The sequence below is a fragment of the Trachurus japonicus genome, chromosome 4 (assembly GCF_045865225.1).
Source record: "Trachurus japonicus isolate A0001 chromosome 4, Traja_1.0".
Classification (NCBI taxonomy): domain Eukaryota; kingdom Metazoa; phylum Chordata; class Actinopteri; order Carangiformes; family Carangidae; genus Trachurus; species Trachurus japonicus.
In genome coordinates this window covers 14,506,791-14,562,082 of record NC_140910.1, presented here as the reverse complement: position 1 = coordinate 14,562,082, position 55,292 = coordinate 14,506,791, and the positions used below count along the sequence as shown (strand labels likewise).

The following is a 55,292-nucleotide window of genomic DNA, read 5'->3' as shown; positions in this document are numbered from 1 at the left end:
TAAACACATGCTCACAGACACACACCTGTTTCAAAGGGCAAAAACAGTGGAATGTGCCTGAAGGAGCAGCAGCACCCCAGTCTAATCACGACTTAAGGTGAACGAAGAGGCCACGTGAAGAGCTCATCCATACAGTGAGAAAATGATCCGAAAGCGGCAAAATGTCAGGAGGGAGTGGTTATTAATGAAGGTGATGGAAAACTAGTTCACTTCCCACGAAACTTCATAAACCTCTTCACTCCTTTGTGGTTGCCAAGAGCGATATCAGTGTCAAACTGTGAGAGTGATATTGCAGTAAACGATGCCCCAATAATACTGGCTAAGGTCTGCTGGAGAGACATCCTGTCGAGACAGTGACCCGTTGTGTCTTACACTTTTCCTTTGTTTACTGGAAGGCAGCATGATGAGAGTGGTTATTACAATGTTTTGCTTGGATCAATACGCTCCACCTGTCTGGTGCGTTATCCCCGGCAGCTGTGGGATTGTATACTTTAAACGAAAAGTTCACTTAAACAACATCAAAATGGACAGCATTGCTAAAGCACAGTGCATTTCTTTAGCCCTTCATGTGGTTTGGGCAATTTTTTTTTTTTATTCCAGCAATGAAATAGCTAAATCTAGATGACCCCTACTTCAGAGCACTGGAGTTGTACCTGTACAATACAAATCGATAGTTAAGAAAAAAAAAATCAGATATGTAAAACATCAATGGAAAACATCAGGTTGTGTAGATAGTCCCACAGAGTCAAAGAGGATGGCCCACTTTGGAGACCCACAATTTTTCAACAGTTACAGCAGTAGGAATCCACCGTAGTCACAGCAGGGAAGACAATTTCTCTTATAGCAGTATAGTCTCCACAGACCAGAATGCATTGGTGCCACTAGACTTGTTGAATTGACTGGCTGTGACAAAATATTTTTTCCCCTCATGTGGAAAAGCCCATGTTCTACTGTTTCTATTCTATTCTCTATCATTTTCACCGTGCACGGTAGCTTTGGTTTCTGGGAAATGAAGAAAATCAGTTTGAGAATAACATCTCTTCTAATACAAATCGATCACTTCTAATTGTGACAGTGTATTAAAAGATTGTTTTTATATCATGGATTTTGTCCATCAGTTCAACTTGGGCCAATTCAACAGCAGGGAGAACCCATCCTGCAGAAAATTGCACCCCATGGAGAAAAAACGATGATATTTGAGGAAAGCACTTTGGTTTGGGGTCATAAACGTTAGGTTTGGTGGTCTCCCTATTTCCTCCCCACCCCTCCCAGCCCCACGAACCTCTTACCAATTTCCCCAGTGGCATTTTCGATGGGGTTGAGAATGGCTCCATGCCCAGCGTGAGCTTGAGTGACATGAAGACAAGGCCACAGTGTTGTCATGGTGGCGCCCTACCCCCCACCTCTTCCCATCCCAACCCACCCCACCCCACCCCACTCCGTCGCCTCCTTCATCCCCTCGCTGCTGCCTCACTTTCCCCCCCACCCTTTCCCTGTCCCTCATCAGACAAGCTGGGTGTCAGCACAGAGACGGCACGGTGATTTATTGGTCTCTACTCCTCTGGGACACCACCCTCCACACACACACACACACACACACACCGTGTCAACTCCTCCCTCCTCCTCGCGCTCCCTCCACCCCCCTCCATTTTTCCCATCCCCGCCACCCCCCAACCCTCCATCCATTCCCTCCCCTTCTGTCCTCTCCTGCTGCATGGCCCCTGGGGGAAAGAAGGGGTAATGACCCACATCAGCAGCAGCTATGCTCACATGCACACGCACACATGTAGTCGAACACACACACACACACGCACACACATATGTTTGTGTAGCTTTGTGGGGACACGTCATTGACACAATGCATTGTCTAGACCCTTACCATAACCTCAACCAAAACCCAATTCTAGCCCTAACCCTTAAACCAAAGTCTTAACTCCCTCAAAATGCCCTTAAAGTGGTCCCATGAAGCACCACAGATCCCAGGAGTGTGATGGACACACGCACGCACGCACACACACATACACACACACACACACACACACACACACACACACACACACACACCTTCTCACTTCCTTGCGGGCAGATACAATTAAATACCCTCTGTGACACACATACACACACACATGCACACATAAAACAGACGCTGACACATTTACGCCCACAGGCATGTGTATGTGGGAACTCAGGAATTCTAGTGCTGTGCTGTAAAATAGTTTCCCCGCTCTTGAGTCTCCCCCAGTCTTTGGGCTGCGTAACACAACACTGAGGAGATCAATACTGTGAATTACCTACTGCTGTGATATTTTGCTAAATAGTTCCTTCTTTTTGTAAATAGGGCACTGCCTTCATAGCCTGTTGTAACCTCAGGGGCAGGAAATGTGCACCTCTTCTTTTCACTGGATTTTTTTCCCCCTTCATGACCCAGAACAATGGAGTGATTTGTATTTCTTTGCAGTTAACTGGAATAAGATCTCCTTTTAACTTTCCAAATATCTGTGAATGTACTAGGTTGCGCAATTTGGCCAGGAAATCCTAAATTGCACTGCATCCTAACAGAGAGAACGGTGAAACAATTTTTTTTAGAAACTGGAGTATCCTTATGGTATCTTGTTGCAAAAAGATAACTTCACATGTGCCAGTGGAATTCCTATACAAGGTCAATGTGGTGGTTCATATTCTCATATTGTGCTGCCTCTTTTAAAGGGCGAGAGAGGGAGAAAAAGAGCATCTTTTCAGAGGCTGATTTTGAATTCAGGCAGTCGATCCGCATGGAGTGGAGAGTGAAGCGGTTAAATCTGAGCATTGACTTGCAAATGCTGCTGACAGCACTTCGCATGTGCCGTCACTCATCTCACACAGCGGAGTGATGCGCTCTTGCAAAAAGTGTGCAGTCGTTGCCACAGGTTTCCACTTTACATGAGTGCTGGCAAGCTGGAGAGAGCAGGTCAGGTGTTAATTTTTGTGTTTAAGCACTTGAAATAGGAAGGAGAACGTATGAATTCATTTTTTATGCAAAGGAGGACAAAGGATGTAGTAGGGGGTGAAATGATCTGGTGGATGTTTTCAGAGTTTGTCTCCAAAATGAGGCCAATCATCATTGAATAGGATATTGTTTCTCTTATTAAATATCAATAATCACTTAATTCAACAAAAGTTAACAGATGGCACATTACACACTAGAAGCACTGCATAGTGATGTGCACCACCAATAACAACTTGTGAAGAAACAAGAAAACACTGGAATCACTTCATTATTGTTGCATTTACACATTTAACAGTTGACATAAAATGGTTCAATAAAGTGATATCTGCCTTCCAGGCAAACCATCATATAGGCTACAAATAAATACTAATAACCTACTATGTTGTTGCAGTCTCTCCTGGGGGATCTACCTGTACACTTACAGTCAAAAAGCTGGAACACTGCATTATACTGCCACCTGCCGTTCAACATGTGTATTGCAGCCAAATCAAACTGGAAAAGCTTGGTATGATATGCATATGTTATAGTTGGCCATGCCGAGGCTGCAAGAGCCTACTTTAATGAATAAGCCAACACTATATGTCTGATTTAGATATAGACTCATTATAGTTAAAAGATGCGATTTCCCTCTACTGGTTTTAAATTCAAATCTGTTTTACAGGAAGAAGTTCCCAGTTACCATCATTTCCAAATAAATTCAGATGGGGGGGGGGGTAATACACTGACTGCCCACACGTAGGAGACTAATGATCATTTCTTTTACTAAGATATATTTTAGCTGTGAGATAAAGTCCAGGAAATCAGGGCCTCATCCCAGACTCGTCTCCGGTCCCGCTTTTGTTTAGGCAAATGATACACGCCCTGTGCTTAATTTCTAATGGTAAACGTCCTACCCTTAATGGGAGACAAACTGTGAGACGCTGAAATGTCACAGTCGCCATTTTCAGGCAAAGGGCTGCAATTACATATGTGTACCACACCGCGTCGCTACGACACCGTTAACTGTACATTTTAAAATGTCAATCAAAGCAGAAACGTTGATCACACATGTGCACACACTCAATTTATGTGTATGTGTGTGTGTGTGGCTCCAAGTATAAGTAAGAAGGCCAAGACACAGCTGCATCACATTACTTATGTTTTCCACAATTAAATCTGTCAAATCAGGGTTTCACAGAATGAATGAGTGGTTTGTAGGAGCTGATCACTGACACTGTTGCATAGGCAGGGACCAACAGAATCATCCCAGTAGGAATCTGTTTTGTTGTTAGCCGGTCAGAACTTCTAGCCCGAGTCACAAACCCTATTTGTGTTAATATTTATTGCTAAACTGCAAAAGAGCATTAGCATAAAACTGAAAACTCAATTAAACTAAGTCCTTCAACATTGTACTGTACAGAGCATGTGGAAACACACTTGGTGGCTTTCCACCCATGGAAATGCTCTACTGGTAAAAGTGTGGCACACACATTTCTGTAATTAGGGGAGAACTTCCTGGATTTTACCAACTCAAAGTCTTGCACTTAAAAAAAATACTTCCTAAGTGCTGCATCATAAGGTCAAATTGAGGACTTTTCGATGATACTGTGGTCCAATACCTCTGAGACCTTAATCTCTACCTCATGGCAGTACATTTCCTCGTCCAAATCTTTCTTGCCAGCACTTTCCCCTCGTCTGAAAATTGTTGAAGTTTTAGGAATATGAACCATCTTCTCCGTCTCTTTCTTGGCTGGCAGCATCTACACTAACATTTTCCCTTCTTTCATTCACTACTCACAAATTTTCTGGCATGGGAAGGCATGTTGTATTTTCCAAGGGAGGCCAGCTGGCTGTTGAGCAGACCCAGGCCTCCCACTTCCCCTTGAGGTCCTTCTCTGTCTGCTGCAGCCACATGGGCAACAGCTACAGCTATAAGAGAAAAGTCTAATTCAACACCATTGTGGTTAAGATTAAAGTGCAGTTATGGATGAATTCAATATGATGTGAAAAAATTAATTCAGTGTGATTTGAAATCCAAATGAGTAAGATTTCCAAGGGTACGATGTCATAGTCTATAACATAATATAATATGTTGGCTACTGTACTGTCAAAGAGAGTCAATGCATATTAATTAGAAACATGGCCCAAGTAATTTCATGGTTGTTGTTTTTTTTAGGATTTACACTTTTATCACCTCAACACTATGTTATCACAAGACCACATTTGGAGCAGAAATGTAAACAGACGTGTTAAATGACAAGTTCAGAATGACAACAGCCCGGTACCACACTGGGGCTGAGTGACTGTGTCTTCAACATTAGCTGATTTATTAACAAATCAGGCCATTCAGTCTGTGATCCTCAAAACCGTAGTTAAAGTATCATTAAAAAAATATGTCAGTATTTGTTAAGTAAGATCTCTACACTGTGCAAAGAATGTGAGTCATATGTGATCGACCTGCTTGTGGGTTATACCAACACACATATGTTTTGCTAGGCCTCTATCTCTTCTCTGGCCCCATAGGATAATACACAACTCTCTACCATCTAAATCTGGTGACTTAACCATAGCATTAAAACAACATGAAAATGTCTATACTGAAACTTAACTGTGTGAGAGATGCATATCATCCCTGGCTGATGAGATGGGTGGTCTCTGCATGTGACCATGCATGAGTGCTTCACACTGCGCCACTTTATATTAATATGTCATTTTTCTTATGCAAACATATGAAAGAGAAACAAAACTCCACCTTTCCTGATTATCATTCATGTGCACTAATAACCACAGTCTGAATTCACCCATGTTACCTTGACTACAAGGTGCTGTTCCCATTTGTATGACATCATTCCAGCCCCAAGCAGGAGGTCAGGTTGTTTCCCAATGGAGGCCCTGTCACACATGGCCTCTAGCGACGTACGTGAGGTTTGTTTACCTCTCTGTGTCGCTACACAGCGGGACACGTTTTCCCCTCTCCCATAAATCTATAACGTTTTGCATGACTTGCAGGGACGAGGGGGAACGACATGAAGCCCCTGACTGAGGTGAGAGGAATGGTGTGTGTATGTGTGTGCGTGTGAATATATAAATATATAAATCCCTCATCAGGGTCACTGGTGGTGGTGGTAAGGATGGCTAGCAGCCAGATAAGCTGCTTCTACTCCACCTCTCTCTGCCTCTCTCTCCCAAGGCTGTGTGAAAGAAATGTGCCATTATCCAGCGAGGCCCCTACAGCCGGGCCCCTGGGCACAGAGCTGCTGTCCAAGACAACATGTAAAGGCCAAGAGACTGGAGACTGGGAGTTGGAGACTAGAGCGCTTTAGATACCTCCTCAGACTGTTTACGACCACCTCTACTACAGCCAAAAGCTTCTCCTGCCTCACTACCTTTTCCTCACTACTTCTTTCTTTCCAGTAGGTCATTGCCAATGAGTGAAACGTCTGCAAATACACTGACTGCGCAGGCATTCCAGAGTTACAACGGGTCTCTAGGAAATCATACTTGAGATGATACAAAATTGCAACAGGCATGACCAAGCTGACTGATGGCAGTGAGCCATTGTGGTTAAAAAATCTTTGTAAAAACCAGTTGCAATAACATGTAACTGTACTTAGAGCATTATCTAAATGTCAAAAACATGAATTCAAATCCAATCTAGATGACTCATCACATATATCCTCATCATGTTTGTAATAGAAGCTGTTTACTTACGTGTTTCCCCCAGGAACCGTGTTTTGAGTCACTTATCCTGGTCAGAGCTCAGGTGGCAAAGTGTGTGATGAACAGAGATAATGTCCTTTCCTCCCCCGCAACCCCCTCCTCCTCTGTAATGGCCACAATCTCCCAGGACAGTAGTGAGACCTGAATGACACATCGTGTCCTGAGCCTGTAATGGAGTGATGATCCCTATATTATGACCAGGAAGAGCTCAGCTGGGCTCAAATTCACGTTGGACATTTGTATTATGGGCATAATGTTGAATTCACAACAAAATGAATTTGATCAGAGGTGTCAAACTGAAATGTAACCGTCTGTAGTCATCACTAGTGAAGTTAAGAGCAATTACTGTACCTCTAACAACAAACAAGCTCCTGAATATGGAGCAAATATTTATGTAAACTTTATGAATAATATGAATGGGCATAAGTATAAATAAAAAGGTCAGCTTCTTGATTACTAAACACTTAAGAAATAATAGAATACCAAGCAGTAGATAACCATTCACGAGTCCTGGGGAACTGGATAGTTACCTCCAATGAACAAGGCCCATGTTGCCCTTGAGGGCCCACCACTGCAGAAGCACTCACAGGTTTATCTCAATGAAACGACATTAATTGACTCATCAGGTGCACAAACTAACACATTATAGCTGTCATCATCATAATTGCCATTATGTCATTTCCACTGGCCTCTGTCTCCATCTCAGTCTCCCACAACTGGGTTCAAGAGGTGACTTGTGACCGATCAACTGCTGCTATGGAAAAGAAGTGAGATTAGTCACAGGTGTTCATCATTCTGACATCCACAATGGGAAAAGTAGAAAAAAGAAAAAGAAAAAAATAGCTGAAAAAAAATCAGAACATGTGGAAGTAAAGACTTCTGGGATATAAAATACTGAAATAATAAATGAATAAGTAATAAGGTGTTTTCCAACAAACTCTCTGGTCCAGTCTGAATGTAAACAATCTGTATTATGACAACACTTTTACTGTGGATGATGGTCCCACACACACATAAACATGCATACCTTCACACAGAATTGTGTTGGTGATTCTGATCTGTTGATAAAGGGTAATTAGTCAAAACTGGAATTGTGAAAATGTGTTAAATAAATAGAAGCTGCCTCACTAAAATATGACGAACATGATGAACTACTTTTATTTGGTTTTAATAGCAGGAACGCTAAAACTCTGAATGTAAAATACTTCCCGCAGGACATTAGGGTTAAAGCAGACTATGCCTCGCATTCGCATCTTGTGGATTTAATTATGAAATAATATATTCATACTATTATTTCAAATTACACAAGGCCGTGACACTGGCTGATGAACCTGCATTAGTAATATCGGTGTGTGTGCGTTTGTGCATGTTTGTGTGTGGAGTAGAGAGGGGGTTAATTAATGTGATTCTTTGCAGAAGCAAATGCTTTTGGCTATGGTGCAGGAAGACTAGCTGCTGTCTATTATAGGAAGAGAAAAACAAGAGAGACTAGCTGCTCATTTCTGGAGGCATTTTAATTGCTAGAATACAGCGCCAAGCTAAAAATGTCTCCGCTGGCCTCCAGCATGAGAAAGTAAGAGAAGTTGCTCCCTGTAACACCTCTGAATCAGTTTCTGCAGAGTACTGTTAATTGTCAAAAACATACGTACATGGTGTGTACGCCACTTTTACTGTCATTAAAGTTTATGTAGTAAGAAATCTGCTTTCTGATACCATGCACATCAGAGTTTAATCTTTATAAATTCTCACTCAAATCATCACATGAACACGGACAAAATGACTTTACTGTATTTAAACCATTGAGACCAACAACCGCTCATGTAAAATCCATGATTCCACTCATTTTCTCTCATTCCTTTGTTTAGTCATTGCTAGTCGGTCCTACAGTGACCCAGAAAAACCAGTAGTTCCTTGTGATCATGGAGCGTAGTGACTTTCTCAGAGTCAGTTTTCCCCTTCATGCACTGAAAATGAAATGCAAACAGTTCCTGCTCAATGGAGACAACAATGTAATGCAGTAAAACACAAGTTGAAGAACAAGACTACAACTGGGTCTCCCGTCTATCCACTTCTCATCTTGTCAACCAGTTCATCACTCTATCTCTGTCAGTTTTACGCTACAGTGCCCTAATTCTAATTTTTTTTTTAATTTTGTCTCCTCTGTATCCTCTTTTATTCTAATTTCAGTTTAAACTTAATCAGTTATTGGATTTTTTCCTATGTGGGGGACTCTATTTTTTATGTCACAATAAGGCCAAGGAAAAGCAAAGTTGTGATATTAAGGATCCCATTATCTCTTCGTTCTTTGTCACTGTTTCTGGTCCCTGAAATTCCACCTTGAAACCACGTGGCCATCCGCCACAGGGACGCTGGCCAAAGTGGGCTGAACAGTCAAGTGTACAACATCCAGAATCGTCTACCGCAGCATTAAAATGCTGGCGACTGTTGCCTTTTCTGTCACACTCTCCTGCTTTCACTGCTGAGGTTTTCCCAAAACCGTTCATCTCCAGAGCCACTTCTCACCAGACTCACGACCATTCACAGAATTCCATCCCTGTGGACTGGACCATTCATAATTTGTGATGGTCTCTAAGGACTTACAGTATTTGCTGTATTTGTGTTTTTGGGAAAGTTTTCTCAGCAGCCCTTTATGTAAAAAAGACTATTATTAAAAGACATTTCATGCTGTTATTTCATAGTTCTAACTTTATTCATATCATTTTGGTGGTTTGGTGTTCATATATGAAAGTAATGTAAAAGCCATAGGGATCCAGCTGTCTGTTCCTAGTAGAGTGTCTTTCATCTGCCTCATTAAACCCTCTAGAAGATAGTAGATGTGATGGATAGTGTCTTTACTATTTACAACCACAGGCAGATATACTATTTAGCAAGTTCACAAATGCGCTGGTTACCATAGAGACCACATCTCATAATGTAACAAGGTACATTTACCATATGGCTTTAGGGATAATATATTCAGAAAGGGTATACTGCATTTCTGGAGAAATTAATGACATAGCAGTGAACTCACACACTGTAAATCTGAATAAGGCCTGAAGAAGAAGCTAAATGGCTAAAGAGTCATGTAAATAAAACACCTTAATGTTTTCCATCCCCAGTTGTTTTGACACCAAAGTAAAAAAAAAAGAAAAGAAAAGAAAAGTTGTCCCACGCATGCAGAGGTTTCACAACAAGTCAAGTCAAAGTCAAAAGTCAAAAGCAAACAAGCGAGTGAGTAATATTGTTTTCAATGAGGGATGACAGTGGTTTATACATCTTCAAATGTCCCCACGGGTCCAGTGTTTATTTTGTCCAAAATATCTGTGTTTGTTTATGTGGAAGCCTTGATTAATCCCTCCTGAATGGCCGATCATACTTCGCCTGATCATTGAACAGAGAGTAGTATAGAGAACAGGGTCGCCATTTGTAAATAAAACTGAAAATATTAGGGAACTAAAGAAATAATAGGGTCAATTAAGAGGAAAAAAATGTGTTCAGTACCTGTGTTATAACACAAACACTGTTTCTGGAAGTTAATTTTACTGAGGAATTTTAATGTGTCTTCAGCACCACAAACTAAATTCCTCTCACTTCCACTGTACTTGAGTACAAGCAGTCATTTAAAGAAGTCTTTTTACATGGTAAAACAGCACTTGAAGTGAAAATATTCTTGTTTTTTGCCACTACGAGCAAAGTGACTTGTTATGAGGTTTCTGTCATTATTATTCTGACTGAATGAAATTAATGGTACCTTCCACACCCTGTTACAGAACTCGGCTGAAATGTGTTGACCTTTGTACGGGAGATAACAGATTTTTATTTTGCATCATTCCAATGAAAAATTGCCGACAATCAAGACCACAGCGAGCTTGCCAAGAACATCGTGAAATCTTGATGCTGCAATAATTCAATTCAGGAATCAAATACTGTGCTTAAATCTTTGCAACAGTTTAGAAGGCCTTATGTAATCGTGTCATTAAAATTGACAATGTTAAATGTACATATTAAAACAAACAATATAACTGAATGCAGATTATATCTTTATTTAAAATTCTCTGATTTAGAGACTATCGATATAATCTATGCACAAAAGCAAACACAACATGAACCATAAAAATTGACATATTAACAAAAGTTTGGCTGACCAGTGCCCATTCTGAAGCACTAATCCTGTAAAGCATAAAACACATGGAAGCCAACATTACCAGCTGAAAACCTTGGTTTCCACAAAACTAGAGGGGTAATCAAGTGCCATGACGTTTCTACATCCTCATCCTCATTTGGGCCATTAGTCTGGCTGCAGTAAAGCACAGATGATTTAAATGCAAGGAGCAGGGTAAGGGGGTTTGCACGCCACTTCACCACAACCAATTCCAGCTGTTTCTCGTTGTAAATCTGTGTTTTAAATGTGTAGAAGCCCCCAGGGACCAAGGTTCACTATGGGATACCCCACACCCCCACCTCTAGACCCAGTTCTGCTCCAAGGCCTCACAATCAATACCAGGTGAGATTCCCTCAGTCTTCCTGTCTCCCCTCTATCAAATTTGAGGTCTGTCTGATCTGTTGTCAGTCCTCCAGGGGTCTACATGCTGTACAAGAACTGTACAGAAGATCTTATTCAAAAATTAACCCCATCTATCGACACAGGAAGGGGAAAGGGACCATAGAGATTCTTTGAAGTGGGAATGGAGCTGTGTTACTAACTTCAAAAACACAGTTGGTATGTAACCTTTTATCATTACAACAGCCCTTTAAAAGCTCTGCCAAGGCATCTGGCTTATGTTTGGTCCTGGAATTGGATCCGTCTGTGTGGCAATGCAAATAGGCACCAGTCTAAAGGCACAGGCCAAAGCACACTGTACAGGTGAAATTACAACTTACCTACATGTGAAAAAAACCAAACAAGTATATTCATATATATTCACATCCTTCACAGAACATGAAACATGTCACATAGCATTAGTAGATAGTACATAGTACAGTATTTGTGGCTCATAGTGGCAAGCAGGGGTGATTGCACAAAAACCTTAACAGCGCTGGCAATTCCAACCTTATTAGAGTTAATATAGAACTCCTTGTAGTTAAAATAAATTAAACACCATTTTCAAAATGGTTGTCTCATCCTTCTTTGATTACTGTTATTTGAGAAACAAAAACAAACACACACACACAATAAGACAGGAAAAATGAACTGAAAAACAAAACATAAAACAAAGAGGAAAAAATAGAGGCCAAATTTCTTAATGTTCGACTGGCAGTCTGCGTAGTATTATGTAGTGGTATGACACATTAAAGTCCAACAGAAATGAAAGTTATCTGCATCAATGGTTTCTACTTCTGCAGTCCATTATACACAGGGGAAACATGAATCAATCACAAACTCCACAATTAAATTTGTACATTTTGTAAAGCATCAAGATTGTTGATGGTCACTCTAACCCACAGACTGTTTTGCCCTACAAGGCTCAGATAAGTCAGACACTTATCTAGACTTGAGCAGTGACATGCTAATCACTTAAGGATACTAAGAATGAAGAACAACTGCTGGAAGATAACATCGCTGTAGAATACTCATGAATAAGGCTTGATAGTGACTCGAGGGAACACTTGAAAAACATCCTATTGTTTGTACTAGTAGGATACCCAGACCTGTTTGTGTGGCAGTTACGAAACACGACAGGAATTTGTTGCCAGCTAAGTACAGATCAAAGGATTATGTTTGAATATTGCTTGTAAGTGTGGAATGTCGCTCCCATTGACATATATCTCCTTTCAAAGCAGCTTTGGGATGGCCTATAGCTGACACTTTTAGTCTGTGAGCCTGGCTCTATGGAAAAGAAAAAAAAAAACAACTTCAATTTTTTTATGATTTGCAACCATTTTCAAACGTGTAACCAGCTTAAGGTGCACTAAAAATTGACTAAATTAAACTGTACATAAAAACTTAAAAACATACAAAACACATTAAAGCTCCATTAAGCGATATATTTGATAGTAATGTAAAAAGAGTCACCAGTAGTGCTAATCCCACTGTGAATCAACACCCAGATCATCCTATCCCAGTTCACTATGCTTTTCAGGCACTTCCAGATTGTCGTTTCTGTTCACCATAATCCAACTAACTTACTGACACATTATATAAAAGTGAGCAGCTGTTCTAGCTATTTCAGCAATATGGTAAAGATTAGTGACTGGTAAAGTAAGTGAAACCAAGCCCAGAAGAGCAAATTGGTGGGCCAATACAGGCAGAAAAAAGTGAATATGAGACTTACATTCATCAGATGGCCAGAAAAGGACTGCAATTAGCCTGCCCTAACTTCTCTGCTTCTGTGTTGCTACTTGTTTGCTTAAACATTAGCCCTTCATAAGGCAACAGGTATTCATACCTTTGTTGCTGTAAGTTTGGAGTTTTTCGCTTAATGCAGCCTTAAGTAAATACACTTTAACATCAACAACGATGTCAAAAACAATATGCTCCTCTCTCTCTTACAGGAGAAAAGGAGGTCATCATGGTGTCTTTGAGAGGGGGCTCAGAGACCTTGCAATGGGATGCAGCGCCCTCAGTCAGTCCAGTGGTTGGGGAGCAGGTGGGAGTGTGAGTGGTTGACATATAGAGGGAGAGCTGGGGGCTTGCAGGCTGCAAGCTACAGACCACATGACTTAATTCCCTTCTCCTTTCAAACAGAAATACAAAGGGCTGGCTGTAAACCAGCACTTATACAGACACTCAAATTTGACATTTCATAGTTATAGGCTGTCTCACTTACCATCAGAAGACTACAGTGACCAGCCTACAGAGTCCGCAGGTTATTCCCTAAACTAAACACCATCAACTGCACAATCAAGGTTGAAGCCCCTGGGTTAGACCCTATCACACAGGTTTGGGGTCTGCAGGCTGCAGCCTTTGTTCCCCAGTGCCAGCCCCACTATCACACAGGGCCAGGATTGTGGTGATAGTTGTAATGGTTGGTGTGCTCAGAATCTGTGATCTGCAGGCTGGGTTTCCTCTCTGGCTCTTCGCTATCAGCTGCTTCCTGCCTAGTGCAACGTGGAGGACGCTTCTTAAAGAAGTCTGACACAAAGCGCACCTGCAGAGGAGAGGAGAGGTTAGTTTTGGTCACCCAGGGGATAATTTTCCCACAGAGATTGGACTGTCAGCATGTGAGGGATACAGAGGAGGTAAGGGCAGGGCTGGAAACTCTGATTAAATATGTCTGGACAGGTCTGTGCACAGCTGTTAAGTGACACACCAACACTTACACACACTCATGCACATCTGAGAGGAACACACAGAAAGCAGGCACAAGCCCTAAAGGCCATAAAACACTATGCCCAGGAGGGTCTCTAATTGCACACAGCACTGTGAAGGCCAAAGTGCGGGCTGACTTCCCAATTAATCATACAAGAAGACACACACGCACACACGTACACGTACACACACACACACACACACACACACACACACACCACACCAGTCCAGAATTTCCACAAGGCGGTGCTGACAGTGGTTCAATCAAAACAGGGAAGGGGCCAAACAATAAAGAAGCCCAGCTGGATGAGGTGGAGAGAATGGACTTATTGCCTGAGAACCTGCCAGTGTAAGTGTGTGGGTTTGTGTCAAGTCACACGGCGGTGCTGTCACACTTCACCCTCCTCATACTTTCTGTCCATATACATATTTTTTCTGTGAGAATGACATAGAGCTGAAACATGGATTCATTAGGAGCTGTTCTGCTTTGAAGCTGAGTGGTGTTAATAGTAAAATATCCATTAAATGTCATTCTTATGATCCGTCTAAGTCCCACCCATGTTTAATTTTCCTAAAACCTTAAACCACAGGGCTAAGTTAAAATGTAAACAGGTATGAGAGTGGAAATGAATCACAGTAAAAAAAATGTCAAATGAAATGGAGTTTAGTGTTTTAGATAAACACGTATGATGATGTTGTTGTTTATTCGTATAAAAAGGTATGCTCTAAATGACCACAAATGAAGTCTTCATATTGTTCACAGCTGCTCACTACTTGATACAGATGTTTTTAAACATTCAAAACCAACTGTCCTGATGTTATGAAAGTATCACATTGAAACTCAAATTTTGCAGAGCCGTCCTTCAGTGAAATTGTCTTGGATACTCACGTTGAGTACAGCAACAAGTGCTCCCTGCAGCAGCCCCACCAACACGTCGCTCCAGTGGTGCTTGTAATCAGAGACTCGGGTGTAACCCACATACACTGCGAAGGCCACCAGGAAGAACTGGATGGTAGGCCGAAGAAGTCTGGCCCACTTAGCCACGAGCCTCGCCTGCACATAAAGCTGGAGTGGGGATTAGAGAAAAAGAAGAGCAGAGGGTGGTAGATTGTTTGGGGAGGGGAAGAGGAAGGAAGAAAAGAGGGAGCTCAGCATATATTTGCATTGACATTCACAGTGATATGACCTCATGAAGTTATCGAAAGTGTGTTTTGCAGTCTCTATATTTGCTTAAATGCATAGTCTGCTGTACTATCAGGTTTCAGGGCAGATGGTATCTTACTCCAGACACCTATAATAAAAGCCTTTTTATTTGGAGCATGAGTTTGTGTCAGAAACGGTGGCTGGTATGTCTCAAATTGGATTTAAGTGTAAAAAGGTGCTGAGTATTAGCCAAGTCTTATTTATGTCCGCTCTGGACTGAAACACCCTTTCTTTTTTACCGGTAGGCAGCAGATGCCAAAAAATTATGAACCTGGCAACAGCTCAGACTTCTCTCGGCTTCTGCTAGGTTACTGTCGAAGGTGCAAAATTTGGCATCACACCACAGTCCCCCTGCCACACGGCCACACTCTCCACTAAACATGGCAGGAGACTTTTTTCAGCAGTGCAGGACTCGGTCTGGATATCACAGCTTAGCCCTGTTTGTTTTCAGTATTTGCCTGGTGTGCAAGCTGAACCACTGACAGGGCTGTACTCTTGCTGGAGAGATTCTGTTTTCTTTGAGCTGAACAATGCTGCTTTGCTTGGCCTCTTGAAACTTGCTGTCTAGCACTGGTGCCTGGCTTTTAACAGAAGGAGATGAGGCCAAGTGTAATGAACTGGATAAACCTGGAAGACAGAACACAGCACATGCTTCGCCTTCATCATTTCTGGGAAAAAGGCAGCAAAGGCCTCCAGATCATCCCTCTCACATATTCACATTCTTCCTCTGAACTCTTGCTTTGTCCTTTCTGCGTCCACAGGCATAAAGTGACGTTGTGAGCTTTTTCATGTCCTCAAAAATTAGCCCTCGAGCACAGATTCAAACGTACTGTATGATCATGTGCTCAGCTGAGCCCACCAGAGGCCTGCCAGGCCTGATTCACACATATATTTTCATGGAGACATTTCCTTGTTTACTGTACATAGAGAGGCATATTTGCATTGTAATTTAGGACTTTCAGAGATGGATTGAGGCTTGTACTTACTGCAAGAAAGAGCATGCAATACATTCCAAAAGAGGAGTGACCAGAGTAGAAGGACAATCTGGAAAAGACAAAGAAGCAAATGTTACTGCCTTACATTTTATACTCATTTTTTAAAATATTTTTTAAAACATATATTCCTCTCTATGCACAATTGTTCCCAGTATAACACCCAGTTCTCCTCCTCCTACCTGGACTCTGTGACATCTAGTGGCGCACCAGTGCAGTTGATCACTGGCATGTATCCCGTGCAGGTCTTAGCGGCACATACAGCCATGAAGTTAGGCCTCGGGCGGCCGATAGTGTACTTGGCAAGGTCGGTCAGCGACTGGCTGACAGATGCTCCAAACAAGAAGGTGCCCACTACCTTGTAGAGTGCTGCTACATACTGGTTGAAGTCTGAATTAGAGTAAATCCTCTTGCTGTAAACCAGATAGGCCTCTCCAGAGGAGATCTGAGGGAAGAAGAAGAGCAGTGACATTATACATCAACACCCCGTTTTCAAAATCTATTTAGCAATTGAGCAAACAGCACAGAGTGTTGTTAAATGAGTGAAATCCTGTAAACTTTCTATGATTTTGGCTTGACTTAGGTAAAAAGGAATTTAACTCTGTGAAAAAATAGAAAGGGCATTGATGTTCTTTGTAAAACTTACAATGATGACAGTGCAGGAGATGGTGACTGCTGCCAGCATGCCATGGGTGATGGTGTCTGGCTTGAGGGGATACATGATGCTCTCATCGTCACAGTAAACACCCCTTTGATATGGCTTGTACACAATGGTCATAATGATGAAGGGCAGCGCCGCTGTAGTGAAATAACAGAAAGAGTGAGATCAGAAATGAAGTTTGGTGAATGTTCACTATATATGGAGAAACAGTGCTTTGGGGTTTTGAGAGTAATATCTGAAGCTTGATGATTGCCAAGACCAGAAACTAGATTATCCAAGTTAATGGGGCTGAGATATTTGAGGAGAAAAATGTGAGGAATAACATTTGTCTCTTTTTCTACAGGTTTTCAGACATTACATCAGTTCCTAAGTTGGGAAGTGAAAACATTTCTCTAACATTTAGAGATAACTAAATTGTTTTCTCTCTCCCTGGACCTCAAGGTCTAAAATCACAATGATGAAACAACCCACAAGGAGAAAGAAAACATTCAGTAGTTAAATGTCAGGGTAGAAATGCACAGTAAGGATTTACAAAAATAAACAGTGGAAAATCGGATTTATACATACAGGCATGCACAGGCATATGTAAAGTTACACATCACACATGGATTGAGCAAACACTTCCACTGTACACAAATTATTACAGACACAACATACATAACTCTTTTGAATGATGTGGTTATGTGCAAAAATAAGACCAAACATAGCAATGCAAGGTTCCTGAGAGCACGAATAGTGTCCTTGAGACGTTCACAAACCTCTGTCCCAGAAATACTTACTCTTTCACATTCCCTCCTTACTCTCTCTCTAAGACACCAACAAACACCCTTCACTAGTGTGTGTATAGGGGTAGCGTAAAACTTTCTGAAACTAATAAATAAAGCTAATCGTATTCTGAACTAGGTATAAACACGAGCTAATGCATTTTTCAGATGCTCTCTTGCTCTTCCTCTTTGAAGTCACCTACTGCCTATAAACAGAAGTGGACTATGCTACAGGAGAGGTTTAAGAAGTCACACTGGACCGTTTTATATTTCTTTTCCATTTTTACTGTAGTAACCCCCTTTACAGTCCAACCTGACCTTTCACTTCCCCTGTTCAAGGCTAAAATGGAGGCGGTTTCATAATAAAGAGATTTGGGCTAGACTGCGACTCTAGGCAGACACAGGATGTGGGAGAAAAACCAAATTTACACAGCTGCAAAGCCAGAGGTGATTCGTCCAACCTTAGACCGTTGAAAAAGTAAAGCAGTGGCAAAAATAATGAGTTAATTAATAAATTATCCAATTTAGGCTGTAAGTAATAGTCAGTGTCATTACCTTTTAATGACAATGACTGACTGACAAGTCAAAAAGTGAATCCGGGTGGTTTTGCCTCGAAATAACTAAAAACTTATATTGTTCAATCAACTGTACTCAGTTCAGTTGAATAATCATTCAGAGTAGAAATGATTTTTGCTATTTCAATCATGTTAAGTGAGAATGTGAAACATTTGCAGGTTTGAGCTTCACAAATGTAGAATTTAGTAGATTTTCTCCATTAGGCAACATATCACTGTAGATTCTGACTTTGGTGGCATCAGTGATTGTCAGAAGATTTAAGATCTGGTAGCCTGTGATGGAAATTTGTCTTTATTTGATATTTAAGAGTAGTCAGAATAGCTTCGATAATTAATGGTTGAAATGATGAAGTGATGAAAAAATAAGGAGTTGCAGCCCCTGTTAGGAATGTAGTATTCTCCACCCTGACGTCCACCACCATCATAGCAGTCAGACAGTCTGGGCGTGTATGATATTGCCTTTTTTTCTAAGGACACGCTTTGTCAAAAAAAAGTGCTGTGATGTGATCACTGGGTTTTTCCCCTCTCTCTTTTGGTAGATAAAAGAGCCAAAGTAAACCGCTCCTCCATTTTCTTGGTTACCAAGGTGACTTGCCCCACCCAACTGAATGATCTCTCCTCTCCTCTAAAGGAGGTACAGAGAGGACCCTAATGTCTTTCTGAAAAACTCAGAGATTTTCAACTTGAAGCTGGGTGCAACACCTTTGTCTCTAGGCATCTGCATGTGCTTTCTCCTCACTGGGAACAACTGGAAAGAACGCTGGTGCTCAGAAGAAAATGCACATACACACACGTCCTTGGGGCCACTATGGAAATGCCATACAGCCGCATACTAAATGCAAGAAAAACAGTAGTGGAAAAGCACCGTGCTCACCAATAGTATTACATTTCAGTGTAAATGAGCAGTGCACTCCTCCCATTCTTTCAAAAAAAATGTCTGCAGCTGACATAATTCCAGGAGGACTTCCAGTGAGACTGACTTATGAGAGACCTAAGAGTCCACATGTACTGGAGACTGAGACTAAGGGAAAATATACAACTGGACGGTGGATCAGGATTCAGCTGAGGTGAACAGTCTGGGTTTAACTCCAACCAGAAACCTCTCCTGACAGATATGGAACAACAACCTACTGTAAATGTAGGAGGAGAAAAATATTTTAAACACAGAGCAGATCGGTAAAAAAAGCATGAGAGAATGAGAGAATAAAACATATTTAGAAGTCCAATAGGGTTGTAATAACCTCTAATTCAAAAAATCAAGCCAAGAGATTCCCCTTATTCACAATAAACAATACAACATCACTCCTACACAATGCCACGCAGTGTCATGCACTGCACCAGATGAGGACAGACATTGTTTTGTGACATGCCAACTGCACACATGTTCCTCACAGACACTATAAAGACAAAGACTCATTGGCTCGGCGAGGGAAGTACAGCTGCAGAACAGAAGCTTTGTGTTTTTAGAAGAGAATACACAATAGGGCTGTGTAGGATAAACATATCATCTCGCATGAGCACCTGGTGACCCGACCTTGGATGAGCTGGGTTTAAACAAGGAAGAAGAGAATGCATATAGAGATATAGCTAATTCATTTCAGCACTGTGTCCATAAAAAGAGAGAGGAGGAATCACTTCCCAACTACAATATTTGAACTATAAATGTAAAACTTCAACTTTCTGACTGGGAGACATATGGGCCACTGGCAAGTTTCAACACATCTACACTGTGCCCAAAATTGAAAGGTGACATGTCGTGTAAATATCAGTTAACAAACGGCATTCAAACTCAGGAATGTTGCTCACACGCTTTATGCAAAGTGATTACAGGATGGCTGGAGGGGAGTTATTAGGTTAATACATCAACCATTATCCTTTGCTGCTGTTTAGAACCATTGTCAGCGTGCAATGTTTCCTTTTGTAACTTGCAACAGCAGCTGCCTGACACCTCTCTCCATGATTCCCTGTTTACACATCTGCCTGCCATGTCAGGATATGGTGAAGCAGGGAATATAAAGATTTATTCCACATATTTTTCTCTTAGCACCAGCAGAATCCCGTTTGCGAAAACCACAGCAGTATATAGGATCTCTTGTATTTAACATCTGACATCCTGTCTCAGGGGCCTCGTGGGAGCACCCCGATAGGGATTTACGGATGTGGCTTTTGGTGGTGGCAGCTTCAGCATCTGTATCCTGCATCCTGCTTCCAGCTGTCAAGAACAGAGCAATATGTCAAGAGTCCACTGCTGCTGGTTTACCATTCCTGACAAATGGTTGCACTCAGGGTTTCATTATATTACTGTGACAAATACTTCAAGGTTCTAATATATTCTCTCAAGGACTGAAAATCTCTCTGCTCTTTTTTTTTTAATTGATCAATTGCAAAGAGAAAGTAAGTCATGAAATCCTTAAATCTCTGCACGCTTGCTTTCACTGATAAACCTAAAGTATCTTCAAAATATTGTTTTCAACATCTCTAGACTCTGCACGGACACAACTGAAATGTATACACAGCCAATTGTCTGAAAAAAATACAGTTCAACATGCCATGTTGTATTTAACATTAAAAAGATTGACTTGGACAAGACTGAGGAGAATGTTTGTTTATTTCAATAAAGCATGGTAAATGTCACTTTAAAGCAGCAGAGGGACATAATTGTTTCTGCACTGAAGTCACATAGTATTGTAACTTCAAACTGTTTTATGAAGCTTTTAACACTTGCCAGAGCGGGGCCATTAATCACAGTGAAGTGGCAGAAAAATTAAGTGAAAAGCTTCAAAGAGAAGCGCCAGCGGCAAGTGGCATATACCTTCATCCACTCAACATGCTCACAGACAGTTTACGTCCTTTTTGCAACAGTGAAATCTCAAGTATCATGTATTCATCTGTTTGGCCATATGTTTTTTATATATATAGTTTTCTTTAGCTTCCTAAATTCTCATAGCCAAACTCAGATTTTACCACTTTGCCACACAGTTAAGTTCACGTACTGAGTGAAGTCAGGGCACCTCGCCTTAAAACAACCCTCTCCTGGCTCGTAAAAAGAAAGGTATGAATTTTTCATTTCTGTATTCATAAATGAAGCACTAATTCAGCCGACATCTGACTTTAACTTGTTGCTCATAAATTACAAGTTTGGATGAAAATAAAAGTGCTGAAATGAAATGATGTAAAAACTCTGGACTGCCGTAATGGGCAGAACGAATGGTACATCCTGAGGAGTGTGTGTGTGTCTGTGTGTGTGTTATGATCAGTGTTTCTATCTGAAAGCAACAAACCAGCCACTCTCTTGGAAAGCCGACACACAAATACACATAGTGCTTACAGGCAAAAATAAATCCAACTGCAGACAAAATAGGTCTCCGGGATACCACAAGACAACCCCACAACCCAAACTGACTCTGCTTCAGAGCTGTCTCCTCTTAAAGACCGAGCTCCGACTTGAGCTAAACTCGGACACCTTGGGTGGATTTTTCTGGCGAGAAAGAAGAACAAATATGTGGAGGAAAGGTTGAGGTTCTTGTTTGGGAAACAGGAGAACCCTTTTGCTAAACACCTGCTGCTATGGATGGAGTTGCAGAAAATGCTGCCAACTTGGAATGTAGCCAGGAAGTTAATCTCCAGTGGTCAGTCAGAAAATCTCCTGCCTGAACCCCTAATGGGAGCCTGTTTGAAGAAGCAGGATGCAAAGCTGGAGCTTTCCTGTTTCAGATTAAGGTAGACCCGTTTATGAGGCTTCAGTTCCATTTTGCGAAGTTTAAGGGTTGTCAGTTGTCTGGCTGCAAATTAGCACACTCCACATGCAGTGGCTTTCTCATGATGAAATGGGCATTAGCGTAACAGACAGATGAGTAATCCTCCATGACTGCGTGTCAAAGAGGGTCTGAAGAAGAAAACAGTCAGAGAAGCATCATGGGAGATTTTAGCATTAATTGAAACCCTACTGAGAAACAAAGATGCCAGTGTAAGAAGAGTTTTGCACCACTGCTGATTCACATCCTCCTCCATTTTTTTCTCTCTCGTATTCAAAGTCATTCATTCATCTCTCTGCAGCTCCATCTTCCTGTCTGTCATTCTCATGTTTGCAGCGTCCTCCCACACACTTCTCCTTCTGTTGTAAATATAGAGGCCTCAATGGGATGGTGCTTTATTTAGCTGGCAGATGTGCAATTATGCAGGGACCATTTGGACCACAATAGCACTCTGAGGCTGAGACTCGAGGCCCGTCTTCTCTCTGCTTCTGTTATTGCGTCTCAGCTTCTTTGGCTTTTTTACATTTTGCGTGTAGTCTATTTTTCCACTACAGACAGGTCGACGCCTTGACTTAACTTGTCAGAATCATTTAAAAGTTGCTCCCATAGTTTGAGAGTACCTCACACCTACTTGCCCTGGTTTCCCTGACATAACCTGCTGCACCTGCAGAACCACATGGATGCACAATTACGTTCCTCCATTTGTAAAACATACACATGGGTTTTCATTATGCACATTTTCAAGGCATGTGAAGAGTGTGTATGTGGTGTGAGAGGGGTGTTCTCATGCCCCAGGGCTGCCCTGCTTGGTATAAAACTTTCCCTCAGGGTCACAGCTGGAACATTTGCCAGAACACCCTTCCATCTAATTTCTTCCACTCTCATTTCTCATCTTTCCAGCATGAAGGCCACTCAGCGAATTTCTTCTTCCTCTTGTGTATTTTCTCCCTTTTCTGATCCAGCTTTTCCTTCTCTCGATGGCTCTCGTATCCTCTCACATTAACACCACATTTCGCCGCTTTATTTTTCATCTATGTGTCACTCTTAAGCCTCCTTTGCTGACTCAGTCTCCAGCTCTCTCTTTTCTACCACTATAGATGACTGTAGAGGCAGACATTTTTCCTCTCAGCTACAGTCACCGTTTCCACTTTTTTTCCCCCTTCCCCTCTCTTTTGTTTCATCCCTCTGCTTCAAAAACATGATTTGTTGAAAAGTGCAACAAACTCATGCCACCAAACTTCTACAACAGACCAAAACAGGTGATGTTACAGACCTTTTCAAAGATGACTTGAGTAACAAAACAACTAAACACGCCCTCTTCCTGACTGTCACCCCAAGCTGGACTGACTAATGTGGAAGGTATGTGCTGAGCCTACAACCTCCGCCGGCGCTGGCCTCTGGAATTCTAATTCACATGAGGAACGCCCAACTTCACCAGTCACACCAAATCCTGCTGCTGCTGCGGCCCATTCTTTATTCTTAATCCCGCTGTTTCACTCCGTCCATCATTTACGCATGCTTAGCTCCAAGTAGTGCAGAAGGAGACAGAGTGGCAGGCGAGGGTTGGAAGGATGGTGGGAGGGAAAGCTAAATCTGGGTTGGCAATCAAAGAGTCTGGGTTTGGAGGAGTTCAAAGAAGTAGGCCACACAGGTTTAAACCTAAACCATAAAAGGCCTGCAGGAGGAGTTCAAGTGTCCAACTATCCTGAATAGTGCCGAGCTTTTCTGAAAATTCCCTGAATGCAAAGCTGCGTTTTCATTTTGAAACATCTGCATATCAATGGCAAATCTACAGTCCAGTTGAACTACTGTACATAAGTGAGGCGTATTAATGTTTCAGTTAGTTTTTCCGGATCACACTTTATGACAAATCCTAGTCTGAGTCATAATGTGAACTGTGCTTCTTGCTCCTCCTGAATTAGGCCTCCCTCTTGATCCCTCTCTAGCTTTACTGGAAAGAATAAAACATGCAAGAAGGTGCCTCTCCAACCTGTCAATCAGTCAAAACCATTAAATGACACTGTGAGACTGTGAAAAAAGCAGGCTGAACCTACTTGGGGTGCAAAGCAGTCTGGAGAAGATTCTCATAACATTATAGTCTTATGTATTGGAGATAAGTATGATATTAATTTTTTATTTAGCTAATCATCAATAACAAAATAAAAACATAGTACCAGATGTGCAGATTTACTGATATCACAGTTATGCCGGGCAGTTCAGCCACATTCAAAGTAATTCCTCCCAGCTCACCACTGAAATTTTTTAGATCAACTGTGTCCTGGGCTGACTTTTGTAGAAAGCGGCTTTTATGTCTGAAAGCTAATGTGGTCATGATTTAAATCAAACCACCATGACAAAGGGTCCTCATCCAGGATGACTGATAAAAAGACTTGTTAACCAGAAATCCATGTGCAATTAAAATAATGAGAAAAAGAAAGACCACAACACTCTAGGCTCGTATTTCTCAAAGGAGACGTGCCTGTTTGTTAAAAGGGCTTGAGTTTCCATGACACAGCTCTCCTGAGGAAAACAATTCCCATCAAGAGGCTTCACTGCCTCTCTCTGAGAACTCAGTACAATCAGTCTTCCCAACGCAACCGCATGAGAAGGCCTGACTCCCTGGAGACAGCTGTGGCACGGCTTCACTAACAAACTCTAACCGATACCCAATGAGGTCAAAGAACAGTACATGGCGAAACACAATCATCACTAATCAGGTGAAAATAATAGAGGAAATACATAATAACGTTTTGATGGTGTTGCTGTGGTGGGACTCTGGGAGGCAAGCTCTATTGTATCAGGTAATGAATCAGTCAATAACTAAATAAAACACTGAGAGCAATCTGATAACCATGCTTTAGAGGAGAATCAGAGACTCCGCTTGGGTTATTCTTGAGGTGTGAGTTGGAGAGGAGGAGGCCAACAGCCTCAACGCTGTGTCAGCACTGCAGACTGCGGCTGCAAGTATTTGATACTATATCCATGGAACTCACAATAAAAAGAAAACTCCTGGTCAGAAATACAAGAGCCATAAAGAAAACTAATGATTACTATAACCCAGTGTCATCTTTATAGCACAGTTCTACTGCTACAAATTAAAAAATATAATTACATGATGGAACTTTAACTGCTTCCTCTGCATGCAGTATACTTTTTTTGTGTGTGTGTGTGTGTGTGTGTGTCTATAATTGCACATATAATAGACTTTTCACAGAACTGGTTGTGGCAGTGTAATCAGCAGCACAACAAAGAGTATGTAGGCTATGCACACACCGACACACACGTGAGTGTGCGTGGCACCAGTGCCTTGCCCCAAGGCCATTTAGTCACACCACTTACTCATACGTCACAGTTCATATCACACTGCGAGCTGTTGCTCCTCCTCCAACTCTAAAATGTCATGCACCTGCAGTATTGCACCTACCAGTATATGAGCAGCAGACAGGGAGAGGTCTTTCCTCTCTGTGTCTGAGCCAACACCCACCTTCTATTTGCTTTGAGTGTAGATTTACACAGACAGAGGAAGAAAGCGGGAGGGAGGGATACAGCAAAGAAAGAATGGAGGAGAAAGAAGGAGGCCAAGAGCTTACAATGAACAACAACGTCAAGACCAAGGCAGATATTTGAACAGCTCAAATGTCTGTTGTGATAGATCAGACAGGCTTCTTAGCCATAAACAAGACCAATAAAACAACAGACCTCTTGAAATGAAATGTTAACAGACCACTCCTCAGCTCTAGGCAGGCATTTAGCATCACATTTCTGCTTTGAGGGGTTCAGTCATTGTGTTGAACATTGTTTAAAAAAAAATAGTGGGAGGCAGATCTATTCATATGACACCAACTGTTGTTAGTTTGACCTGGGCAGGGCAGGGTGTGGGTGACAGAAAGCATGGCAAAGAAAATTGCGTGATTGAATCTGCTGCTTCTATTTGGCCTCTGAGATTTCATAAATATGTTGAAGAGATGTAGACGGTACGGTGCACTTGAAGCTGCAGATAGAAAAGCAGCATTGTTAGATAACATGCAGAGCAGATAATGCGCAGTGTTGGTAGATTCACATACAGACAAATGCAGACAAACTCAAGTCAAGTCTGTTTTCATATAGGCTAATGGGCAGCATAATTACATGGTCTAGCATGTTGTTATTATATGGCTGGGGCAACCTCAACCTAAGCTTGGGGTTGACTTGATGATTATTTGGGTGGGTGACGTGGGTGGCAAAAGGAAAGGGAGAGGCAAAAGGGTGGGATGCAGCCATCCAGACCCGGCCAACCGAACCCAACCCAGACGTTAATCCCAGACTTGTGACAGCAAAATGGTGAGGCTTATCAAGTTCAGCAGTCTGTAGATCTTCACACAGATGGAAAAAAATTTATCTCTAAGCCTGAGGAAGGGGGGCTCGCCGAAAACTGCACAGCAGAGCAGATTAGCACATGCATGAGCCGTCATCCCTGTCTCCATCCTCCCACCACCACTGCTTCACCGCTATCACCAACTGGTGCACAACAAGGGATGAACACACCGCCAAACACCACACACACACCATTATGCAACACATGTCTGTCGCAGGCTTGTGGCACTGACACACAAAAACCAGTGTGCCACCACAGTGGTACATTCCACATGTGCACATCATGACTGGGTTGCATCTGAAAACAAATCCTTGTGAGGGATAAGTTCTCACATTTGTAAGTTTTTATGATATACTATATGATTTTATCAGAAAACTAACTCAACTTTGAGAAGGACAACAACATGCAGAGCAGATAATACGCGGTGTTGGTAGATTCACATACAGACAAATACAGACAAATTCAAGTCAAGTCTGTTTTCATATTATAGGCTAATGGGCAGCATAATTACATGGTCTAGCATGTTGTAAGTTTTTGATCTTGAAATCCCATTATCAGTTTAGATTGACCTGCTTTAAATTGTACCTTTTTTTAATGACACCCATTTATTGATGGATTAATATATCAATTTGTTATTAATACACACTATTTTGTATTGTCAATTTAAGTAAGTAATTAAATACTTTGTAATTCCATCAAATTATTTATGGATTAATACCCCCCCCCCCATCTTGTCATTATTTCTTCATTCGCCAGAGGGGGCAGGAGATAAAAGCTAATAATGATCTGCTCTAGTTACCACGGCAATGATATAGGCTATAGGAAGGATTCATTTTCATAGATATAATCCCTTGAAAATGAATCCTGTCTGTATTTACATGCAAAACAATGGTGTGAGGGACACAAGTGGAAGTAATATCTTGAGAAATGCACTGTGTGCGGGGAAGTCTGTACATTCTTGAGCGGACTCCTGGCAGACAAAATACTGAAGAAAATGAGAAATAAGCGGGGCTCACACATGCATATCAAATTTCCATAAACAAACATTCAACTTCCTGCAGGCTCAAAGTCCGGCAAAGTTTCTTTCTTTTTTTTCTTTTTCTTTTTTTCTTTCTTTCTTTTTTTTTGGTGAGTGGGACTATAGCAAGCAGTAAGCCACTGTGAGGAGAATGAGAATGATATTTCCTCTTCTGTTTATTGTGATATGGTACAAGTTCATATCACATTGCAGCAGCCCGGACAATATTCCAGTTGGGATCTGCATAAATAAACGTGGTGACGGAGCTGCTCTGTTGGTGTTGGACTCCTGCATGGAAATGCAGTGGCTTCATTTCCCCCTTTTAAAGATATACAGGGATAAACCAGCTCCTGTGTTCTCACAAGGGACTCTCCTCTGGTAATAAACATGCTTTCATTCCTGTTTTCTTTTCTTTCTTTTTTTCTTACATGCAGTTAAACAAACAACGCGCTGGTCCCATTTTTAAAAGAATCCCCAAAGTTTATGTCACGGGCGCAAAACACACAAACACGACCGACACTGGCAAGGAAAGGTAGGATCAGAAGTTCGTGCTGACAACAGTGAAGTGCAGTTCCTAGATAAAGGCAGATCATGCTGACGTTGTTTTGTACTTTGTGTGTCCATTCACTTACCAACTAAAACGCACAGCACGTCCACCAACACGTACAACTTTTTCTTCCTCAGTTCCTTCATCTTCTTCCCGTTGATCTACTTCAAAAACCCAGCAGTATAAAAGAGAATGACTACTTTTTAAATAAGATAAATAAGTCCATCGGCGCTCGCTCCCTCGCCTTTGAAATAAACGCGCAAGCTATGCACACAACCTCGTAACCTGCACTACGAGTGGCCCTTCCGGGATCCTCTGCGCTACCTGTGTTGACAGTGACAGCATAGGTGTGTAGCTTTCTTAACACGACAGTGTTGTTAAAAACTTTTGTCCGGGCAGGTGAGCGGCACCGCTGTAGTCTTGTGTCCCTTTGCGCACATTCTTGCTCTGGATACGAAGCCACAAGTGAAGAAATCCTCCGATTTCACAGAGCTGGACGCGTCCGGCGGATCCACTCTTCCCTCGCTCCGCTCCCTCACTCCCTCACTCACTACACACACACACACACACACACACACACACACACACACACACACACACACACACACACACACACACACACACACACACACACACACACACACACACACACACACTACTCTTCCCTGCTCTGGTCCCTCCTTCCAACTTCCTCCTTTGGCTCCTCTCTGGCTATCTGATCACAGCTAGGCTCAAACTGTGCGTGTTTCTTTGGGAAGCAGGCGTGCAAAACGCAGAGGAAAGGAAAGAGAGGAAACCTCCACGCGGTTAACTTGAGTTTTCTCTCTGTCTGCCTTGCAAACCAACTTTATTTTAAAATGTCTGTTGTGTCGACAGAAGGCAAACACTGTGACGATCAGAGGAGAGGAGATGGCGTGAGAGTTAGTTCAAATTGCACTCAGGACAAATATTGGAAGGAATAGAGAAGGGGAGGAAGAAGAAGAAAGGAAGAGGGGAAAAAAAAGGGGGGGGGGGGTCTTAAATGGTAGTTATTACATTTGACCTTATTTGAGGTAATCTGAAATTAATCAATGGTGGGAATAGAAATGCACTGTTAAGGCTGTGACTCAGCTCTGCCCCCATTTCTGAAGTCATCAGACATGAGAGCCCTACATGATCTTATCCCATCATGCACTTCTCATTAAAGCCCCACAGGGCAAACACTTGAGCTGCTGGGATCCGTTGAGTAGGCTACTTCACCTTATCCACACTTTCCTGCCTCTCACCAGAGAGAGAATTCTGTGGAAGCGAGCAAAAATGCAAACAGACTCTAAATAAGGTCCTAACAGATTAGTCAACACCTAGAGTCGCTGGGAGGTGGACCCACACAGAGCACATGCTTGGTGGGTGTTCAGGAAAATGCAGGGGACAAAACTTCTGGCTCATCAAAAGCAGAGACTTTACAGTAATATGTCCTGCAGGGGACACTATGTAAATTAACATGACTAAACGCCAGCATGGCGCCAAGCTAGAGTGCTATTTTGCTCCAGGCAGTCACCCCCCCCCCCCCCCCCCCCCAGCAGTAAATACCATGGCCATCTCATTCTGGGCTCGACTTAAGCAGCATGAGTGTGTATTAACAATTAACTCTGTTTGCTTGATAAACACCATGTTTATCCCCAAGTCTGTTGGTTCAACACACTTGAAAAAGCAGGTAATCTAACATGCACACACGCTATATTGCAGCTGTATTTGACTTTATGCACATTTGTAGATGAAGATCTACATACAAAGAGGAGCAGCGTGGAGATTTCAGCATAACAGCACAAAGAAAACATTTACAAACTGACATTTCTCTGCCCCCTTCTGGTTGTAATGGAAGTTAAAGTTATCCTTTAACTTTACTATTATTCATAGTGCATCATTGTTTTACCTAATGAGACAATACAGTGTGATGAAAGTGCTTTGCTTAGGGGCTACAGTATTAAAGATAAAGGTTCATCAAGCAAATGCTTTTTTTCGGCTGTGAATCTTCATACAGTTTACTATTGTCTTTTCATATTTTATTTAGAATGATACATTATGCTGTAAGATTTCATCAGAACAGAACTTTTTGTGTCTGTGTTCAGAGTTGGAGATTTAGGCTGTTGAGGGCTGTTTTATCCTTGGAAGATGTTCGATATTTTGCAATCTGTTCAAAGGGTCATTAATTGTACTGTGACAAAGAAAAACATCAACATATGTCTTCCAACCTCAAGGGTAATTGTTCATTGCGCAACATTTGTTTCAGCTACACTTAATGTTCCTTGTTTGGCGAGGGATAGCTACCAGTTTGTTTTATAATTCACTAAAATATAAATTAAGAACATTTCACAGGCCTACAGGGTTTCAATTACATTTTTCAATCCTGCTCAATTGGCCTCATATAATCAATGTATTATTACATCTAGCTGATTAGGCAGGGAAATGGATGCATCTTGATCTTTTCTGTATGTAAATTGCACTTTTATTAAAAAAACAAACAAACAGAAAAACTTGAATCTTACATGGCCACTTTGCATTAATTCCCCCCAAATAAATAGCCCTGCACAGCTTACAATGCAGCTCCTAATCAGCCAGTGCAACCTGGCCTGTAGAACAGGAGGCCAGATGAGATAGAGGAAGCAGTTGCAGTTACGTCACATGACGTCCTTTCTTGCTCTTCCACACTCCACATGCTCTTCTTGTTTTTTTCATATCCCTCATAAATATGCTAATGTAGCTGTATATCTACTATCCAGACGTAACTAAACATCTTTTATCCCAAATTCATGTTTTGCCACTCAGATGAAAACTAAACTAGTTGCTGTAGTGCTAAGAAATCTTTGTAGCATCTGAATACTATGTCATGTGATTCACATGGTTACTATTAGGCTACTCTTAAACAAGTCAACAGCTACATGCTCCATTACATGTTGTAGATGTGACAAATTTGAACATGATATGATGAAAATAATACACAAGATTTATTAATTAAGTTATTATTGTTTGGCTGATTGACATCCTGTGGTTCAAAGTGACTGATGGTTATAATGCCATACAATGATATGGAGATCTGGTCAAAGTTGCAATGAAATATTTTTTCTTCCAAAGACAAGACATGTGAGATTATTAAAGATTTTATTGAGACTTGTGTGGGGGTGGGGGTGTCAGAGATGGGTTAAGAAGGTGAACAAAATACAAGGGAGAACAAAATAAAATCAAATAAGGGCATGAACTGAGAGATTAATTCACACTGTTAAAACCGAGGCTCTTCCCTCTCGTGCCTCTGTGTGAGCTGTCATTTAGATCTGATCATTTCCAGACAGACCAGTCAAGCAGCGTTTCCACTTTCATCACTACACAGTGCATTTACAATACTTCTTACTATACATATGTGTCTGTCTGTGGGTGTTAACCTGTTTTTTGTATTGTCATCCCTCTGACAGTCAAGGCTGTATTGGGCGATGAAGCCATACTGCTCCTCTGGGTGCCCACTATAGAAGAACTGCAAAAAGTCCTTTATGTGCCGGCAAAGGCCACAAGAGGGCAGTAGAGGACCAGGCAAGGGGGAGTAAAGGGAAGACAACAAACAGTAAAACCACTCACTGAATTTAAAGTTTTATTCTTTTTTTGCATTTAAACATCTCGATTTGACTTTGTAAAGAGTGGCAAGATAAAGACTACCATGTTTTTTTAATTTGGAGTTAGATAATTACTGTATCTTGCAGAAGAAAATCTTCTGGTGTGTATAAGTGATGCCATGATGTGCCTGTACTTATAAATTCTAGCCACTTTGTAGATGGCATACCATCAAGCACCAACAATATAAGTCTGCCAGACCATAAATTCTTTCCAATAAAGGGGGGTTTCCAGTAGAGATGTTCATGGTAAAAAAAAAAAAACTAAAAAAAACAGGAGAAGTGCTCCATGGGTAGGGTCAGCTGACAGGAAGTGTCTGTCATGCTTAGGCAGTTTTCCGTTTGTGCTGTGGGAGCCTTCTGACAGGCTGGTGCAGACCATCTGACTCCCCCATCCAGAGACTGAGCAAGAGATTACTAGGTGGTCACCATCAACTGACATGTCAACTTTATCACTGTTTCAAAGACTGGCTTATTATTATTGTAGATAAGTGCAATGTCAGCGGGTTCAGATATACAAATACAAACATTACAGAATTAATATTAAACTCAGGGTTTTTACATTCCACAGCAGAGTCCCTTGTCTGTGCTTAACATGTTCTCCACAGCTGTGGGGAAGCGACTGGGGCCGACCAACATAATGATGAGCAAATTTGGAGAAACAAACCCAAAGACGCAAAGAGAGATGGATGTGAAAGAAACATTGCAAGGTCAACAGCTCAGTTTGTTATAAATTAAATTGTTCTGGTCTGATAGATAAGGTGGAGGGCAGAAAGAAAGCAGAAACACAAGGCCAGACATGCTATTTACACATAAGATTTTGCATCAAACAAGCAACTGGGCATGTGCTGGTGTAGCTGTGTTGTTATGTCTGCAACAATGAAAAACAAATTAATATTAAATTCAGCACTATGCTGTGAAGTCTCTGGTATGTGAGTTTGTTTATATTTGAATGGTCAGTGCAGTGATGGGCTTCAGCAGCTGTGTGCAACCAGGTGCGAACAAGGAAACCCAGACACCCAGGTGGAGTTTAGCAGTCAAGGACACACTCAAAGTCAAAGAGCAGGATCCTGAGGACACAGATGCACTGGAAGCCAAAAATCAATGGCAGGTCCTGTATGGATGTGAAAGGCATTACACAAGCTTTGTGGTATCAAGTAAAAAAAACAAATCTAATGAGACCTTGGTTGGGCAGATTGTCCTGTCACAGCTGTGACAACGTTTAAAGATGTCTATCCTGGTGTTGGAAAAAAAAAGATAATCTGACCACAGTATCCACAGTAGGTGAGTTAATATTAATGTTATTTCAGTAAGGCCGTTCAGATTGGATCAGATTGTGTGTCTTAACTGAAGGGGTCTGTGCACAGGAATCTTATCCATGCATAACACAGAGTAGTAGAAGGATGATCTGATGAGATTAGATACATTTAAATATCTGTGAGCTATAAAACTATGGTCATATCGTAATCCCATTTACTGTTGTGTAATTCAAATCAATTTACCATTAATTATTGATTTAAGTAACCTGGATTATTCCTTGCAAACAACTCAGATACATATAAAAGGCATGAAGGAACTCAACAAGAAACTGAATTTTTATTTGGGTTCCAAGTCCAAAAGGCTGAAAACTGCTAATCTATCTTTAGTATCTATATCTATCTAATAGCCAGTGTGATTCATTTAGATTTTGAATGCATCACAGAATTAAGTGAGATCCTGTGTCCTCACAAAAGCATGTCCATGGTTGTTATTAATCAATTATTCCCTCTGATTTCCCTGCATGCACAAATTCATCTTATAATTTAGGACAGAACATAATATCAACATATAGATATAGATCAATGCAGGGAAATAATTTTGTTTGAGTTTTTTATTTTATTTTATACGTGCAGCTGCAGGTCTGCTCGAGGGAGGCTGCACCTAAAGAAACATGTTGATGTGTCTTTGGCTTCAGTGGAAGATCTGAAGATGTGAATACACAGGTGCTGGTCTGATCCTATCACCATGGTGAAGACTTAAAGCAATGACATACCTGCTTTTCCAAACCTCTGTGACAAAGTTAGCTTGCCTCAAGGAAACAAAGAACAAGGTTGTAAACAGGTTCATACACAGAGTATAAGAACTACAACCCGGGAGGCTGGATGTTTTCCAGCCAGGGATCGGGGGAGGAGAAATACTGACCCAAAGTGTTACAGTAAACAGTCAGAAGTTAGAGGACCTGGAATCACGCACACACATTGCTCCGGCCTAAACTTTGAAATCCTTCGCAGCCACAGCCAGACTCTTGCTCTCTCTCACATACACACACACAACACACATGCAGCAAAACTCACCCCCACGCACACCCCCAGCAGCACATCTATGCACAGTTGCACACACAATAACAGAAACACCCCCACACACATTCGTCCACACACAGTACACATACTCTCTCACAAACACATACAAGTAAACAATGACACACACACACACTCCAGCCAAAGTAACACACAATATACAGTAGCTACCTCAACCAACAAAAAATCTACACACACAGTTCAACACAGGCACACAAATATACATACCCACTTGCACAAATACACACCAAGAGTCAGACTCACACACAAAAACACATTACACCCCAAAAGTACTCATGGTGCACTGCACACCATGCATCCATTTTCAACTGGTTATCCGTGGTTGGGTCACGGGCGCAGCAGAACCACCAGTGAGCAGATAGACTTCCCTTTCCATGGCTACCCAACTTGTTTATTTTAGTGATATGTGCTTGATCTGTATTTTTACATGTTGCACTGTCTCAGGAGCACTTCCATGCTGCTGTAGGGCATTATATTATATACTGACTGGGGGATCCCGAGGTGTCTCTCCACCTGGTCCTTGGCCCCATGGCCTCCTCCCAGCTGGATGTGCCAGGTACACTTCCCTCAACTGGCTCCTTTCCATGCAAAGAAACAGTGGGTTTACTCCAAGTCTCTCAGAGATGACTGAACTTCTCACCTTATCTCCAAGGGAGACCGCAGCCACCCTCCTGAGAAAACCCGTTTTGGCCACTTGTATGCCCACTTGCAACCTCATTCTTTTGGTCATGATCCATCACTCATGACCATAGGTAAGGGTACAGTATGAAGACTTACCCAAGAGCCTTTTGGCTGAGATTACTGTGATTGCAATACCCGTCCTGCTGCACCAATTCTCAGGCCTATCTCATGCTCCGGTGTCCACTCACTCATGAATGAGGCCCCGATATATTTAAACTCCTTCACTTACTGTAGGGCAAAGGCTCATTCCATATCTGTAGTAGGCAGTCCACTGGTTTCCTGCTGAGAACCATGTGTCGATATTCAGAGCACAGCTGCTGCTTTGGGCATACAGGGATTGGATGGCCATGAGACGTGGCCCCCTCATCTCACATCACCTCCCACAGAATATCCCAGGGGAACCGATCATACGCCTTCTCCAGATCCACTAAACACATGTGGACTGGATTGGCATACTCCCAGTCGCCCTCCAAGATACCTACAAGATTGAACAGCTGGTCTGTTGTTCCATGACCAGGATGAAATCCGTATTGTTCCTCCTCAATCAGAGGTTTGACAATCGGCCGAATCCTCCACTCCAGCACCTTAGTGTAAACTCTCCCTGGGAGGCATCTATATGGCACACACTCTCTGGTCCCCCTTTTTACAATAGGGAAACCACAACCCCGGTCTGCAACTCTTCACTAGTGATGTGCGGATCGATACTGAAATATCGATACTTCCGATACCAAGTCTGTGTGCTCAAAAATCGATTCTCAAATGAAAATATCGATACTTTTGATACTTCATACTTGTGGTAATGTATATCATTAACAGGAACATGGTGGAAAGTAACTAAACTATTGAGACCTTGTCTAAATGACATGCAGTCCACCCGCTGCTCACTCAACAGTCAGTCTGTCTCAGTCTGTGTAGAGGCCACTACCTTAATATACTTAGGAGTTTAAAATAAATAGATACATATGTTACTCTGATGTCTTGTATCCTTAGGAAGCTATGACTTTAAATACACTACTTTTTTTTTTAGATTTACCACATTAGGTGTATTTGCACAAAGTATCGGTATCGGATCGGTATCACCGAGATACCAGCCTGAATTTTACTCAGTATTGGATCGGAAAGCAAATTTGTGGTATCGAACATCACTACTCTTCACTGCCCCAGACTTCCATGCAATGTTGAAAAGCTGTGTCATCCAAGACAGCCCCTCAACATCCTGAGTCGTGAGGGCAGATCTTGTCAATCCTTGGGGGCTATTTTTCTCTCTCCCCTGTCGAGTTGGACTACCTCAGCGACTTCACTCAGAAAAATTAACGTTGATCCCCCATCGTCCTTAACTCTGCCTCTTTCATAGAAGGAGGATCTGATGGAGTTGGATTGAGGAATTCCTCAAAGTGCTCCTTCCACCGCCCCATGACCTTCTCAGTCGAGTTCAACAGTGCTCAAAGAAAGAGTAGGAGTGCTGCCTGGAAGGACTTCTCTTGCTAAGATAGTGCTCTTCGGTTATGGGCTACATCAGTGCAAAAAACAGAAAAAAGTAACCAAGGCACTCATCTTGATGTAAAAATTAAAATGCCTTTAATAAGTTATGGGCAGAACATGATAAAAACAAAGACTTTGATGCGTTTCGGCTGGAAGCCTTCGTCAGGAAGTGTCAAACCAATTTTCTTGCTTTCTCATTTCTGGGTTTAGTTTTATTAAGGGATTGTTTAGCCACACAGTGACTATGTACTCCTTTAATGTGTGGACATGTATGTGGCAGGAAAGAGTTTAAATGCACTTGGATTCCACGGCTGCCCATTGCCTCCTGATATTCAGGTAATCTACTATGCGCCCATTTCTACTGAGTTTCTAGATTGTAAAGTTTACAAGGTTTGGAGCATGACTGATTAGAGAGTCTCCTCTTGATTTGATTATGTCTGAAAAAAGGGTTTGCTTGACTGTGAATGCTCATTTAAATAGTAAACCACCTATCGTAGTCATTTGCTTACTTTTTGCCTTTCACCTTTCATTTTAGTTATCAAAATTCTCATCTCACTTTAAAATTAAAATGCATAACAGCAAAGTTTCCTTCCTCAGGGGTCAGTGTGGATTCCTATCAGTCATAGTTTCCAACAAACTGACAGTGGTCAAAGAAAAAAAAGAGAATCAACACTCAAAGAAACTGGTCAAACAACGAATGCGCTACAATCCCCCTCTGTGCAGACCGCCCACATGTTCAGTCATCATCTCGCCAAGATGATTTACATACTTTAAGCAGAGGGACAGCGCCACCCACTGTATTCTGATGGAAATATTGATGGAAGTCACAGTAGCAGTTTATGTACAACTCCTATAAGTCACATTTACAGCCAACTGAGCTTCATAATTATGACTATTTAAATCAAATTTCCGTTTCTTGAAAGGATTTAAGTTAATCTATCATTAAAGAATAAAAACATTCATCTCTGTCCTCATTTCAACATTTCCAGTTTCAGTTTTTCCCTAAACATTCCTTACCTTCCCTGCTTCTTAATGAGATAGCTGTGTCTAATTGAAGTATGTCTGGGGCAAGTACTGGTCTTAGATGTGTGTCTACAATGTGGACACACACAGCACATGACTGCATGGAACACAATAAAGAGTGTGTTGATCTCATTGGTACAAGACCAACTAATGGCGTTTTCACAGCCATTAATGTAGCGTGAGCTGTGCATTTGAACATTTTCCACTTAAGTGACAACAATACATAGGAAATTAGTTCAAATCCATTTTTTTCCTGGCTATGGCCTGCAGCTGAGAGGTTCCTCTAACCACAGTTACTGTAAACAAAGGCAAATGAGGCACAGACATCTGCAAATCACTTCCCCCCCAGATTATCCTTCAAATCAACTGTCAAAATTTCTACCAGTGAATATGAAGTTTACAAGATGCGACTATTCACAGTAGTCTCCCTGCTCAAATAAAAGCAATACACTGTAACATTTCTCCATTGTTCATTTTAATTGCGTCGTCTTTACAAAATAGAATAATTATAAACAACATAACAGAAGCAGTGCAATATATAAATTGCTAAAAATAAAAGTAAAAATAAAGAATTAACAAAAGGCAGTGATTCTACTCCGCTTCCTGCCTTCGTGATCATGTCCTGAATCCCCCTCATGTAAACAGTCATAGACAAAACAAACATTGATCTGACACCGGCTTGGCTTTAAACAGGGATCACAGGAAGAGCTCAAACATTTCTAGACAGAAATAAGGAATAAATAGACAGACAGATGAAAGGAAGATTAAGCAGCAAAACCCTTTCCTTGTCTGTAATGTTTCCATTACCTCTTTAGAGACAAGAATGTGACCGTAATGCACTCACATGCAGAAGAACATTTTCATTTCAATTTTGTTGGAGGGACTTTAAAGCTTATTCATTTCTGCTTTGTTACATAATATTCAATAATCAAACAATATTTACTGTGATAACCTTGACACCTTAACCATTTTCATGTATTTGTCATATCTACACCATCAAATTTGGACTAAGTCATGATTCTTGGTCTTTTGAAGACAACATCAGCCAGTTTTCCACAACTTAGATTCACTTGATAAGCCGTTAGACAGCTTCTTGTCTGACGCATAAAACTTCAGGTTTAAAATCCATAATTTCACTTGTGCCGATTTACGTGATAGTGCATGTATGATAAAAGTGCACCAAGTTTGAGAATACAGAAAGAGTAGAAAAGTTTGTCACTCCCCAAATTCATGTGATGGTTTGACAAGTCTAATTGATGAGACTGAGAGGGAATAGAGGAACTGTTAGATATTGATTAATAAAAAATCTGTATTATTCATTAGAATCTTAAATGCATATACATGTGTGATATTTTTCTGTATATTTCCTCATGTCTGGTGGAGATTAGTCAGGATGTTCAAGGAAACCTCAGGTGGGAAAATAGAGATGTTTTGTATTTGTTTAAATTACAACTCTGTCCTGTTCTGACACTATAAACTATTGTTCCTTTGTTTACACATCTGCAGGAATTGGATATTACTTGGATTTTTGCTTCCTTGTTGCTGTTGGTAAGAGCTAAACGTTAAGATTTAATAATAAAAGAAGAGGGTAAAGATGACCCAGACACTACAATTTTTTCTTTCTTTTACCAACAAGGTGAGTTTTCATCCAAGAAATTTCCATTAACAAGAGTTTGCTAACTATATACACACATGACACCTTTCCAGAATGAGTTTCACTTATCACTGAAGGTCAGCCCTTGATGAATGGTCTTGCATATCATCAAAGCTGCATAACCTGAGAAACTGTGTTTGGATTCAATGACTTGCAAATCTTAACATGTGCATTTTACATTTACATATTTCATTTTAAGCCTATTAGGGTTTGGGTTAGGATAACAGGGTTTGGGTTAGGATAACAGGCTCTCCATGTTTCTGAATGAACATGACAGAGACAGTGATCAGAAATAATGACAAAGCACTGGACCTTTAGAAATCCTTATATAATTCCTCAGGGAAAAACCAGGATGAAAACCGGTAAAAGCATGACTAAAAGAAAACAAATAGCAGAATTACTGCGCCCCTTGTTACCCCTGCACTGTTCTTTGTTTAAATAAACCATAGAAAATTTTGTTTATTTTCAGGTCTTCATATTTTTAAAAAAGTCTTGAGAAAGATCGACTCTTGTACAGACAGAGTTGGAGTGAAGGAGGTTCAAAGAAGTACAGATATGAAGAACCAAAAACAGAGAGACAATCACAGGCTAAGTGGAGGACGATTTAAGTATTAAATAAACTGTTGTATATTGTTTGAAAGGAAACCTCCAGCAGCCATGTCACTGTGGTACTGTTCAGAGGCAGACCTCAAATGGCTGCAGCAGCAGGAAGTAGCAGAACACAAAGAAATGTTATCGGATATAAAATTTCAAAAGTCAAACTTTTCCATTTTTGATAAATGGGAAAACAAACCAACAGTTTTTCACATTGTCTATCACTGACGTTTTTTTTAGAGAAACGTAAACCAAGGGCAATGTGCCTCTGGGGCTTGTTTGCATGGTCACTGGAGCTCTCATCCCCTGCATCCCCCGGTAACACAATGTCTATTAACGTAATCAACACCTGAAAGTAGTGATTAACTCTTACACAATAGACAGAAGATTCAAATGTTTGAGTTTAAAAAGAGGGAATAGACAGACAAGTCTCCCGAGCACAGGTGGTAGGTCCATCCTCTTTCACAAAGTTAGGTAAATGCACTTTTTGTCCTGGTGTAAAGACCAATACCGATCAATGAGTCTGACAGAGGGCAAACCACAAAGTACCACACGGTCTAGATTTTCCCGTATCTCCCTCACTGTGTAAGTGAGTGAGAATGCTTAACCGTAGAGGGGTGCAGAAGGCTGCCAAATGGCTGAAAGTGAGAAGAGAGGGCAGCAGATGAGGGAGGCGAGGCAGACGGCAGGCCAAATTCCACCTGCAGCCCATGCGGGGCACCAGTTCCACTGCCAGGCGGACCATAGTTAGGATCCTCAGAATCAAAAGGTCCACCTCGCATGTGTAGCTGGAAGAAGCAGGGTCCTGGGAGGCAGTGGTCGTCATTGCAGGACGGAGGGCTCCCACATGTCCACTGGGTGCTCAAGGCAGAGGGCTGGGACTGGAGCTGGACCACAGCGGAGGGACAACAACGATCTGAACCAGGATCCCGCAAGTCGTCCATGGGCGGCAGAGAAAAGGGACAGCCAAACATCTGCTGAGGACATCCATCTCCACACAGCTCTGACAGTCCCATCACCAGCTCACCATCTGAATGGATATACAAGCATTCACAGTATGGTTAATAAAATGGCTGAAACTGCAGTTATATATACTATTACAGCTTCATTTTAAACCTTAATAATGTTCTGATGCTGCATGTTTCATGTACAGATTTATGGGATGTCTACATATCAAATGTACAGTACATGATTTAAGTGCCTCTGGGTGCTGTGGGATATTACAATTGTTGTATTTGCTTGAGGCCGTATGAGCTGCCCTTTCTCACCAACCGCAAGAAAACCACTTGAATCAATGTGCATGTTTTGCTTCTGCTTTTAAAAACACAAAGCCAAGAGGGCAAGGGTTGAATAATTCTTCAATAACTTAATCTGACACTATCCATAAACAAATGTGGCATCTTCTGCATAGCCAGAGGATGGTTCATGAATGTCTCTATCAGTCCTGTTACTTTTGGTTTTGATTAGAACTTGACTGTACACCACCACATGTAAATGAGTAACATGTAATTCCCATCACAACATCATTTCTCGTCTCTCTCAAGCTTCCTGTTTTCTTTACCTGCAGGCCCTGCCTGCTTTCTGTGGCCTGTGTGGATGAGTTCATGGCTTTAAGTGAAAGCGGGGAGTTCGTCTGCGCCGGGGACGGCCCTCCTCCTCTGGAGCACCAAGTCAACATGCACAGCATAAACACACACGCACGGATATGCATACATGCATGCACAGCACAACAACACAAAACACACAAGAAGCAAGCAAACAATGGGGTAATGGGGAAAACAAAGACAGGGAGACATAAAATGATTCATAACGTAAGAACATTGAAAATAAGAACGTAAGAAGATAATGAAAATGTGATCACAAAACCTACACCATGTCATCAACATAAGAAATAAAAATAAAATCCACAGGACTGCAAATATAACATGATGGGCACTGAAAAATAATGATCTGGAGAATGCATATGACATGTCATGGAAACAGTTATATAGAAAAATGGGTGTAGGTACAGAAACTCTGTCCTTCAGGCACACTGTGTGTGGGACTGTTTATCACATATTATATTCATGGTAGACCAGCTTTACTTCAAATGAAACTCTGATAAAAGAAGTGGAGATTTTTTTTGTAGCTTTTAGTCCAAGTGTGTGTCTTTTCCAATTAGCTTTGTCTTTGCTGTGATCCTCGGGTCATTGTTTATGATTATGTTTAGGACAGGTCATTTTTAAGATGGCAAATTTACTGTACTGTGGCATGAACTCAATTTAATACTGAGAAGAGTGAAAACTGGCTATGGATTCCAAGGTTTGATCCTATCACGCAACAGAAAGAGAGTTACCTCGTTTGTCCAGGTCCAATTTTGACTGTGGAGGTAATGGAGACTCCAGCTGCCCAGGACTCACAGAGCTGTGAGACAACAAGCCTGATGCATTGTTTCTTCCTTCCAGCTCCCCGACCTCACCATCATGGTCTCCATACTCCCTGAAAAAACAAAACAAAACCAATGTCAGCACAGGAAGGAATGTGTCAACGATTAAAGGCTGGTGCAGTGGATGGCTCAACTTTATGGCTATCAACACACCCTGTCATAATAAAACATGTTAATATAAACATTAAAAAGAACACCAAGAACAAGACATTGAGAACTTATCAGCACAAAATCCAAAGAAACAAGAATAATAAGTCCTTTTATGCACTTAATTTCTTTTTTTTATCAGTTTGCATGCTTGATCTAATCCACCTCACAAATTTGTGCTGCCAACCCAGAGAAAAGTAACTCATTTTTGATGCTCAAATAATTAAAAGATGACATTTACAGCTAAATCAGCCAGACCTTTTCTTTGAGACACAGTGGTCCTGTTACTCTAAAGCTGTGCACATAGTTATCACAGGTAGGATCGTCAGTGCATGCACAATGTTATTTTGTAATTTGGGTGAGGATTTACCTCTTGGTTCACAATAACATTTACTTACAGAAAGTAAACCAGACAAAGGAGGGCATTTTAAATTATGATATATACCAGGTGGATTACTGTCTGGATTGCTTTTGTTGTGTGGAGCTACAGTACAATACATTAATTAATAAATAGATTAAGAAAGCCCTGATGATACAGGTACTCAGAATAGGTCTGCTACACTAAAGATTTAATGGGAAGATGAAACAAGCACAAAGAAGAAATATATTAACACTAACAGAATCCAAGCTCATTCTGAGTCCCAAGAAATAGACTTCATTTATGGCCTCAATGATGGCTCACAACTTATTACTTGCTTTTTTGTCTTTCAGTGATTTTTTTTATTCTAAGGGAAAAGCAGAAATTACACAAGTGTGTGATTTTCCATTAGTTCTATCTATGAGTCGAAGATATTTTCCCAGATGGCGAGAGAAACTACCCTCTTAACACCCCATCAGTTGTCACACTGCAGGGAATTTAACATGGAGCATAGCATGACATTACGTTGACCAGTGCAAGTCACAGATTGTTTGTGCATGTTTTTCATATTCCATATAGATCAAACGATTCAATCAAGAGCGTGACTGTTAATTAGTGACTCCACAGTACTCACATGCTCCCTGATTGCAGGCTGTATTTCTTGCGGCTGAGCCTGGTGGTCTGCTGGGTAAAGTACTCGTGACGGTCAGACTTCTTCCACATGTAGTAATACTCCACGCATTCGCCCACAGAGCGCGTTCGTACCTGAGGAAGTGGAAAGGGTTGTTTGTTTTTTTTCGGACGTAGAATGTAGGTGCAGGTGCAGGTTTGGACAACTTCTCATCTCCTGGGTACTCACCTTATTAGCCTGAATGAGGTGGAAGTTTTTTCCATAAACCCGATAGCCGTGCTCAAAGTTCCTACATTCCTCTTCACTCCAGGCACACAGCTCGTCTAAAGAGAGCAAAGAGCACCAGTGGGATTATAGTGTTACACATAGTAGAGTAATATTTGTTTTTTAAAAAAAGGGCCATTTGAGTTTTGTGCCACAGGTGATCGAAGCCAAGCTGCTGCTGTGAAACTGACACTAAATGTCTTGCATTCACTTATATTTGGTCTTGAGTCGACAGAGAAACCACAGCTCCCACAGACAAAATGTGGGAAAAAGGTAGTGTGCCCCAGCAGCAGGCAGTTTTTCTACATAACACACTACGGTGATGGCCTTGGACTTAAACTGGATTTCACATAAGAATCGCAATTCTCATTTATTACGATTCAGAATCGATATAAAATGTCCCAAAATCGATTTTAAAAAATGAAAATATGAAACAAATCTGCTGACTGTCGGCCTCCATTTTCTTAGAATTTAAAAGGCAGCATGTTTAACTGCACAATTTTTTTAAAATAAAGAGGCACTTTTAATTTTGTTACTTAAAGCAGAAGTAAGCGATCCGGTCGTTTTCGCTAATGCTGCGTTCCTGGCAGGCTTTTGAAATCGTAAATTACAGCTTCAAGTCACAGCTTACGACTTTGTAGCATTTCAGGCAACCCACTCATGTTTTTCCGACCTGTTTTACCAGTGAAAGTCACTATAACGGCCACTCGTAACTTCCGACCTGTGAACTCGTACCAGATCAAACTGATACAGAGCACAGCAGAGTGACTGACAGACCCGTGTTTCGGTCCAAACACTCTATGTAAGTGATTGCTGTCGGAAGATATAACTATTTAAGACTTATATTAACACAAATATATCACTTACTTCTGCTTTAAGCAATATGTAGGATCCTTTGCACACCGATAGACTGAAGCAGAAATCATTATGAATCAAATCGTTTTGAATCGAAAATCGATTTTGAATTGAATCGTAGCCCCAAAAAATTTGAATCGAATCGAATCGTGAGATAGTAAAAGATTCCCAACCCTGCAAGTCAGTAGCTGATGTTGCACTGAGAGGGCATCACACACAGTTAACCTTTACAGTATTCTCTACTGGAAAATGATTTTGCAGGGATGAATGCATCAACTTCTGAGTGTGCATCAGGCCATATGTTCACCAGCGATGGGCAAGTTACTGAAAATCATTAATGTGTAACAGTTACTTCTCTCAAAATTTAAGTAAATTATGTGACAGTAACGTTCACATTATTTTTTTCTTCCATTATTAATTTAAACATGGGCTGTTATTGTGGTGTTCCTGTGGCACAGTGTAGGACAAGGCTACTGTCGAAGTGGATCTGTCATTTGGTCCATTATCAGTGAAACAATAAAACACAATAGAAAATGTGATATTTATATTTTACTAGAGCCTCAACAGGCCTTTTCACAGCTGCACACAGTCGACAGCTCACCACTGTTGTTTTGTGCTTTGTCTCAAAGAAGGAACATAACACCTATATTTCCACAACAGTAACCTCAGACCTGAATGGTCCACCATTGTAGGAGATGGCAGTGTTGTGACCATGCTCACCAAGTCACTAATAATCACACAAACTCTGTATAATCTTCCGAAGTATTCGACTATATTCACATAAAGTAAAGAGTAACTAGCCCATTTAAATGACAATAACTGCAATTATGTTACATAATTTGAAATAGTAATTAGTCTCAGTATTAATTACTGCTAAAAGTAGTGTGATTACAGTGATGATTTACTTAGTAATGGGTTACTCTCAACACTGGTGCTCACTGGATTCACCTTAAGAAACACCTGCTTGTTGAGCAGCCATAGTCCCACTTGTTTCCAGACTATCTGGGCCCCATCTGCTCAAATCCCAACAAAGCCAATAGTTTTCGTATATGGTTCATTTTCAGGGTCTTTGTAACACGTTTGCAGAAAACCTCAATGTTTGCATCAGCAGCATCAAAAAGGGTGACATATGTTATGCAAACAGTCTTTGCAGATGGATAAAGCAGATGACAGCGTCTCTGATTTTGTCAAAAAGCTGCACAGGTGCGTGCGGCATAGTTTTGAACAATTCCTTTGCCATCACTTGTGTTGACTTTGCAGTCAGAGAACTGAGAATTTAAAGGCTCAGATGCTGCTTTTTAAACACAGTGACTCAGCTGAACGCAACAGTTTTGTAGAACTGAAGAAATCATGAGCTTAAGGTAACCATTTTGGCATCCGTCAGCAGCTGATGTTTTGACATACAATACACTCTCTACCAAATGCCACCCAAATCAAAACCATACACCCCCAACAAACAGAAAAGTTGGAAAAAGTAGGACAACAGAAAAGGTTCATACCACTGAACACCTTCACATTGAAGCGTAGTCGTCTCAGTGCCTCTTCTGCATTGAAGTTACATTTTATCAGTTCGTACAGTGCCTGAGAGTCAAAAGAAAAAAGGATGAGCAAATCATTTGGAAATAGATAACACCTAACATAGTTGACAGTGTCATCTGGGATGCAGAGCCAAGTTACTGTACCTGCTCATTGTCTCGGACAGTGTTGCCCTGCATCAGTGTGCATGCTGCCCCCTCCTGGCCACGTGGTCTCTGTGTATTCAGCAAAAACTCCTCCACTTCATTTACCGGCAGCACACCTGGCGTCCACAGCAACTGGTCCTCACTGCTGTAGGCTAGAGCGCAGCAGAGTGAGGAGATGTAGCGGACAAGGCAGAAGAAGTTGACACAGAGATGGGAGGAAGCAGGAGGAAGATTTTTTTTTTAAAAGAGAGAAAACAAGAAATTATTATTTGGCAAAACGTGAGCTTGAATCAACCCAAATGACTTAATCAAGATGCAAAGTTTCTATACCTCTCTCTTGGTGGGCATACGGACTGAGCGGAGGGATTTTCGCCTGGTACATAGAGCCAACCATGATCTCCTGAGAGGGAAATCAAAGACAGTCGGTTCTCAAATGTGTCATATAAGCTAATAACAGCTGAAATCTGTGCTGTGTGGTTGAGGTATCCCCAGTGGTCTTTCCTCTAGCTTGTAAAAATGAAAACATTTCTAAGTGCTGGATTTTTTGCTGGCACATCAAAACCAGTAAATCAGTGGCTTGCATGTGGCTTTGGTGGTTCTGTTATCAAATCAGATACTATGTCCTGCGGCTTAGTTTGGATTTAGGTTCAGCTGATCCAGCAGAGTGACCCCAGGAATTATATTCATATTAGATAAATCCCGCAGCTATGATATATCTATGCATGAGGCTTATACAGGTATAGCACAGCAAAAAAAGCAGGTGTGTGTACAGCTTTTGAGGTTGTCAAGACTTTCAGTTCTTATTAGATCAAATACAAGAGATATCCATTATCTTAGTACTATGATTGTTTTTGATATTTGGTTTTCTGATGTGTTGTGTAACGGATCATACTGTACAGTGTGCTTTGTGTCTCTTTTATTTAAACTGACTCAGACTCAACTGAGTCACCATAAGATGTGCGTTATTGTCCTCAGTTGCTACCTTGTGCTCTTCATTGGAGGGAATAGAGGCACTGTCAGAGTCCTCATCTGATGAGCTGACTAATGTGTCTTTGTGTCCACCTTAAAGAAACAAAACAACAGAGAAGAGGAACAGACGATTATTCCACAGACTGTTCAGGTGTTACATGTTGAGATTCAGTCAAAAGGCTTGATACTATCTTTATAATATTTTTTATTTGTATAGCACATTTCAAAACAGAGCCACAATGTGCTTAAAACCATATGTTCCTGCTGACAGATCACTGTAACATTTCTGAAAATTCTGAACTGTTTTATTCTTTGGTTTGTTATTGAATCGAAAAAGCTACATGAATGCCATATACCTTTCAGGCTTTTCAGGCCAGTCTGTGGACTCAGCACCATACTGTCATTTATTTCAAATAAAATCACTACCAGGTTGCCTTATAATATGCCACGTAATTCAGTCTTATGGACAGGAGACACACAGAGCTAGCACACAGATACCAGGAATGTCTCATGAACTTATACAGAAACAAATCAAAGGTTTCATGAAGCACCCTGACATAATAAACCCTGGCATGTCATGTCATTAAAAGAGAGCACAAAGTTATGAGTAACAAGCTGCAGTCTCAGCAAAAGCAATGCTTTCAAATTGAACTAGGAGAAAATATTCCACCACAAACAGAGGTCGGAGGAATGTCCCTTCTTTCATTACGACTCTGCAAAGTTTCATCAGAAAAAAGCCCCTGAGTGTAATCGTGGGCCTTAAGCTGTTCCACTTGAACCAAACTTTTCTGTCTGCTGGGATGACTGAACTGAGATGATGTTTAAACGTTATACATTCATGTGTAGATGTACGTCTTTGTGTGTATGTTACCTTGGAGACGGCGGAGCAGATCTGAGGTGTTTGAGGTGACTGAGGGGGTGAGATCATCAGCTGATGATTCTTCTTCCTCCTCCCCAGGAAAGAGATCCTCAGTTATCTGATCCTAAACGGAGCAGGGCAGCAATTGTTAATCCATCCATGAACCCATTGATACTTCAATCTGCTGTACTTTATTTTAGTGTTGATGGTCAGAATACGTGTACATGAAAATAAGTATATGAGGACTCATACATGTGTCGGTATGACTTGGGTTGTGTCTCACCTTGTCCAGTGTCATGCCTGGCAGGCTGGCAGCCATGTGACAGGTCTCTTTCTCTGGATCTGACACTGTGTAGCCATACAGAGCCAGCAGCTCCTCCAAAGGAAGCTCACTGGCCTGCAAACAGAGGAAGACGGCGACAGGTGGAGACGGATGATTGAGGGGAAAAGAAGGAAGGAAACCACAGAAGTATGTGAAGTACTCCCACGTTTCTTGAAAATGACCTCTAGATATCTGTCACTTCTGTTATGTCAAGGACACTCCTTGCTTATGGAGTTATTTGGCCACCTGGTCTGCTGTAAGAGAACAGGTCAGTTGGTGCTCCATATTTGGGGGGATTAACTAATCAAAGCTGTGCAGATAATTTAGTTAAAGCCCCCTCTAGAAAAGGCCTCAGGTTGAAGCAGATATGAAAATATACAGTTATATGAATTCAGTTTTCAAAAGGATGTTTGTTCTGATCAGTGCAACTCAGGAAAAAGGACCATAGTCTGAACATGCGATATTAAGCCATTACATTTTACTTTGTATTATATTCTCTAACAATGAGCACTGAGAGTAACAATGAGCTCATAGCTCACAGCATAGATTTCTCACTGCTGCATACTAGACATATTATGAAGTAGTTATGGGATATGGGACAAAAGGCTGTGGTGTAGCATTGTACCTCCAAGTATTGTATATATCTTCCAGAAAAAGTGATTGTGAAAATGAAAATTCTATCTGTATTTGTATCTGCTTAGAGAACACTGTCTGTGCCGAAATAATGCATCCAGTTACATAACCTGAACAGTAAGTTTGGATCTCTGACTGCCTCATTGAAAGCTGTGCTGTTTGTATATATTGTCTGCAAATTTAATACAAATATTTTGTAAACCTAATTTTATACGATGTAAGAGAAACTCTTACAGCACTATAATCAATTATGACATTCAGTAGTTAAATAATGTAAATCTAAGTGGATATGTCCGCTCAGACTGTATGATTAAGTTGTTATCTTCATCTTCAGCAAATAACTGAGATAATGGGTAATGTAAGTGAATCAGTTATTGTTTTCATATTCATATGAAAAAAATCCGTTCAAGAGACTGTGGATTTCAAACTACAACTAGCTATGATGCATACAGATGCTCAACTTGACCGTACAGTGTGGGATTGCGTTGCCATCTTCATGGGGCAAGGAGACTTCTCCTCCTCTAAGGCCTGCTAAGACGTCTGCTTCTCCCACTGAGCGCCTTCATTGCTGTACCTCATCCGCTCTCCACTAGGCCACAACCTCTACTCTTATCTTCAGAGGCTTTTTATCCACCTACAAAACACACATACAAACACACATCAGGGTTGAGCATTCAAAAGCATGTAAAACAGCACGTGAGCAGCCTACATCACAAGAAGGCACCACATTCCTCTGTGTGTGCCTGCGGTGCACGTGCACACACATGTACACACAAACAACATGGGATCAAATAGTAGCTGATCCTGCTTCATCCCATTATAGGGCAGCTGACTCCTTGACTCTTCCCCTCTGAGAGTCCGCAGCTGGGACCAAAGTGTCACTGAATGCATCATGAGAGGCCACAGTTTGCGGCAATGGCAACATCAAGGAAACCTTTTTTAATTCTACATCAGAAGGTTTTTTTTTTACACACAGCCAGGTCTAATGTTTGATTATGATGTGATTTCTGTTCCTCTTAGGTTGATTAGGAGCTTTCTTGTGCAGTGTCAGCACAACATTATGTTACATCAACTTCTTTCCCTATGTAGACATAACAAGACATGGGCTTTGTGTGAAAACAGCCAGATTTAGGCCACAAAATAGTTTAATACAGAAGTGAAAAAACTTTTGAGTGCTATAGGCCGTGTGATGATCTAAACAATCCCGCCCTAGCTCACAGAAAGTACCAGGACTGACAGCAATTACACTCTGTCTCTGGGCAAAGAAGTTCTAAAAAATAAAAATAAAAAGTCCGGTGAGCATAAATGTTCTGGTGCCTCTCCCGACCCATCCGGCGCGCGATCTGTTTGACCAGGGGCGCTTTCCTGTGACTTGGTGCTGAACGTCTCTTCCTCTCTCCCCAGCTCACTACGAGTGCCACAAGGAAATAACTAGTTCTCAATATTTCCGAAACACACGGTCGGAGTTTGCCGCCGCCGATTCGTGACATCTCTCCCAACTTTTTAACTCCCCCCCCACCGTGTCGGCGGGGGCGCACCTGAAAATAGTTCAGCACCACCGTGTTCGACCCCGCCGGGCTCGCTATTGTTTTCTGCGGCTTTACTATCAAGGCAGAGGGGAATGGCTCTTTAAAGCCAAGAACGCGGAGAGAGGCGATACGCTGGAGAGGTTCTCCATTTCTTCCCCTGCTTCCCACTATAAATGCCCCCGTAGCTCTCTTTCAGCCGACCCTCACTGGCCGGTGAAACCGTCGACAGTCGTGTGAACCGTACGGAGTGACACGAGTCTCTCATTCGGTCCAGTTTCTCTATCATTTTGGTTCATTGCATTCCTCGTTTTCGCTCACTTACCTCCGCCATTCCGTTTCTGCGCAAGCTGCCTATTGCCCGGATGTTGTAGGTCTACTCTTCTGTACAGCTCCGTTTATTGCCTCAACGATTCAGCAACAGCGACCGAGCCACTCTTAGGTGCAGAGTTAGATTGACTGTTTCCAAGTAATTTAGTTATTTTAGTCTCATTTCACTGCTGTCATTTGAGAGTATCTTCTTAGTTAGGAATAAGTGATTTAAAGATACCTCACACTTTCGGTATCGTTTGAAGAACTCTGCTCTAAATAGGCCAAGTCACTACATTTGTGAAATATAAAACTATATATAAAAACAAAAACAGAAACTCGTATAAAATATATTTAAAATGCAACAGCAGCTTTTTAAAATTATTATTATTTTAATTTTATAAATATTGTCCTCTGACACCCGTGTGATCCCTTTGTTATATTTAAACAACAGGTTGGCACTGAATGCATCACTAAAATGATGTTTCTGATCCAGTTATATGTCCATGGTTACATATGTGGAAGCAGCATGTGTTAAACATATGAACGAGGGAGGGGGTAGGACATGGTCACAGCAGATAAAGATATAGGACTCTGTCCTCAGCTGCTCAAGTGATAGGAGAGGCTTACTTTAGATACATTTTGTTTGCTGTCATTGAAATACTGTAGCCTATGTCACGTGTAGTGAAGGGAGGTCATGATGACTCAGGTAATCTGTCTCAGGTTTGATATTAATAAGTGAAGAGTCACAATAAAATCATAGGACGTGGGCATGACCAAAACATAAAGGAAAACTGTATAAAAAAAGGGTTAGGTACCTAATCAAAATAATCTCAGATTATGAATGCAATTAACAGACTGTTTGATAACCAATATACATTTATATATAATACTAATTCTAATAATGATAACATATAATCTAATAATATAAGTGGCACTAATGGTGACCTGCACTGTAACTTTGTGTGACCAAATGATACATTTACACTGACTTGCCAAAGTGAAAGGTGGTGGTTCACCTATGAAGTAAATTATTTCTTTCTTTTTTAAAAAAAAAAAAAAAAAGAAAGGTGTAAGGAGGCCTACTACTATTTCTTTTGATGCCGGATTATGGACATGTGTCCAAGCACTCTTTATTTTATTTGCAGGCATATATTGCTTTTCTAGTTTTACTGACTGTGAAGCACTTTACTTGCCATTCACCCATTCACTCACACAGCGGCAACATGGGGTTCAGTACCTTGCCAACGAACAGCTTTATAGGGACGTGGGATTGAAACACTGACCCTCTAAGTTTTGAATGACCCGCTCTATCTCCTGAGCCTTCCCTAGACACTGAAAGTGTAAAAATGCTGATGATATAAAATAATCTTTAGAATTTATTCAATCCAAGATTTTTGCTTTGACATTTTAAATCAAACTCAAAAAGTTCCTGCACTGAAAGATAACAAAACCAGATCCTCACTGCTGGGTAACTATAGGAGGGAATACTTTAATATGACTTTAGAGTTGTTATTTGCCAGTAACAATAAAACCCTAACCCATTTACACACCCACACACATGGCTATTTTAAACATGCCAGATCATAGTTTGAGGTGAATACATTCTATAGTTTGTAAGCTCCTGCTTATGGACACAAAAAATCAGGTGAACACCAAAGACAAAACACCAGACCAACATAGCCATCAACTTCAGTCACACCCACGTGTTTAAAAGTAGCAGTGTTGACATAAAAGTCAACTTAAAATCAAACAGTCGGCTGCGTACAGCAGTACCTGCTGAAGAACCATGTTTTTATCAAAGCTGAAAAGTGTGAGATGCACACACCATCTCTCCTAGGGTTCATCATCTACTAAATCAGCATCCACATGGATCTGCTGAGGTCAGTCACCCTCCAACAAGCAGTTGTAAATCATTTTCTGGGGTTTGCCAATTTTAAAGAAGGTCATAAGAAACTTTAGGACAGTGGTAGTCCAGTGGCAGTGTAAAACAACATTCCTCCATAATTTGTGCTAAATGTATGCACTACACCTTACCTGGTTCTGCTTCTCATGTTCCTTTGGGTATAACCCTCCTCTGATCCCAGAACTGGAGGTGGAGGCGAGGGGTCCTTCAGTGTTGGCTTTTGTTTGCCCCTGTTGACACACCTGGGGATGGGGTCCATGTGCTGCTGCTTAAAAACAGCAGTGTGTAACAATTAAGAAGCAAGGTGATCACCAACAGACCCCGACTATCTGGACTCACTTTGGCTACATGCCCAAACTACTAAGACTTAAAAAACCTCATAGATTATGGAAAATGTTTTCTTACACTAAATCCAAATTACATCCACTTTTGCAGTTTACTCTTTTCAAACCGTATCAAGATCTATCAAGTCCCCTTTTTTACTTAACCATTCTCTTCATACTTTCACTGTACTTTCCCTTACCCTCTTAGCTAAATTCTCCACTAGTTACACAGGAGAATCCTAGAAATCACTCCCCTTAATTCATTGAACGTCTTTTCCACAATTCTTACAACCCTGGACACTTTGACTTTACCAATTGGTCATCTTCCTTACTTTCGCTCATGTTTTTTTTTATCTGCCCTGATTTTTGTCAGCTTAAGCGAAGCAGCTTTCCTTACCTTTCACCTCAAATCTTATCGCTGCTCTCAGCAATCCTGGCTCAGAGCCATTTTTCTTGTCTTCATTTTCCTGAATTTCCAATTCACCTACACTAGATGTCTTTTTCTTCTTTTTTCCCACTCACTCACTCACTCACTCACTCACTCACTCACTCACTCACTCACTCACTCACTCACTCACTCACTCACTCACTCACTCACTCACTCACTCACTCACTCACTCACAAAACAGGAACCCTGAAAAAAGGGAATATGTAGTCAATAAAATATCTATGGAGTACGTTTTAGAAAACAGGAACTTTCTAACGATGTCAGGATGCCAGAGAAGATTTTGGAAGGAAGTTTCCAAACACACACACAGCAGAGAGTAGCTGTATGAATACCGGTACTCTGGGAGTTGGCCTTGTTATGAACATGAAAGTGATATTCCAGTATGTGCAATAACAGATCACAGGGGGCTCTATGGGATGCTGAATATTAATACTGACAGTATACTGAGAAAAACACAGAGAAGCCAACTGTAAAGTGTAGGGTTTGTTAAAACACATTTCAAACCTGTTGAGTTACAGGAAATAGTTTCTGTATGGAAACAAATCACGACAGTCCAGTCAGTGATCTCTCGCTGGTCAAAACCATTGTTCATTTCCTGTAATGGGAGTGCAGTGAAGATTTCAGTCCACAGGGAGCAGTATAAACATGATCTGGATGTAGTAATAATGGAGAAAAACTGGACACTGGGCACAAGACCAACAACCCATTACACGTGTTGTGGCAGGGAGCAGCACCTGTACTCCCAGTGATGAAAAGCAGATTTGAAGCAGCCGTAGAGTGACAATACTTATGGCAGCAATTGTGGTTGCCATATATGTTATAGCTCTAAATGCCCCCCTCACATAGGGGAGACCGGGGGATGGCACTTCTGTCTGTATCTTGGAGCTCATTAAGCCAGTGTGTTTAAAATATGAGACACATGTGTCTGCTATTAAGTGGTGTAGCTGGTAACTCTGCAACACAAACAGAAAATGCGTAGTTTAGCCACAAACATAAGGAGTGAAATGTTACAATTCACCCCATAGTCCAGGTTAGTTGCAAAGTACCCTGGGGTGAGATGTAACACTATAAAATTAGGATTTTGACAAAATGTGTGTCTGTCAGCCATAGCTAGTCTAATCCTAACCTTAACCCTAACCCTTTCGTATTCTTTTTCAAGACCTGGGCATACTGACATTCAAAGAAAATGCAATTAAAATATTGGTTGAATTAGGTTAAAGCAGAAGTAAGCGATCCGGTCGTTTTGGCTAACTTCTTGTCAGCCGATGGAGTTAGCAGTCCCTGCCCTCGTCATGGATCTATTGGTCCTCGTCCCTACGTCACCACATTCACGCGCATCCCTTGGCTGCACACACAGCCCTTCATGCCGTTCTCTCTCCTCATTGGATAAAGGTTGTAGGATACAAGGAAAGTTTTCTCCTCGGCTTACAGCAGAGCAGAGTGACTGACAGACCCGTGTTTCGGACCAAACACTCTGTAAGTGATTGCTGTCGGAAGATATAACTATTTACGTAAGTCTTATATTAACACAAACATTCCGCTTACTTCTGCTTTAACATTTTTCATTTTTTTGTTGTTACAACTTACCCAGACTCTTTTTGTTACAACTAACCCCGACCCTTGTAGTCATGAACTAACTTACCTTACAGCGAATGACTAAAACATTAGCACTAACAAGTTGCATGAAAGATATCGACATAGACTTACAATAAACGTGATTTGCAATGCTGTCACAAAAATAAGTGAAACAAACAAAAACACTTTCTTACCACAAAATTTGTTTTTTCCTTCTAAAAGCTATGTCTGCTACAGGGTGCTACTTCAAAGGACTAAACAGAGCATATACAAAGTGAATCAGATGATTGGAGAAATTGGAAGTGTTTCAACTGACCCATGTTACAACCATCCCCGATCTCCCCATTTCTCCTTCTTCCTACTCCTCTTTTTTTTTCTTTTGCATGAGCATTATGTGAAACCCCATAAATAACACATATCATGACTGACTGCATTATTCAGCCTGTTGTGTATGACCTAGACTCACTGATAGTTACATTCCAGTGCCTCAAGGACTTTTTTTTGCAAATAGAGAGCAGAATCAAAGGAATGCAAAATACACAAAGGACAATACAAACTACTGTGAGTCATTTAAACAGTCATACTGCTCTTCATTCTGTTGTCATTTCTCTGCCTGAAAGGAGGATGGACACCTGAGGACTAACAGAAAGTTCAGCCTGATTGCCGAGAGACTCGGTAAACCTACTTTTCTCAGATTTCCTGGCTAGATCCTTTTGGGAAGCAGTCAGACCTCAGCCCATGAGACCTCAGGTTTTGTTCCAGAGCACACAAAAACAAACCAACATAAAAACATACCAACCACAATATAATAGCTATGCAGTGAGATT

General features: G+C 41.2%; 2 protein-coding genes across 3 annotated transcripts; both read right to left on the bottom strand.

The window, feature by feature from the left end:
• Window positions 1-10,712: 10,712 nt before the first annotated feature.
• plpp2b (phospholipid phosphatase 2b) lies at window positions 10,713-28,351 on the bottom strand. Of its 2 annotated transcripts, XR_015035709.1 has the most exons (7): window positions 27,890-28,351; window positions 16,777-16,928; window positions 16,313-16,575; window positions 16,125-16,182; window positions 14,824-15,000; window positions 11,281-13,773; window positions 10,713-11,236 (listed from the first exon to the last, which is right to left on the bottom strand). XR_015035709.1 is itself a non-coding variant. In XM_085774188.1 (6 exons), the coding sequence occupies exons 1-6, from the start codon at window positions 27,948-27,950 to the stop codon at window positions 13,615-13,617; spliced, it is 870 nt and encodes a 289-aa protein (XP_085630314.1). In that variant the 5' UTR covers window positions 27,951-28,351; the 3' UTR covers window positions 10,713-13,614. The 2 variants fall into 2 exon arrangements, 1 of the variants encoding a protein (XP_085630314.1); XM_085774188.1 differs by having other exon boundaries at window positions 10,713-13,773.
• A 9,087-nt stretch (window positions 28,352-37,438) lies between these two features.
• mier2 (mesoderm induction early response 1, family member 2) lies at window positions 37,439-50,350 on the bottom strand. Its single transcript, XM_085774187.1, has 13 exons — window positions 50,230-50,350; window positions 48,850-49,012; window positions 47,707-47,820; window positions 47,436-47,547; window positions 46,578-46,657; window positions 45,926-45,995; window positions 45,596-45,747; window positions 45,413-45,494; window positions 43,023-43,117; window positions 42,798-42,928; window positions 41,569-41,711; window positions 40,795-40,891; window positions 37,439-40,263 (listed from the first exon to the last, which is right to left on the bottom strand). The coding sequence occupies exons 2-12, from the start codon at window positions 48,874-48,876 to the stop codon at window positions 40,836-40,838; spliced, it is 1,062 nt and encodes a 353-aa protein (XP_085630313.1). The 5' UTR covers window positions 48,877-49,012; window positions 50,230-50,350; the 3' UTR covers window positions 37,439-40,263; window positions 40,795-40,835.
• Between the last annotated feature and the right edge of the window lie 4,942 nt (window positions 50,351-55,292).

Bases quoted from the DNA above. Each gene is read 5' to 3' on its own strand.
- plpp2b (XM_085774188.1), bottom strand. From the start codon at position 27,950: ATGAAGGAACTGAGGAAGAAAAAGTTGTACGTGTTGGTGGACGTGCTG. The intron at 16,576-16,776 runs GTAAGTTTTACA...TTCTTCCCTCAG, and splicing joins TCTCCTGCACTGTCATCATT to ATCTCCTCTGGAGAGGCCTA. The intron at 16,183-16,312 runs GTAGGAGGAGGA...TGTCTTTTCCAG, and splicing joins CTAGATGTCACAGAGTCCAG to ATTGTCCTTCTACTCTGGTC.
- mier2 (XM_085774187.1), bottom strand. From the start codon at position 48,876: ATGAAGATGGCAACGCAATCCCACACT. The intron at 46,658-47,435 runs GTAACATACACA...TGTTTCTTTAAG, and splicing joins TCTGCTCCGCCGTCTCCAAG to GTGGACACAAAGACACATTA. The intron at 41,712-42,797 runs GTGAGTACTGTG...TTGTTTTTTCAG, and splicing joins AGCCTGCAATCAGGGAGCAT to GGAGTATGGAGACCATGATG.